General features: G+C 38.5%; 5 protein-coding genes, 1 non-coding gene and 2 pseudogenes across 10 annotated transcripts in view; 2 read left to right on the forward strand and 6 right to left on the reverse strand.

The window, feature by feature from the left end:
* The first annotated feature begins 21,467 nt into the window (after positions 1 to 21,467).
* LOC143883447 (uncharacterized) lies at positions 21,468 to 22,885 on the forward strand. 2 transcript variants are annotated; one of them, XM_077386796.1, is made up of 4 exons: positions 21,468 to 21,806; positions 22,079 to 22,123; positions 22,292 to 22,358; positions 22,453 to 22,885. In XM_077386796.1, the coding sequence occupies exons 1-4, from the start codon at positions 21,593 to 21,595 to the stop codon at positions 22,460 to 22,462; spliced, it is 336 nt and encodes a 111-aa protein (XP_077242911.1). In that variant the 5' UTR covers positions 21,468 to 21,592; the 3' UTR covers positions 22,463 to 22,885. The 2 variants fall into 2 exon arrangements, with proteins under 2 accessions (XP_077242911.1, XP_077242910.1); XM_077386795.1 differs by having other exon boundaries at positions 21,478 to 21,806; positions 22,314 to 22,358.
* A 5,555-nt stretch (positions 22,886 to 28,440) lies between these two features.
* Positions 28,441 to 34,709, reverse strand: LOC143883448 (binding partner of ACD11 1-like). The gene is made up of 5 exons (XM_077386797.1): positions 34,317 to 34,709; positions 30,250 to 30,353; positions 30,087 to 30,162; positions 29,377 to 29,460; positions 28,441 to 29,179 (listed from the first exon to the last, which is right to left on the reverse strand). The coding sequence occupies exons 1-5, from the start codon at positions 34,320 to 34,322 to the stop codon at positions 28,631 to 28,633; spliced, it is 819 nt and encodes a 272-aa protein (XP_077242912.1). The 5' UTR covers positions 34,323 to 34,709; the 3' UTR covers positions 28,441 to 28,630.
* Positions 34,710 to 35,879: 1,170 nt separating this feature from the next.
* LOC143885647 (U5 spliceosomal RNA) lies at positions 35,880 to 36,003 on the reverse strand (annotated as a pseudogene).
* Positions 36,004 to 36,465: 462 nt separating this feature from the next.
* On the reverse strand, positions 36,466 to 36,585 carry LOC143885643 (U5 spliceosomal RNA; annotated as a pseudogene).
* Positions 36,586 to 42,902: 6,317 nt separating this feature from the next.
* LOC143883449 (Profilin family protein) lies at positions 42,903 to 53,431 on the forward strand. Its single transcript, XM_077386799.1, has 6 exons — positions 42,903 to 43,403; positions 49,186 to 49,282; positions 49,363 to 49,432; positions 51,822 to 51,931; positions 52,859 to 52,973; positions 53,122 to 53,431. The coding sequence occupies exons 2-6, from the start codon at positions 49,216 to 49,218 to the stop codon at positions 53,204 to 53,206; spliced, it is 447 nt and encodes a 148-aa protein (XP_077242914.1). The 5' UTR covers positions 42,903 to 43,403; positions 49,186 to 49,215; the 3' UTR covers positions 53,207 to 53,431.
* LOC143885646 (U5 spliceosomal RNA) lies at positions 43,135 to 43,251 on the reverse strand. Its single transcript, XR_013253524.1, has one exon. It is a non-coding gene; the product is annotated as a U5 spliceosomal RNA (small nuclear RNA).
* Positions 53,432 to 54,577: 1,146 nt separating the features above from the next.
* On the reverse strand, positions 54,578 to 60,547 carry LOC143883450 (B3 domain-containing protein Os04g0386900-like). Of its 2 annotated transcripts, none has more exons than XM_077386800.1 (4): positions 60,328 to 60,547; positions 56,212 to 56,299; positions 55,875 to 56,065; positions 54,578 to 55,189 (listed from the first exon to the last, which is right to left on the reverse strand). In XM_077386800.1, exons 1-4 carry the CDS (start codon positions 60,328 to 60,330, stop codon positions 54,896 to 54,898), a joined length of 576 nt encoding a protein of 191 aa, XP_077242915.1. In that variant the 5' UTR covers positions 60,331 to 60,547; the 3' UTR covers positions 54,578 to 54,895. The 2 variants fall into 2 exon arrangements, with proteins under 2 accessions (XP_077242915.1, XP_077242916.1); XM_077386801.1 differs by having other exon boundaries at positions 55,875 to 56,050; positions 60,328 to 60,544.
* Positions 60,548 to 62,393: 1,846 nt separating this feature from the next.
* LOC143884862 (heat stress transcription factor A-1-like) overlaps positions 62,394 to 66,344 on the reverse strand; it is a 7,460-nt gene continuing 3,509 nt past the window's right edge. For 2 of the 3 annotated variants that reach the window (XM_077388688.1, XM_077388690.1), the window contains exons 2-4: positions 63,553 to 64,748; positions 63,401 to 63,444; positions 62,394 to 62,696 (exon numbers count right to left, since the gene is read on the reverse strand). In XM_077388688.1, the coding sequence (XP_077244803.1) occupies positions 62,668 to 62,696; positions 63,401 to 63,444; positions 63,553 to 64,748 (1,269 nt within the window). In that variant the 3' untranslated portion in view covers positions 62,394 to 62,667. The remainder of the gene's footprint in view (positions 62,697 to 63,400; positions 63,445 to 63,552; positions 64,749 to 66,344) is intronic. The other variant, XM_077388689.1, reaches the window with a different exon arrangement.

The raw sequence follows: 66,344 nt of genomic DNA on the forward strand, positions 1-66,344 counted from the left end.
AACAAAGATGCAAAAACACACAAATGGACATGTAAAAAGAGTAAAAATGACTAAGACACCTCACTAGAGCTAAATGACAAAAAGCCACCCTAACACAAGCAACACATAGAACAACAACTACACTAGTAGAGCAATATCGAGACCGATGGGTGAAGGGATGCTCCTGCATCACTCCCCTTCTCTCTTCCCTCCACTACCTCAACTTGTCACCATTAAACTCTTTCATGATAACATTTTCTTTGGAAAGGTCAAATTGTTCTAATTGGAAGTTCCTAGGGCATGCTTGATCATCTTGAGAATTAGTCATACCCCCTAAAGAGATTGTAAGGTAGAGAGGAACAATGGACAGAGTGGAAGGGATTCAAGCTCCCGCTGGTTTACATAACCCAAAATATGATTCTTAGTACACCACGGAGAAATTGATAGTTTCGTGCATTCTTTCCGCTTTATCTCCTGAGGTCCTTGCCCATGTTCTTGATGTTACTCCAGCACAAGACAAGTGGGAGGCTCCCCACGATTCCTACAAACCAGCGTTTCAAATCGCAGATGTGGGTCAGAATGCAGTCAAAGCAAAAAAAAATTTAAAATATGACAATTTAATTGATACTAGAACAGCATTGGGGACCAGGAGTCCCGACCTGCATTACAACATATCAATGATACTGGACCAGGCATACCCGGAACCAGAAAGGGTAGGCATAACCAAAAGACCTTTAGTACCAAAGTTTCCTTCACTATACATTCAGACCCTTCTATGATTCAAAAATACTAGTTCATTTCTCTAGGTAACTCCCTTGGAACCAAAGCCAGAAGTTCTTAACAGCAAAGACAAGAGCACCCCAAAAGCTCCTACTATAACTATAAGATCAACAGAGACGTAAGAGCGTTTTCCTTACCCAGAGCTCTTCTCCAATTCTTCCAAAATGGCGTTGAATTCATCATGAACCGATTCCTCTTCCAGAGCTTGGTCATCTTCATTCAGGTTCAGTTTTTCCAAAGACTCTGCTCTTAGAATCCATTCCTCCAGCCTACGAATCCCATCATTTTTATTTGCTTTCCAATCCAATCTCCTTTCTTTTCTGTCATCCATCAAAAACTTAACAAAGAAGGGATGTTTGTGCAAGGGCTTATGGGTTTCTTTCACATCGTAAAGCCCAATTACAAGGAAGAAAACCTCCCTCCTCCTGATGGCCTCCCTCTTGAAAAGAGACCATTCTTTTTTTTTTTAAGTGCCAACCTCCTCTCGGGGTGTTGGAGAGGTTTTGAAGCCTTTTCTTCATTATAGCTTAGCCCTCTGAATCGAGAAAGAAGCTCCTCCATAGAATCAGAGGACCGCTTTCTTTTTCTACTAACTCCAGAGGAAGAAGGGTTTAGAGGGGGATTGGTTCTGAACCATACTCCAAAACAAGGCGAGAAGCATTTCCAAGGACGGAAGACACCACCGCCATGAGATTTTATGACCCAGGCTCTACAACCAATAAACACTCTCATGATACTCAAGAGCCACACCTGGATATACTAAAAAAAACCCTTTACTGTTTGGTTGCCGGGTTTTTTTTGGTTCCTGGGATTTATGTGGGAGAAAAAAAATCCCAGGAGATTGGTGGGAAAAAAAAGTCCTAGAAGTATCCTGGTAAAATAAAAATCCCATGTTTGGTTGACCGGATTATGGTGGGAAAAAAAAAACCTTTGTTTGGTTGATTGAACTGTTGGGTAGAAAAAAATTCTTCTCAAGCTTATTTTTGGTTCCTGAGTTTATTTTTGTTCCACGGGTTATTTTGGGATGGGATGAAAAGGCAATCATTACAAAAGTGGGATTAAAAAATTCACGACACAAGCAATTATTACAAGAGTGGGATTAAAAAAAACGTAGTGCTAAAAGGCAACCAAACATGGGATGGGGCAAAAATTTTACTAAATCTTCCTGGGACAAAAATTTAACTGGCAACCAAACGGAGCCTTAAGCTTCCTGCCCATTAATCTCTGGCTTTTCAAGTCTCATAAAATACGACAAAAAATACTAAGTTTACGCAAGTATTCCGACACCTTATAATCATTCTCTTTGATGGGCTGCACATTAAAATAGCCACCACCCGTCGAAACTCATTTAACTTCTCAAGAAAGAGAAAACAATTAATTGGCATGCTCCTGAATCTAACAAGTCTTTTCAGTCTTCCTTGATATCCGTATACACCCAGCCTACACCTCCTTTATGGTAACCACAAGAGAAACCTCCGGGATAAGACAAACCAAGTCAGGGAGATAAGCAACCCAAATATCCTTAGACCGAGCATGTCAGAGGAAAGTTGGAAGAGCACGGAAGGTGTTTGGTGATCATGTTCACAATTCCTGAGTCTCGATTAGGCCTGACATTAGGTAGATCTGCACTCAAACCTCTATTCCAATATAAGCCAAGGCCAGACTTCTGAAACTTGAAGCCTAGCTGTCCTCTCAAGGAAGAGTTGGGGAGGAAGTTTTGTACTTTTCTTTTTGGCTCCCCCGAGGGTTTGACATTTGAATCCTGAAAGTCGGGCCCCCGCACGCCCGCTGAGCAGCAGTCAAAGCAAATTTTAGTTGACTCTGCACGACACGGTTGAGTATTCGATTGATGCGGTCATAACTTGAGAGCGTTAAAGGGAGTTTTGATTGTTGTAGGGCAAAATGTGGACTTGGACAAGAACGCGACCAAGGTAAAAGGGAGTCGACTTGGGGGAGTCCACGATGACGCAGAGGAGTTTTGAAACTATGCTCCAAACATTCTAAGGCTCGCATCTTGCAGTTGCAAGTTGAGTTTCAAAACAACAAGGCAAGTCATCAGATCAAGACTATATCTCTAAGATGAAAGACCTTTTTAATCAGTTCGTTATTAATCAGCAAACTCTGGATGAGTTGACAAGGTTCGACACACCTTATAGGGACTTGGTGATCAGTATGCCATATTTAGCACACCCATATTAGCCTTTCCATCATTCTCTAAGCTTCAAGCGTTGCTGATCTAACATCTTGGACTTCTATCAGCCTCTAAGGCATTATCTAAAAGCCTCCCACCTCTTAGGCCTCTTCTACTGAAAATCTGAGGAGCCTTATTTGTCCAATCTTCCTTCCTCTAGATGAAGACGTGGTAGAGGGTATCAGCATAGTCAAGGTCATCCTAAAGGTTTCTACAATTCCAGCATTAGGCTCCTCATTATCTAGGGGCATGTGTATGTAGCTCCCGTATTCAGCATGGACATGGTGCGCCTCGGGGTACTCAAAGACGCCTTCTACCAAACCAACAACACACTCAGGTTTTGCAATGCCTCGTTTTATGCTCATGCCCTATCATTGTTGTATTCCAACAGACCATCAACTGGAATGCTATATCTATAGATTCTTTTACAATCATCTGACAATAATTTACATTTTCGATTGATATTGAGTTGTACCCATTCACGTATAAAGCCTTCATATGGAAAATAAAAAAAATTATAAAAAGGGTGGCCCAGTGCACGAGGCTCCCGCCCCTGCCTTGCAGACAGTCTGTTTCTATGACTCGAACCCGTGGCCACCAGGTCACAATGGAGCAACCTTACCGTTGCACCAAGGCTCGCCCTGTGGAAAATAAAAAATAAAAAAAATTATATGGCATAGAAATATTCCGATTGTATAGTTTTTTTAATAGCAAACCACAGTTGCAACTAATGTTCAACCTCGATTGGACTGCCATAAAAGTTGATGGATAGGAGACGGAAGCAGCTTCCCCTCCACCAAAACCAGGTTACTAAGCTTGTTAGGACCAGGAGATGAGAGATCGGAGGACTCTTCACACACCAAAAACACCAATCGATTCCTGAGATGTGAGATCCTCCCTATTATCTCATGTTGATGCCCCTACTATTGCTGATGGTTCCCCCAAATTACTTGGGAATGTTCAAATAGGAGAATCTTGGGTCGACAAAGCCCTTACCTTGACACGATATTTGAGAACATGGTTTTTTCTGTAAGAAAATATTAAATTGTTTTTATTGTGTAGGATATACTGCCAAAGCAAAAAAAGAAGGGGTGGCCCAGTGCACGAGGCTCCCGCCATTGCGGGGTCTGGGAAGGGCTAGATGTACACAGCCTTACCCCTGCTTTGCAGAGAGGTTGTTTCCGTGATTCGAACCCGTGACCACCAGGTCACAATGGAGCAACCTTACCGTTGCGCCAAGGCTCTCCCTCTATATACTACCAAAGCAATGAAGCGCAATTTGCAAGTCTAGCCAAGTTAGACATCACAACATTTGTACCTGTACATATGCTATATGACCATCACTTCCAACGAACAAAACTTAGAAAGATAGCATTTTTTAAAAGATAGCAATAATAACACTTATTTTTCTTTCCCACCTCCATACCCTATGATCGGCACAATCTTTTGGAATGTAAATCATCTTCAGTGTGCCTACTGTGAACAACAAAGGTCCTACTTCTCCATAATTAATGGTTTGTAAAGTTTTTACACCCTACGAGTTGCCTCCTCTCACAAGACTCCCCCCACCCCAACAAAAAAGAAAAGAAAAGAAAAACTCCTTTATTCAACTGTAAACAACATCATAAGAAATTTGATGTGTTTAGCATGTGTTTAGTACGAAGGTGAGCTATACTTTGCACCTGGGAGTTGTGCAAGGTGGGTGGCCTTAAGATCAGTAGATCACAGGGTCGAACTTCTAAGAATTTTATTAGACTTTTGCTGTTTACGAACTGCTATGATCAACGGCTTAGAATTACAATATGAGCTTTCATGTTAGTTGTTGGACGTAGAAATCACATTAGTTTATGGATAATGATAAGAAAAAAGTTGAAGTATATATTGCTGTCTTTCTCTCTTTCCTCTCTCCCTCTCTACCAATCTTGAACCCAACACCTCATGGGAGCACTTTATTGCCTCCAACCACGAAACCATGTTGGAGATTGGTTATATACTGTTGTCTTTCTATGGCCAATGGAACCATAAAATTTGAAAAGTATGAGGTCACACACTCAAAGGAGTCTTTGGGCAATTAATTCTCTCTAAAAGAGCCAATTACTTATTGATTTGTGAAACAAAATAGTTGAAAGGCTCACAACAAACATAAGGGGTCGTGGTGTAGATTTTAGGATTTCAAGAAAGTATTAAAAACCAAGAAATCAGGTTTTTGTACCCATATGTGATTGGAAGCTGCAACTACAACATGGATGGGTTATAGGCGTAAGATCAAAATATTCAAGCCATCTTATCATTGCCTGTAATTTCCTTCTTTTTTTTGAATGGTAAAATTTGTTGCACAAAAATTATTGTCTGTAAATAACAACCATCAAACATTCAACACGCAAAAAGTCTCTTTATGCCGAGCTTTTAATTAAGAATTGTCTAATTGTTTGCATGCCTGAAATAGACACCACGAGGCTAATAACCATTATGGGTACAGATAATGGGATCAAATAACGACCGTCTACATCATGGACCTACTCAAGATTTTGAAGGGGTAATTTCTCGGGCATATCCGCACACAGACAATATAGGGAAATCCAATGTCCCAAATAAATACTTTTTTCTTTTCTTAAGAAATTTTTGGTACAGACGAGATATCGGCTGATGAATCATAAAAATCAGCCAATAACTTTCATTAGCAGTGCCATTTCAAAAAAATAAAAATAAATACAATCTTCCATCAGCAGTATTTCTTGTGTCCCTAATATCACCAGTGATAACTTTGTAAGCTTCAGTTATTATCGAATGACATTTTCGATAACTCGGTAAGACTACAGTATATCAGCCAATGTATTGGATTTTATCATATAACAGTCGATGAACTTTTGGCCTGTAAAAATCGTGTACCTCATGTTGGCCATAGGCTATACCAGAGTTTCACAGAGATATCGGCCCAGATAGAAACAATGGGCCCTAATAAATTAACAGCCTACGCCATACACGCGTGGCTCTGTTGTGGCTCTGTACACCCACTGTCTACTACATGTATATCTTGAAGCATTATAGTATTCTCCATCAAAGAGAAATGAGAAATAAGTTAATTGGTGACTGCGGAGAAGGCAGTACCATGTTGGACCAAAACTATCCTTTGCTTTCTTCATCAAAAAGATAATTAGATTTGCTATTGAATTTTTTGTCCGTTTCTCATGTAAAAATAAAAAGTATGGTGATCTCCACACTCATTTTCAAAATTAATTATTTGATAGTATAAATCTGGTACTTAACAATTCTCCAAGGCCAAACATCCCATGGGCAAGGTGTTGGTGGGAATCCAAAATGGGTGGCTATGTCATTTTGGTTTATAGCCACGTGGCAATATTCTTAGATAATCATCTCATAATTTGTTTTCGACTGTTTACGTTGAGAAAGGTCAAATTTCAGCAACAACCCAAAACTGTAGGTAAGTCTCTTTTGCTTTTCATATTATAGCAAAGGTAAGTTGTATATTATTATCATTCCATGCGTTTTATTTTTTATATTTTTTCTAAATAAGATTTTTTTTAATGGTAATAGCAAATTCATTAAGACCAAAATGAGTCAGAAGTTACAACGAGCCCCTGAAAAATAACAAAATACAACGGAAAATAGTTAGGGAGGAAGGAAATTAAAGAGCTCCACTCTCTCCCTATGTACACCCTCTCTAGCAAGTTTGTTGGCCTCTCCATTTGCTGACCGCCTTATATGATTGAAGGAAATCGAAGAGAATCCGATACTATCCTGAATCTCACCAAAATAAGCTGCAAATTTCCAAGGGGCAATATGTGAGTCTCTAAGCCACCTAATGACATTGAGAGAGTCCCATTCTATCACCAGCCTATTCAAGTCTTCATTTTGAAGCAATTTAATTCCTTGGTGTATGGCACGAACTTCCGCCTGATTAGAATCTGCCACCCCTATTGGCCCGCTAAATGCCCAAATCACAACCTTCTTTTCGTTTCTAAGCAGCCCTCCAATACCTGAATGTCCCGGGCTCCCCAAACTCAAGCCATCAAAATTCAAAAAAAGATGAGCTGATTGTTCTTTTTTTTTTTTGGAAAGAGAATAAGACGATTGTTCATAGAAGCTTCTTTTTTTCTGAATTGATTCATTGACGCTTCTTACGGTAACTTTCCTCGATGTAACCATCATTTCTACCGCATTCCTTTTAATGAATGAAATTTGAAGTTTATGTTCGCAACAAGCTCTTGCTTGGCAGCCTTGCAACAAGAAACATGCTTTAAAAGCATTTGAATTCCAACTGCCGCATCCCTCACTTCTCCACACACTCAACATTTCGCCAACCAGACCCCAAAAGCATTTGAATTCCAACTGCTGCATCCCTCACTTCTCCACACACTCATGTGTCGCCAACCAGACCCCAGATGCCCATATGCTACTCACGAACTAGCTTGGCAAAACCATGAAGAAGCAGGCAAAATACATGCTAAGAACACAAAGCATAAAGAAAATCACTGCCCATTCAAATCCACAGAGACAGGGAAAAGGGGAACCTTTGGAGCACATAAGCGATGATACACGTGCAGCCACCTCCACCACAGCTCCCCCAATCAGTTCCCCAACCTTAGCTAACACTCCCCCAAAATTCCCCCTATTACAATCTACTCCATTAACCATATCACTAAGAAAAACATGAGAAGCTTTATACTAAAAAAAGCCCTAGTAAACTCAAAACACAACCACAGGGGCAGAACTGTGTCAAAGCCTCAAAGGTGGGTGAAAAAATAAATAAAAAGGCACCGCCAAACATGACTACAAAACACTAAATGATACAAATCTAACATAGTCTGCTTCCCACAATCACATTATCCTCCTGATGCAAAAGGTTACAATTATTCAATCTTCTGAAACCCAAAATGCAAAAATTCTAACTTTGGTGCAGCATTATCCAACTATCCCTGTTCCAATGCCACATCCAAAACAGTGACAACCTCCTAATTAGCAAGAATACTTCACTCTTCAATGCATCCAACCGACATGATCATGGAATTAAAGCCATTTGTCACTTTTGATGTTGGAAACTGATAGATTTGGGATTTTCCACTAATCTCGGTTGCCATACAATTAGCCCTAATGAGCCTCATATAGAAAATTCAAAGGGAAAAAAATAGAAAGAAATTAACATAGAGATAAGGATAAAAATCATGTCTACTAAATCTAGCTTAGTTGCTAATCTATCTAAACTATTTAATCTACCACACAACCAATCCAACGGTCAAGATCTGATCTACTCTAAGAGAAATCTCCAAGAGCCTGGGCCTAAATCTTATCCAATACAGATTTAATCCCAACCAAGCAGCCTAGGGTCTCTGATTGTTAGAGATTCTACTAATACTAATAGCAGAACAGATAATTACAAATAGCATTCTTTTCTTTTCTCGTTTTCATTTTCATTATTAATCTCCTTTTATGTTTTATGTGTCTCATTTTTCAATCATAAACACACTAAAAATACTTAGAATCCACAAGACGAGCAAACAAAAGAAAAACGACAAAGATACGCTTAATTCTCACCAGATCAGAATCGGTGTTGTAAAATCGACGGAAGAGTACACCTAATCCAACAAGATTTATCATTAAAACTACTAGAACCATTTGAATATTCAGAAGAAAAAGATCTACCTTGTATGATCTTCTATTCCTTTGTTATAGTAGATCAGATCTATCAGATCTGACCATCGGATTACTCGCATAATAGATTAAGATAATCTATTATTAAACTTATCCTTATCTCTAAGCTTCATGCAAGTGCTCTATATAAGCACACTATATGATTTGATTCTAATTAACAGAGATTAGTGAAATCTTCTCAATATTTATCATCCTTTAACAGATTAAATGCAAGAAATAAAAGCAAGAAACATAAGCTAAAAAGGCATGAAAAAATGAGATTAAAGGGAAAATGAGGAGATCAAGAAAACCTGTGAAGGAAATCTGTGATCTGAGGGTGATTAGGACCAATGAGGCGGCGTTGGATTCTGAGAGCGAGCTTGTACGTTCGTTTTAACCCTAGAAAATAAGCTGTTCCCAAAGTTATCTCCCAAAACACCATTTCAAATCTCTCTCTCTCTCTCTCTCTCTCTCTCTCTCTCGTTATAGCCTTTTTCTTCTTCCTCCGTTCTCTGTTTTTCGACAAGCATCAATTTATAGGGTGTCCAAATAACAAATGGGGGTAGTCGATATTGTGGGGCCCAACTGTCTTGGTGTTGAATACTTGAAAATCGAATCATCCAGGAAGATAGAAAGGTTGACGCCTTGATGGCCAAGGCAAAATGCACACGTTAGACTTAGAATTCTATAGGAAGAAAATATTGGGCAAGTTCGGTGGTTCGTGGGACTTCTCAAAATTGTGGCTCGCCCTAATCTCTACATTACATTTGTACGAGATTTTATATGTTGTGAGCCCGTATAGTCTATTATTTTTCAAAAAGTACTGTACGGGTCACACCATAGAATGATCCAAACCGTCCATTTGATGGATCACAGCGTTAATAAGTTGAGCCCAAAAAATCATTTCCATAGAATGATCGTAGCCATCTAATCTATAGAGGAACTGCATGTGTTGGTAACCTCTGTAGATTGGAGGATTGGGATCATCCTATGGAAAGGATTTTTGGGGCACAACGTATTTGCACTGTGGCCTATCAAATGGACGGTTTAGATTATCCTACGGTGTGACCCGTACAGTACCTTTTGAAAAAAATACTGGACTATACTAGCTTACTCCATATACGAGCTCCATTTTATACGTGTGCGGCCATAAGGACGGGCTGAGGAGGTGGACCCATCATTAGTGAGCTTTTAGGTTGGTGGGCCCACTCCCTAGAAACAAAACACATGCAACCAAACCTTCAGTTCACGCCACGGAGTACCAAATTGGGCCTCATTTTAGCAAAGCTTTTGCCATCTTTCATATGACTCATGGAGTGGCCCTGACTGTGAAAATAACACTAGTTAGGAAGTTAGGGATGTCCAATCGGTGCAATTGTTACTATCATCCAGCCTCATTGGATGGAGGGTCCAGATCACATGATCATTTTGGTACGTCTAAAATGGCTTCGTTTCCCAACTTTACCGGACAAAGGTTTGTCTTCCTTCAAGGAGAGTCTTCGGGGTGCATTTGGATTGCCGGAATCAGGATCGGAATCGGCTCACTTTTGCAGGAGACAACACACCTCAGATGAATTAAAGGCCCGTTAGGATGCCGAGAAGATTTCGATTTGGATTTCTCACATTTGCAGCCCTTTTTGTGTTGTGATTTGAATCCGGATCAAATCCTTTGATTTCCAAATCAGTGAAAAAATCATATTTCCAAATATGCTATGGAAATAAGTAATTGGAAATCCACAGATCTGATTGTTTCCTTCACCCTCTTTGCTCCTCAACCTCTCCCCTCCAGTTGGAAGTACCCCCTTCCCTCTTTGTCTCCCTCAACACGAGCTGGCAGATCTATTCATTTTGTATTCAAAACTCAATTCCAAATCCAAATATAAAATATGAGGTATCCAATTGGGCCCTAAATGAATAAGACAAAATCTGCCAAATTCACGAAATGGCATTTTGCGAAAGTGCCTAGCAAATCCATTGTAACAAATATGAGTATGTTAGAGTCCAAATATGCGGTATGTACCTTTATGGGTATGGTTGTTGTTTTATCAAAGAGGGGTATATTTGTCCTTTTTCTTTTGCAAATAAATAATGATTTATAAAGAGAATAAAAATGCAACTAGGGGTGCAACTCGGGTCGGGTTGGATTGGGTTGACGCCAACCCTAACCCAACCCAAGATAGCATTCCCTCAACCCTAACCCAACGCAACCCGAGCCACGGGTTGAGGATGGTCAACCCTAACCCAACCTGCCTTTAAATCTCTCAAACCCTAACCCAACCCATCTAAGCAGAAATCAGGTTGGGTTGGTTCGGCTCACCTTGGGCCAAACAGAAAAATCATTAACCCAACGAAAATCAAGATAAAATTAGAGGACAGAGGTTCGGGTCGGGTCGAGTTGCCAAGCCCTCAACCCTAACCTAGCCTGAAATTAAATCGGGTCGGATTTTCCTGACCTAACCCTAATCCAACCTGAGGAGATGCCAACCCAACCCGAGCCAAAATCGGATTGAGCCCGTCTGGTATGAGTTGCGCTCGACCCAAGTTGCACCCCTAAATGCAGCCCTAAAAAGGAATTCAAGCAAAAAGACCGACATGGGAGAAACAAAGATTAGTTAATCCATCATGAAGGAAGGAAGAATGCTCAAACTGAAAATAGAGATCTGAATTTTCCCAAAAATGTTTGGTTGCCATTCATTGTTTATTCTACTTTCCTTCTCCTTTCCTTTCCTTGTTGACAAACAATTTTCTAAATAATAGAAATTAAAGCTATGATTGGCAACCATGATTTTTTTTTTCATGGAATATTAGTTTACCAAGGGGAGAAGGGTAGGGAGAAAGGGAGAGGGAGAGAAATGAGAGGACATGAGTAAGGTGAGGGTGAGAAGTGGCTGAAAAAAGGGAAAGAAAAACTATAATCAGAAGTTAACCGCTTAAATGGTTAATGCAGCTGGTCCAATACATATAGAACACTGTGAGAAAAGGGGATTGTGTAAAGCTTTGATGGAGGGTGGTGGAGATCCTTAAAATTAATCCAGTAACTTAAGTTCAATAGTAATGTAACCATGAAACTTGTATTATTTTGGATCAATCGAAGAAAAATGAAATCATTTTATTCTATTTATTCATGGGGTTTTTAGGGGTATGCACTCCCCATGGCCTCAATGAACCCTCCTTATGTTGTCTTGACTTCTAGAAATAGAATAGATGAATGCTAGACTCACAGGAGCCCCTGCCAAAAAAAAAAAAAAAAGGTACAAGTGTCACAGAAAATTACAATCATAACCATCATAAATGGAAACTGACCAATGGGAGAGCCCTTGTGCCCTTTTTTGCAAGGGCTCCTGTGAGTTTAGCACTCCTCAGTAGGATAATATTTGTCATACATGCATTAGTAATTGGTTTTTTCACACAGTATTACAGATACTGCCTCCGGGCAGGTGGTGGGTTCTAAACCCAACAAAGCCTTGATATTAAAAATGGGAAGTGATATTTACGCTCCTTTTGATCACCAGCGCCAACGTACGTGGCTCAATCAAAGTATCAAACCCACTGGATTCTTCTGAAATCAAGTACATTACACCCCTTTTAGTCATTGATACACTGGCGCTGGGTGTTCCTAGTGATCAAAAGGGGTAGAAATATCACTTCCCATAAAAAATCCATGTGTGCGGCGGAGACAGAGAGGGAAGGGGGTACTGCCTAGTGGAGGGGAGAGTTTGAGGAGCAAAGAGGGTGAAGGAAACTGCCACATATGTGGATTTTCAATTTCTTATTTCCACAACATATTTAGAAATCTGATTTTTTTCACTGTCAGCTGTTGAATTAGAAATCCAAGAATTTGATCCGATCCAAATTACAATGCAAAAAGGGCTGCAAATGTGAGAAATCCAAATCAAAATCTTCTCGGCATCCAAACGGGCCCTAAATCTAATAGCTTAAGCTTCTGAGTAATTGGTTGTTTCACAAGAAGAACTCAATATATGAAATTTTTTACTTTGCATGTACTTGAATAAATTTTGTTGGAAATTGGAACCCTATGCATAATATGCATTGTGTATTTGTATGTGAGAGCTATGAGACGGCACAGTATATGAATCCCATACAAACTAGATATTTTTTGTATGCTAGAGAATACAATACCCCATATGTACACCGGATAGAATAGAAACATTCATTTTTGTGTTGTGTTTTTTAAGGAGTCCTCCTTAAATAGGAGCAGAAAATTGTAGATTTAAACAGAATAAAACTTGGCTCCGGTCTGGAGGAAGTTCCCTCAAGCCCCTCTGGTAAGGGTGGCAAAATCAACCGAACCGAACCCTCTAGTATGGATTACGCATCCTAGCATGTACACAATCCTTGTAATAAATTAATCAACCTTTAGAGGTGCTAAAAGGCGTATCTTACCTTACTTAATAAGAATAAGAGAGAAATGAAGACCACATACTCACACACCATTTACAATAAAATCTCTCAAAATTATTCTTTAAAACTCCTACCGTTGCATCAAATTCACCACTCACCAGGGAAATTTTTTTTGAGTTGAACATGCTATACATTTATTGGCTTAGTAGGGTTAGAACTGAGTAAGCTTGGGCGAGTCAAAGATTGACCAACTATTTTTTAAACATCACTCAAAATACTTCATGGTGAGTATGGATTATGCATCATAGCATATAATAACTCTTTTTAATAAGTTAATCAATCCTGTGGGGGGCTAACAAACACAACTTAACCAACTAAAAAACTGAAGAAGAAAGAGAAATTAAAGAAGACACACACACACACACACACACATATATATATATATATATATATATATATATATATATATATATATATATATATATATGATAATTACATTTACACCCCCTCTAGTTTCTGACACATCCACTTCAACCCCTATAGTTTAAAAAGTGACAAAGACATCTCCTCTAGTTTCGTTTTGTTTAAGGTTTGCCCCCTCAGCTGAAGGTTCGTCCATAGATCGAAGGGTTAGGATGATCCGATGGAGCTGATTTTTTGGGCACACCTTATCTATGTCAGGACCCATCAAATGAACACTTTGGATCATCCAAATAATGTGGGCCCATACCCGAATCCAAACACTACCAAATGTTTTGGATTCGGGTATGGGCCCACATTATTTGGATGATCAAAAGCGTTCATTTGATGGGTCCTGACATAGATAGGGTGTGCCCAAAAAATCAGCTCCATCGGATCATCCTAACCCTTCAATCTATAGACAAACCTTCAGCTGAGGGGGCAAACCTTAAACAAAATGAAACTAGAGGGGATGTCTTTGTCACTTTTTAAACTATAGGGGTTGAAGTGGATGTGTCAGAAACTAGAGGGGGTGTAAATGTAATTATCCCATATATAAATGATAGATGCAAGGCAAGGGCTCTCTTTATGCAAGGGCCATTGAATAGTTCCACATCATTTTTAAAGTCGGTTGAGAAACTGAATTTGGTTGCACTTAATGACGTGGATCTATTCTATTCAAGGGCCCTTCTTTAGCCCTTGCATCTATCATTCCTCATATATATATATAAAGAGAGAGAGAGAGAGAGAGAGAGAGAGAGAGACACACACACTCAAAAACAAATATGGCAAAATAAACCGAGCCGAACCGATTCCGAAATTCGGTTTCAGTTTGGTTAAACCAAACTGATTCAAAGTTCGGTTCGGTAGAACCAAACCGATGATCAGTTCGGACAATGATAAATTCACCCATTTTCATAGGAAAATGATAAATATGCCCCTTTTCATCGGTTTGGTTCGGTTCGGGTTGGAGTGTAAGATCGGTTCGGTTCGGAGTGTTTCGGCTTTGATTTCGGTTCGGTTTGGAGGTAAGCATGTTCGGTTCGGTTTCGGTTTGGGGTCAAACCGAACCGAAACCGTTGCCACCCTTACCCTCTGGTAATAGTGTAAAAACATGGGTGTGGAAATATCAATTCATTTTGAAAATAAAAAGTAGACGCGGATTTGATATTTACACACCCCTCCTATTAGAGGGGCTGGAGGAACCTCCTCCGCACCGGTCTGGAGCTAAGTTTTGTTCGATTTAAACATGCCTCTCTAAGGAAACATCTCTTCGTATTATAGTGCATATTTAACTAAAGGGATTCTAAACTCACAGGCGTCCTTGCAAATTTGAGCTTAAAGGGAGCTCCCATAGGATGAAAATCACCGGAGTGCATTTATGACTCTTTGACTTTTACCTCCGATTAATGCATTTTGATTATTTTCATGCAATGGAAGCGCCCTTTCAGCCCAAATTTGCAGCGGCGTCTGTGTGCCCAATGTGGGCGCCCTTTCTGCTCAAATTTGCAAGGGTGCCTAGGAGTTTAGGAGAATTTATATGATGGGTGGCCGTGAAAACCCATGAAGTCTGAAAAAAGTAGGTACGGCCCACTTTTTTCGATGATCCAAACCGTTCATCTGTTTGGGCACAACGTAAATAGGTTGTGCCCCAAAAATCATTTCCATAGGATGATCCTAACCCTCCGATCTGTAGAAGATTCCATAAATGATTTTTGGAAATCTCCATTTTCAGATCAGTTCAGATTGGAGGGTTAGGATCATTCTATGAAAATGATTTTTGGGGCACAACTTATTTACGTTGTGCCCAAACCAAACAGATGAACGGTTTGGATCATCGAAAAAAGTGGGCCGTACCTACTTTTTTCAGACTTCACATGTTTTCACGGCCACCCATCATATAAATTCTCTGAGTTTAGAATCCCTCATTTAATAATTACTAGTATAAAATTAAAATGGGAATCACACAATTTATGATAACAAAACCATAAGAAATGTTGCTTATCAGCTAGAGTTAAAGGAGTTAAAGTGTTGCATTGGATACGTAATTAATTATACACCTGTTTTGATAATGTTTTTAGGAGATTTTATATGGTGTAAGGCCTTGCAACAAGCCAACAATAAGGTGTTTGCACCACCCTTGATATTTGATCCAACAGCAGCTCACTTTTTGAGCTTTTTGAGGAGCTACTGTTGGATCAAATGTCAAGGGTGGTATTTCCACCGTACAAAGACCTTAATGTTGTAAGGCCTTACACCATATAATTTCTCTGTTTTTAGACTTTTACACATGTTATTGAGAATTTTTTATCAAAACATATGTAAAATTACGTTTCCAATGCACCTTAAGGGCACTCGTTAACAAAACCCTAAGATTAATACTTAAAATCTCATTCACTTAGTAAAAAATCACCTAGATTTTTTTTTTTTTTTTGAGTTGAACATGCTATTTATTGATTTAGTAGAGTTAGAACCGAGTCAGTTTGAGTGAGTCAATAATTGACCAACAATTTTTTTTTAAAATTACTCAAAATGCTTTATGGTTAGTATGGATTACGCATCCTAGCATGTACACAATCCTTGTAATAAATTAATCAACCTTTTGAGGTGCTTAAAGGGGTATCTTAGCCGACTTAGGGTGTGTTTGGCGTACCGTTTGAAATAGCGTTTAAAACGCCGTTTTGCAAAACGGTGTTTTACCAAACGGCGTTTTCATGTTTGGTTGACCATATCAAAACGGCATATTAAACGGAGGTATTGTGTGTTTGGTTGCAAATTCCCCAAAACAGAGTTTTAGTGGTAAAATGACCAAAAAGGGCATTGTTTGGTTGGCCTCAATGTAACTCAACTACTCTCTCATTAGGCCTAATATTAAAAGGTCATTAGGATCTCATTCAAACACTACTAAAATTAAACATCATTGCAAAAAAAAAAATGGCTATACCTTTGGGGTACTTCTCCTTCTTCTTCTTAACGACTGGATTTGCCGGATTTGAAGGACGAGTGGAGGCGCTGAGGCAGTGAGGCGTGAGAGGGTTTGCAACTTTGCAAAGTAGATGAAGAAAGTAAGAAACTAGGGTTTCTTTTAATTCTTTTGTCTTTAAAAAATCAAAATTAAGTGATCATATAATGATATCAGCAACCCCTTGTTTTGAATTAAATATTAACAATTTAATAAATTTGTGTCCTCAAGAATGATATTAACACCCCCACCGTTTGCAAAACGCCGTTTTGAGGGTTCAAAACGGTGTTTCAAACGGCGTTTCAAACGGTGGCTGCGCACCCAAACACTCTCAAACGGCCATTTGGCCCCAAAACGGTGTTTCAAATGCCAAACGGTGTTTTAAACGGTACGCCAAACACACACTTAATATGAATAAGAGAGAAATGAAGACCACATACTCACACACCATTTACAATAAAATCTCTCAAAATTATTATTTAAAACTCCTACCGTTGCATCAAATTCACCACTCACCAGGGAAATTTTTTTTGCGTTGAACATGCTATACATTTATTGGCTTAGTAGGGTTAGAACTGAGTAAGCTTGGGCGAGTCAAAGATTGACCAACTATTTTTTAAACATCACTCAAATTACTTTATGGTGAGTATCGATTATGCATCATAGCATATACTAAATCTTTTTAATAAATTAATCAATCCTGTGGGGGGCTAACAAACACAACTTAACCAACTAAAAAACGGAAGAAGAAAGAGAAATTAAAGAATCTACACACACAAATATATATGAATGATAGATGCAAGGGCTCTCTTTATGCAAGGGCCGAAGAAGGGCCATTGAATAGTTCCACATCATTTTTAAAGTCGGTTGAGAAACTGAATTTGGTTGCACTTAATGGCGTGGATTTATTCAAGGGCCCTTCTTCAACCCTTACATAAAGAGGGCCCTTGCATCTATCATTCCTCATCTCTCTCTCTCTCTCTCTCTCTCTCTCTCTCTATATATATATATATATATATATATATATATATATATATAGAGAGAGAGAGAGAGAGAGAGAGAAAATTGTTGGTGCATCATTTTTTTGGTGCGCTTAAGTTGTTATAACGCCTCCCACTCGTTTAAATGTTTGGGTCCCGCTAAAGCGCACCAATCGGAGGCGTTATAACAACTTAAGCGCACCAACACTTTTCTCTCATATATATATATATATATATATATATATATATATATATATATATATATATACTCAAAAACACATGTGGCCCCACATTTTTTGGGGGATCCAAAGCATTCATTTGGAAGGCCCTTCCATGGATAGGGTGTGTACGAAAAATCAGCCCTATAAGAACATCCTAACCCAATCAAAGGTGGAGTGGAAAATGGACAGCCTATTTTTTCCCTCAACAGATGACAAGGTTAGTATGATCCTATAGGGCTGATTTTTGGTACACACCCTAGCGATGGAAAGGCCTTCCAAATGAATGCTTTGGATCCAAAAAAAAATGTGGGGCCACATGTGTTTTTGAGCTATAGTTTAGATAAGCTTATCTAAGCTATAGCTTATGAACACTTTCCTCACTCTCTCTCTCTCTCTCTCTCTCTCTATATATATATATATATATATATATATATATATAAGATACAATAAAATTAATATTTTAACTTGAGTCAAAATCCTCTCTCTCTCTCTCTCTCTCTCTCTCTATATATATATATATATATATATATATATATGAGGAAAAGGATTGTACGCTCGACCGTACCTAAAGTTAGGTACGGTAGAGTGTCAAATCACATGGGTCCCCCATTTTTGGCGGGCATCTAAACCATTCATTTGCAAGGCCCCATCATAGATAGGGTGCATACCAAAAATCAGCACCATTGAATCATCCTAACCCCTCCAAAACTGGAGGGCAAAATGGGCAGATTTGTGGACAAACATTGTCTGTCCATTTTGGCCTCCACAAATGGATGGGTTAGGATGATCCTATGGAGCTGATTTTTGGTATGAACCCTATCTATGATGGGGCCTTGCAAATGAATGGTTTAGATGCTCACCAAAAATGGGGGACCCATGTGATTTGGCACTCTACCGTACCTAACTTTAGGTACGTCGAGCGTACAATCCTTTTCCTCTCTCTCTCTCTCTCTCTCTCTCTATATATATATATATATATATATATATAAGGAAAATGATTGTACACTCGAGCGCACCAAGCTTATGTACGCTCGAGTGCACCAAACTCATGTGGGCCCACTTTTTTAGGATGGTCCAAAGCATTCAATTGAAAGGCCCTTACATAGATGGGGTATGTACCAAAAAATAGCCCCATAGGATCATCCTACCCCATCCATTTGTGGAGGTCAAAATGGACAAACTCTGTTTGTCCACAAATCTGCTCATTTTTGCCCCCACTTTTGGAGGGGTTAGGATAATTTAATGGACCTGATTTTTTGTACACATCCTATCTATGATGGGGCCTTGCAAATAAATGGTTTGGATCACTACCAAAAATGTGGGACCCTTGTGATTTGGCACTCAAGCATCCCTAAGCTTAGGTACGCTCGAGCGTATAATCCTTTTCCTATATATATATAGGGAAAGGTGTGCGTACTCGGTCGAGTAGATAAGCTTATCTACTCGGTCGGGTTAAAAACAGTGGGGGCCCACATTTTTGGGGTGATCCAAACCATTCATTTGAAAGGCCCTTACCTAGATAGGGTGTCCACAAAAAATCAGCCCCATAGGATCATCCTAACCCATGCAATAGTGGAGGGAAAAATGGTGAAAAATGGACAAACACAGCTTGTCCACAAATCTGCAAATTTTTCCCTCCACTGTTGGATGGGTTAGGATGATCCTATGGGGCTGATTTTTTGTGGACACCCTATCTAGGTAAGGGCCTTTCAAATGAATGGTTTGGATCACCCAAAAAATGTGGGCCCCCACTGTTTTTAACCCGACCGAGTAGATAAGCTTATCTACTCGACCGAGTACACACACCTTTCCCATATATATATATATATATATTGCCCAATCACACCGGGGCCTACTTTGTTAGGATAATCCAAAGCATTCATTGAAAGGCCCTTACATAGATGGGGTGTGTACCAAAAATCAGCTCTATAGGATCATCCTAACCCATCCATTTATGGAGGTCAAAATGGACAGACATTATTTGTCCACAAATCTGCCCATTTTTGTCCTCCACTAATGGAGGGGTTAGGATGATCCTATGGAGCTGATTTTTGGTACACACCCTATCTATGATAGGGCCTTGCAAATGAATGGTTTGGATCACCACAGAAAATGTGGGACCCATGTGATTGGGGCGCTTAAGCTCACCAACACTTTCCTCTATAAAATTAATATTTTAAAACTCATACACTTGAGTCAAAATCCCCAAGGGATGTTTTTTGGATTGAACATGTTATTTATTGGCTTACTAGGACGGGAATGAGTCGACTTGGGCAAGTCAATGACTAGTTTTTAAACTTCACTCAAAATACTTTATGGTGAGTATGGATTATACATCATAGCATTTACTCACTTCTTTTAGTAGATTAATCAATCTTGTAAGGGCCCAACATGCTCAAACACACCCACCAAAGAATATAAAAGGGGTGAGAAAAAGAGAAGACTATCCTTTTTAGGATTTTCTATTGTTATCGGTATGGCGACTATCTTTTTTAAGGACTTTCCATTATTATCGGTATGGAGAAAGTGGTTCCTACCGTCTTATAACACAATTCATATTTAAGACGCATTTGTTGTCTTTCACTTTGGTTACTCTTAAGACTTTTTCACACAGCTCTTACATCAAACGTTAGCTACCCAACCGATATGCCAAAAGCCTCAAGACCGATAACTATTCTCTTACCCCTCTTGAGTTTCTTCTCTCTTCCCTTTCTTAACCTTAAGACTTAATCAGCACAGTTCTTCACTTTTAAAGGAAAAGTTGATCACTGTTTAGAAATTCCTATCACGATATCAATTAAAAATTCTAAAGCTACTCAGCTAAGCAACGTATGGCCATATAAAAAGGAAGCTGGTTTTGGTATTATAGACCTGATCAATACCACATGGCACGTGTGGCCCCATGAGTGATCATTAGGAAGAAAAAAAAAGCTCAAGTGTCCCTTATCAATGTGAAGTTTCTAGTAAGCTACCGATATTGGCACTACCATGTTTTAATAATTGCACAAACTTAACTTGTCTTTTCTTTCTTGATCGGCTTCCGAGACAAAATGTAATAACTTTTGATAGTTGTTTAAATAATAAAATACAAGATGAGTTAGTGCGATTATCAAAACATAGTAGAGCAAATATCAGTAGCCTTCTTTTAACTAATAATTACTGTATAAATGTAAATTTCTTAAGAGAAAACTGTTTCTGCGCACATGCACAGGGAGCTCCCTGCACACAAGTGGCTTAAAAAGCCACCGGTTGGTCGCTTTTGTAGACCTTGTAGAAGTGGACTCGCCATATGAACCAACCGGTGGTTTTATAAGCCACTTGTGTGCAGGGAGCAGGGCACGTGCGCAGAAACACTTTTCTCATTTCTTAATAGCTATTAAATATCTTATGGATGCAAAATTTTCAATATAGCTTATATATACAAGTTTCTTTATATATAGCTATTAATTAAAATCCTTACATTTCTAAGCTTTAGGCTCTAGCTCCATTTTTACCTTATAAAAATTGGATACTGATATTGGTAATTGCACAAACTCAGCTTGAAAGCATTTTGGGAACAGTAATAACCTTTGAAAGCTCTTTAAAACAGAAAAGACAATATGAGTTAGTGCAATTTAGTCATAAAATAGGCTCCTGACGTAGGGAGTACATGTTCTGATAGTAGCACTTAGCTTTTATAATTTAAACAGTTATCAAACGTTCCCAAAAGGCTGTCGTAAGCCAACAAAAAGAGAAAAGACAAGCTGAGTTTCTACAGTTATTAAACAGTCGTAGTGCAAATATCAGTAGCCCATAAAATAACGTATTTTTGGTAAGACCAGGGTTAGCGCGTGCCATTTCCGTTGAGTATCTTTACTTACCATTACTAACTTCTCAATAAAAATCCGCAAGAATATTGTGATGATGTGAAAAACAAGGGCGGTGGCTATTAAAAGCCAGAGAATGAAAAGCTTATTTCTTGCTTTCCTCTCTCCTTCTCCCCGCGCAATACTTTTTCCTCTGAGATAAAATGCAGAGGCAATCGTTAGGTTCTTCATCTTCGAAGCTCCAAATCCATGGCGGAAAAGATGAGAAATTCGAAGAGGAAGAAAGTGAGGAAAAGAAGGCGGAAAAGCTCGTCCGATCGAGTTTTCGAACAGAGAAATTCGTACATCTGATACCGGTTCTCACGATCTTTTGCTTCCTCGTTCTTTACCTCGTCTCATACGATCCGTCTCAAAACGGTAGGGTTTCGGTTTCTCTGTTTTTTTCTCATTCGTTTTTAATTCACTCTTTTGGGCGGTTTTTCACTGTTTTTGTTCCTTTTTCTTTTACTTCACGTTTTGGATGCATTTTCACCGTTCTCTGCTCTTTTACTTCACTTTTTCGACGGATTTTCACTCATCTTTGCTATTTTACTTCTGTTTTTGGTCAGATTTTCAGCATTTCTGCAGTTCTGCTCTTTTACTTCACTTTTTGAACGGATTTTCACCGTTCTCTGCTCTTTTATTTCCAGATCCAGAGTATTCCAGAGGTCACGAACGGTTTCTCCATCCAAAAGGTACAATGCAGATCAAGAGATCGAGGTTCTGATGGTTCTATACGATCATTAGTTCGTTTGTTTCTGATTTTACTGTTTTCACTGTTTTCTGCTCTTTTACTTCACTTTGTGGACGAATTTTTACCATTCTCTGCTCATTTACTTCACATTTTGGACTGATTTTCACAGTTCTTTGCTCTTTTACTTCCAGATCCAGAGTATTCAAGAGGTCACGAACGGTTTTTCCATTCAAAAGGTACAATGCAGGTCAAGAGATCGAGGATCTGATGTTTCTATCCGATCATTTGTTCTTCTTTTTTTTTTTACTGATTTTTACTGTTTTTGCCTAGACTCGGATGAGATCGGGAGATTAATTCAGGTGGAGAAGACAGGGATTTTGGCGATTCACAATCATCGGAGCTTGCAGGAAGTTGCCGGAGTGAGAACTCGAAAATCTCTCCCTTGGAATAATAATAATCTTCACAGGAAATTTGGGGATTTCTAGGGATTCTCACCTGCGGTCCGGACCCGCATTCATCTCATCCTTTGGCTCCGTTGATTGCCACGTGTCCGCGATTGGTTGGTTCGTGCTATTATTGTTCTCATCATCCATGCCTGGATTGGCTTTTAGGTTTCGCTTTTTGCTATTTTTGATGGTTTTTTTTAGGGCTAATCCCCGATATCTAGGCGATTTTACTTACTGCCAAAATCTCCTCGGACTGATAACCCGCACGACCATTTTTTTTTATAACGGGACGAGGCCACATTATTTTCCATTTTTTATCCAGCTGTCAAAGGCTGTTACCATTCCCAAAATCAGAGTCAGACGCCTGCAAAATAAAGTGAGTCATCTAATTATCAAAACATTGTAGTTGGATATTAGTAAATCGACTCCCCATGTGTCTTTCTCTCTCCTCTAGGTTAGAGAGAAAGTGGAGAGAGGTAGACACATGGGGAGTCGATTTATCACTGCCCTATTAGTAAATGTTTTAAATTTCGACCGAAATCTGAAATTTTGAATTTTCGGGTTCGGTCAACCCGAAACCGAAATTTGATATACTCGAAATGTTACAATATTTCGTGAAATTTCGAACAAAATTTCATTTTCCCCGACTTTTAGGCCAAAATTTAAGGAATTTCATCGATTTTTTAATTATTTAATTTCAACCAAAATTTTCTACATAATAAAATATACATTCATCTGGTTTCGTGGATTTCGCCCGAAATTTTGGTTTTGGTGAGGACCGGTACGCACTCCGAAACAGAAATTTAAAACCTTGATATTTACTAGGTCTACTGGTATTTTCACTTACCATGTTTAGATAATGATCCTAAACCCAACCCGTCCTTTCTGTTTTAACAGGCTGATGAAATCTTTTTGAGAATAGTAATAGCTTTTGACAACCAGTTAAATAATAAAAGTCAATTAGCGTTAGGCCTGATATCAAAACATGGTAGTACCAATATCAGTAGCCTGAGTTTTTGTTTTTTTGGTAGGTTCAGTAGCCTAATTTTGTATTAGGTTAAGTCATGGTTCTTAATTTTATATTGCAAAATTAAAAAATTAAAAAACATCACATTTTTCAGCGGGCATTTAGTATGAGAGGCTCCCACTTCGAGAAGCGCATGGGAAGTTTGACCCGGGCACAAACACGTGATATTCTGATGAGTGATGACACGGTACCCGTGACATAAGCCTTGAGAGAAAAAAGATGGGAGGAAAATACTTAAACATTAGTTAGTTAGATTCCTAGTCTTATCGTTTCCATCATGGAGCCTACCAAAATGAAGGGTCTGGATGATAGTAATCTCATGCGGGTGAGCTCAGATATGCTTCTCACCCGCTTCTAATACTAAGGCCTCTCATGGTCGTGTAGATGTGCAACTTGGGTCGGGCTCAACCCGGATGGGTTCAACCCGATTTTGGCTCAGGTTGGGTTGGGTTAGGGTTGAAGCTTGGGAAATTATTTTCATCTACATATCTGTTCTACCTGTTTTCCTATTTTCGATAAGAGATTGGTGGTGATTTGCAATGAATTCTCGAAGCAAAGCAATTCTCTTCTATCAATTTTGCTAAAAAAAAAATGGTGAATGATGAGAATTGAAAAACACTTTGGAAAGCTTAGGGATTTTGCTTGGCATTTAGGTATCACATCAGCAAAATTGCCCATTTGGTTGCCAATATAGCATTTAACTCAATGGAGACCCCGGGATGTCTTTAAGCCAAAATCCACACAAAAAATATGTAATTTCTTGCGGATTGGCGCTTTTTCGCTCATCTCTCTCTCTCTCTCTCTCTCTCTCTCTCTCTCTCTCTCTTGGTAATAACACCCTAACACCCTGTACGTATTCCCCTACTTTGCTGTGCAACCAAACACCACTTATCACTTTCCCGAAATAATTCCAGGCAAATCCAATCCTCGTCTCCTCGAGTACTTGCTCCACGACGCTGAGTCTATGGTGCTCAACCTTTGGTATAAAGAACCGAACTTGCCGACAGCAAACCCAGATCCAAACAAGCAAACCAAGTTCAGATGAATCAAAATGGGTCCCAAGAAGGTGTGATCAGCAAGTGTTGGTCTTCACTAGATAAAGAAAGGAAGTGATATATTCGCCCTCACCTTCTTCCCAAGACTACTTTTTTACACTAGAAGGGGGTGGCCCAAGGGAAGAAAAGGGCGTGAATATATTGTTTTCTTATGATGAATTAAAAAATAACCAAGTGAAGAAGATTGGACCCAATTGGCTTCTTTTGGGTTTCAGTGGCGGTTTGGACGTCCCAATCAAATGGTACGGTTGTGAAGCGATTGCAAGCCCTACTGCTCTGTTTGGATGCTGGTAGATGTTGAGGGGGATTTAGAGAAGAAGAAGTCAAAGGGAAATAAAAAGGAAATCAGTCAACGGGGAGATTGTGAGCAAATCTCCCCGACGTTGTTTGGTTGGGGGTAGGAGATGTGCAAGAATTTTTTTACCGTATTTTTTAAGATTTTGTTGGGGAATGTTATCAACACTACTGTTTTTTGATGAGGGCACTCCTCACTTTATAAAAAGTACGGTATGGCACGCACCATAGGATTATCCAAACCGTCCATTAGATGGGCCATAGCCTAAATAGGTTATGCCCTAAAATTATTTCCATTGGTTGATTCTAACCCTCCGATCTATAGAGGGTTAGGATCAACCCTCTAACATTCAGATTGGAGGGTTAAGATCATCCTATGGAAATGATTTTTGGAGCATAACCTATTTAGGCTATGGCCCATCTAATGGACGGTTTGGATCATCCTATGGTGTGGGTCATACCGTACTTTTAATAAAGTGAGAGTGCCCTCATAAAAAACATAAAAAACAGTAGTGTTATAATATTTCCTTTCTTCTTCTTTTTTTATAGGAATTTGCTAGCAAACTTCTTATATGCCACTGTGGCCATCCTTGTTGCAAAGATGCGCACATGGCAAAGGTTGCTAGAAAAAGCAAAAAAAAAGTAATCATTACAAAAAAAAAAAAAAAAAAAAGTAAAATAGCAAAAGTTATAAAATTTTAAATGAAAAATTACCTAAAAATAGTTATAAAGTTTGAAAATTACGAAAAAAATACCAACAAAATGTAATAACATATGACAGAAAAACGTAACCAAACAGAGCATACGTGTTGTGGTTTCCATATACATCCCACATGGAATCGTCCTTCTGTGGGGGACCAAACGGTGAATAACGATACAGGTGAATAGAAAAGAGAAAGTTTGGTCGCTTGCCCAAGGGCCCAGAAAGTAGCCAGAATTATGGGCATGGGCCAAAAGCAGGGCCATTTGATCTTCAGTAGAAGTTCCTACGAAGAATAGCCCACATCAGATATTCAACCATGGGATGTACATGTGATCGAGCACTTAAGATAATCCGCTTAGTACAATTCTCGGCCTCTGGCCCACCCATAGTAGGCCCACTTACTAATCAGTTCTGAATTTTCTGATCAAAACATGTGGCACAAAATGAGGCACTATTGGGTCATCGACATCCACAAAGAGGCCCACTAACTCTGTTACTGTCTAGGTAGAATGTGCCAAACACAAATTTTAGGCCCATTTAAAGTAAAAAACCTACACTTGATTAGTCAATCTCAATGACAAGAAAATTTAGTTTTCTATGGAATACATGCAGTAGATTGTTTTGTGATCAATTTTCTTCATACTAGTTGTGAATGACACCCATAATCGAAATCCATCTGACAACTGATCTGTTCAAACACATATTCCCTCCTCCTTAATCTACTTCCAATCTAAGATGCTTTGAGGGGTAACTAACCCTAAAATGTAAATTTACTTTCTGAGGATATGCTGGTTTGTAGTGTTCATGAATCTGCTTTGAGAGTAACAAACCCTAAAATTCCTGAGTTTAGTCTACAGTGTTAATGAATCTGCTGAGCATCAGCTTGGTTTTACAGCAAGTGTTGGGGGCTGTAATAGGTGGATTCCAAAACACAGTAGTAGTCTTGATTCCTTTGCTCAGCTCTACCATTAGTTTACATAGACAGATAGTAGTCTTTTTTCATCCAAATCACTGTAGTTTATGGGTGTTTTAAATAGGCTCCCTACTTGCATTTCGAAAATTACAAAATGGGGAATATTTGTTATGGATTTATTACCTAAATAGTTGTTTATTTTAGTTAAGAGACTTAAGTTTCACAACGCCAAGTTCTATTAGGATTAAAGCTTTTGTTCTAGTAGGATTCTTTTAGTTTTTGCTTTATCTAAAGGGGGGGTTTGGTTTGTAAACATAAAAATTTGAGAAATAAAGAACGGAGGTTTCACCCCTTTGCTATGTAAATTCACGGCATGATTTCCTTTGGTGGATTCCTAGAACTCAAAGGTAGATTCCTTATTAGGAAACTGTACCTTTTATCCTAGCTCATAGTCTGAATTTTGTTCTGTATCAACCAGTTCTATGTTTTTCCCAGAAACATGAAAATCTTTCTAATCAATTCCATCTTAGTTGTTTCGTTAGTAGCCCATGTTTCCAATGGGAATTTAAATCGTGGTAATCCCTGTTTCCTATGTGCATTTAAATCCTATCACCTGATACGGGAATTTTTCCCCTAATTACAACATAGGAATTCATTCATGGCGATATGTGATCCAGCCGCACCAACAATGTCTTTAATCCTGTTGAAGAAATCTGCAAAGCGCCAAGGAACAAATGAGAGCCAGATAGCCACCTGATCACATTAATAAAATCTCCTTCCACCGCAACGCTATTAAAATCCGTCCCCTCCAAAAATTTTATACCTTGAAGGGCCGCCCTAACTTCTGCCTCGTCGAAGTCGGCAACTCCCAATGGAGGGCTAATATAGGTAAAGATTACACCTAAAAAAGAAGACTTCACGACTAATTAGAATTACAAGTTTTAGGAGTTTACAGTTTTACATGTTTTGTTAACATATATTTAATTTTAGGTTTTTGGAAAAAGATCCACAAAATTTTCATTTGAAACTAAAGATGGGTTCCAAGTTTTGAATGCACTCTTTTTATTAAATACACTCCCAACATTTTCAAATTGAGAAAATATTCTTCTAGGAAGAAATAATCACCTAAATAGGAATCTTAATGCATAGGAAGCAATTGGGAAGCGAGAAGAAGTTAGCTTCCGAAGCGAGTTTCCCATCCAAGTAGTAAGTTTCCGGTGACTATGGAATGGACAACACGGTGTGAAAGCTACAGAGAGATACCAATAAGGAAGCAAATCTTGAGTGAAAGACAAATGACGAACAATCATAATGGCCAGGTGGGATTTTTGGTGTGTGACCAAGATGCGCTCTGGTGAAAAACTGCAACAGTTGTGTCCACAACTCTATAACAAAACAGCATTTCCCATCTCACAAGAGATGCAACCATTGACGAACGAACACTTGATGATCATCTATTTGAAGAGAATCAAACAAGAGAAGATTTTATTCGAAATCTTAGCATCGTGAAACTGATAGTCTCATGACACTTCCAATCAATCACTTTTGAGATGTAACAATTTTATTTCCCTTTTGCAATTCCCTGCGGAAGAATTAGTAGGTAACTAATCAATCATTTCAAAACACAATAATGGCGTAAGACTTGGTCTTACTGAGGATTTTGGACAGCTGACTAATGGAATGATACCCAAATTGGCACACAAATATGTATAGACCAGACAAGAGGAAAGCATGCTGTGATATCATATCTGTACCAAGGGAAAAAGATCACCTTGTATAAGCACCATTCATGAGTTGAAAGAGGGCACTAGACAGACCAAATCTCTTCGTATCTAGAAATTCAAAGGAAAATATGCACGCATTCAGGAAAGAAAGCACACTAAGTACAACAGAGCCTTACTAACGTTGAACTTATTCATAATACAACAAAAAGTCAATTTGGCAAAAACCAAACTTATCCAACAATAGGGAAGGCCCAGTTCTACACTCGTCACTAAAACAATAAAGCAAGGTTAATCTATGTAACAATATCCAAAGCCTAGACATAAATATTTACACAAGTTTATAAACTCAAAGGATCAAACCCTCAGTAGGCAAGGGTTTAGAGGAATGCTCACCTGATGGAGCTTTTGGAGAATCGGATAGATGAACCTGTGAAAAATCGTCAACTGTTCCATTTTTCTGCTCTTCCTCGGCTGTAACGACCTTCTCTTTAGTCTTTGATCCCAAGTCCCCAGCTGCCTTGGTAACCTTATTGTAAGCACCAGTAACCCACGAAGTCCCAGTGAACACAAACCTATTTTTAATGATGGCAGACCCAGCACTACTGACTTTCTGCTCAGCAGTGGCCAAGGCCGATTTAGTCTTTTCAGAGACCTGGAATTTCTGATCCATTTCCCTGACTTTGTCATTAACAGCTGTTGTTCCCATGCTTATTTTCTCACTGAGCCCAATCTTTTTGTCCAGAGAAGCAACCTTAGCAGTGGCAGTAGATGTAAATTGATGCTTTTCATCAAAAGCTTTTGCTTTGTTAACAGCATCTTTGCCTAAGATGAAGCCCTTGGCCAGCATGCTGCTGACCACATCTTCAGCACCTCCTACTGGTGTGTTTTCCTTGGCCTGGAGAGGTTATATATAATGAAGTCATAAAAGTTGTGAAATTATGTAAAAGGGAAACAAGCAATGATAGAATGAAGGGCGCCCTTGCAAAAACCAGCTTCAAGGGCGCCCCCATTGTTGTTTTTTGCAAGGGCGCACTTCATTCTATCATTCCTCAAGGGAAAACAAAAGGAAAGAAGAACAAGTAATGGATGTACAGTAGATGGAGCTGAAGCAACAGCAGGCAGCTGGTAGTCCAAATCCGGTGTTATGGTGACAGATAGATCAACTATTGTTGCTCCCTGTTGCACCAAAAAACAACAACAACAACATGATCTGAGATGAGGAAATATTTGAAAAGAAACAGCTATCAGCAGAAATTGGTAATTGTTAAAACAAAATTCAAAGAAAATTTACTACGCACGATCAAAGCATATCCATAGCTAATAACTATAATTCAAATATGCTCAAATTATACTAAAAAAAAACATACTAAAATCTTTTGGAGTGGCAAAAATGGTGTTCTCTGCCCAAGGGCCACTAAGTAATGGTGCTTCAATTTGAAAAATAGGACCTTTTTAAAAAATATATATATATAGGACCTTTCTTATGTGAAAATTTACTGCTAGAGTTTACATGTTTTTTCCTGATGAACCAAACTAAAAATTCGGGGCAGTCACTTGAAATCATCCTATAGCTTAGTGGAGTTTAGGTATTCATGTAATGCCCACAGCTCGTAAAATCAAATTACGAAAGACAACTCTTAAGGAAATAATTAGGTTTCAAATGAAGACAGAATCACTAGTACTTCATTTTTAAAAAAGGATAATGTGTGTATTCAGTCACATTAGAATAAGTCTTAGTATACCCAAAAGGGATAATAACGTGTATTCAGCCAGATTAGAATAAGTCTTAAGACTGAGTGTACCGAAAGAAGTAACGCAGTTTCTGCCCCCTGTGAATCCTTGAAGGTAACATATGCAATTTGAGACCGCTCATCTCCACTGCGACAAATGAATATCAAGATTGGTATTTGAAAAAAAACAAACAAACTAGAACACAAACTAATGCCATTATTAAATATTACTAACCTTTGCATTTCAACATATTCAATGTCACCAGAAAAGGAAAAGAACTCCTTGATGTCTTGCTCAGATGCACCTAAAGAAACATTGCTGACCTTCACTGTCCTTACCTGTAATGGAAAAAAACAAGGGATGAGAAACCAAGAGACATTATTAACTGCCAACAAATGGTTCATTCTTTGATCGTCTTAAGTTGTATATTACCATAATAAATAAAAAGCTGCAAATTTTGGTAGGGGCAGATCATGATTCAGCTTTCTTAGATTGCGAAACAAGTATCACAAAGCAGTCTTCATAGAACTGACCATAGTTAGTAGAAACTTCCTAGTTGGATGGGAAGCTCAGTTCTCCGGAAACTCGCTTCAAAAGCCAAGTTCAAGCTCACTTCCCCGGAAACTCGCTTCAGAAGCTAAGTTCTTCTCGCTTCTCAAATTTAGGGGGAGAACGCTTCCCAGTCGCTTCCTACACGTTTTCCATTAATTAAGAGTACACTTCCTATTTAGGTGATTTTTTCTTCCTAAAAGAATATTTTCTACTTTTGATAAAGTAGAAGGAGCATATTTCAAAAAGAGTGCATTTAAAACTCAAAAACTCACCTTAAGTTTCATATGAAATTTATGTGGATCTTTTTTTCAAAATCTTGAAACTGTAAATTCCTAAACTTGTAATTCTAATCAGTCGCAAAGTCTTCTTTTCTAATTGTAATCCTTACTGGCCTTAATTAGATTAACCAGTCCTCCCTAACCTGCTACAATCCCACTCTTATTACTTCTTGCTCGCTTCCAATGAATCAAATTGCATGGTTCATATTGACTTTTAATAACTATTACCACATATTTTCTACTCTTTATTTAGAGCTTTTTGCTTCCTACATTTTCTCTTTTCTAAACCCCTCGCTCCCTGCTTTCGCTTCATGTATCACTTCTCGCACCAACTTCCCACTCTGGCAACTACGGAACCGACAATCTAGTAAAAAATGGTTTTTAATTTAATTTTATTTTTTTTAATTTTTGCACCAATTACCGGGGAATTAAGCTAATGAGTCACACCATGAAGCTTTGGGAGAGGGTAATTGACCATAGACTAAGGTGTCAGAGAATCAATTTGACTTCATGCCCGAACGATCAACTATGGAAGCTATCTTCTTGATTAGGCGGTTAATGGAGAGATTTAGAGAAAATGAAAAGGACCTTCATATGGTTTTCATTGATTAGAAAGGAAAAAAGTGCGTACTAAATATGTTGATGTGATTAAGGATATGTACGATGGAGCAGTAACTAGTGTCAGAACCACGGATGGCCCGGCTAGTGAGTTCCCAATTACAATAGGACTGCACCAAGGATCAGCTCTAAGCCCTTATCTTTTTACGCTAGTTATGGATGAGCTTACGGAGGGTATCCAGGATGAGGTGTCGTGGTGTATGTTATTTGCAGATGACATAGTATTAATCGACGAAACCAAAGCAAAAGTAAATGCTAAATTAGAGTTATGAAGAACTACTTTGGAATCTAAAGGTTTTAGACTGAGTATGACTAAGACAGAATATATGGAATGCAACTTTAGTAATGTAAGGAGGCGGGACGAGGATGTAGTAAATAAGATACTTAAGAGGCATATCTTTCGCTATCTTGGTTCAATTCTACATAAGGAATGCAACTTTAGTAATGTAAGGAGGCGGGACGAGGATGTAGTAAATAAGATACCTAAGAGGCATATCTTTCGCTATCTTGGTTCAATTCTACATAAGGAAGGAGAGATTGAAGAGGATGTTAACCATAGAATAAGAGCAGGTTGGTTGAAGTGGAAGCTTGCCTCAGGAGTTCTGTGCGACCGTAAAATCCCTACCAAGTTGAAGGGAAAGTTTTATAAGACAGCTGTGAGGCCAGCCATGTTGTACGGCTCATAATGTTAGGCCACCAAGAAGCAGCATGTGCATAAGATGGGTGTAGCAGAGATGTGAATGCTTAGATGGATGTGCGGCCACACAAGGCTAGATAGAATTAAAAATGAAGACATTCGTAAGAAGGTGGGGGTGGCTCCAATTGAGAAGAAAATGAGAGAGCACCGCTTAAGATGGTTTGGACATATCCAACGTAGGCCTTTGGATGCTCTGGTGAGAAGAGACGACTCGTGCTAAATTGATGGAGTACAAAGAGGTAGGGGCAGACCGAAAACAACTTGGGTAGAAACATAGAGGAAAGAATTGATAGCTAGGAACATAACAGAGAGCATGAGCTTTGATAGGATAGAATGGAAGAAAATGATCCACGTAGAAGAACCCAACTAGAACCAGGATTAGAGCCGGGTAGATTCCTTTTACCTTCTTCATGAATTTTTTCTAAAGGATTCATTTAGCCGACCCCAACTAGTCTGGGACAAAGGCTTTGTTGAGTTGAGTTGAGTTGAAAATCAATTAGCAACATGGTTTTGTCTTGATGAACGAAAACGACCATGATCTAATGCAGATGTGGCATACATGCCTGGTGGTCCGGGCAGTTGATCTGACGAGCCATCACAGGGTGACCAAATGGGTCTGGGTCAGACACCGAATGAACATCTCATTCACAAGATTGAGGCATGCAAAAATAAACGGTTTAAAGAAATCTTTTGATCTTTAGGGCCTTTTTTTCATCATGCTTGATCAGGTCTACAATCATCCAATGAGAGTGGGATCAAGGGCAATAGGTTGGACTTGTGATGGCCAATAATATTCACGGACTCAGTCGATGTACATGGCCACTTTCCTCTCTATCAAGGCCAACAGCTTTTTATCCTATCTCCCACTACTCTAGTGACCAAATCTCTAAAAGTAGAATCTTTCCCTGGCTGATAAAGGCAGTGTAAGCTCACCATATGAGGTGATGGGGAGGAACTATGTTGCATAGATTCTTTGCCCCTATGCCGAATCCGTGTCGACAAGTTTCGAGTGCGAATCGGACACGGATTCGTGTGGGACACACCTGGATTCTTGTCGAAGACATGTCCTGCACAAATCCTGTTTTTCTAGTGAATCCAACACATCATTGTCTCCTTTAAAATGCAAATCCAGAATATTTTCTCTTTAGACACATTTTCTTAACTTTTTTTAATAAAAGCACAACTCGTCCTCTTTTAGTAAAAACCCTAGCGCCTAGACTGTCCACCCTGAACATCGACCCCCTTCTTCTTTTAATCTCTTAATAAAAACCCAAACACCTCGACACTCTACTCTCGAATTTTTTTCATGAATATAAATATTGAAAATTTTAAATTTTAAATTTTTGTAGCTTTATTTTATATAATAAAAATTACCGAATCCACGAATCTTAGTTTTGGGGGTTTGCCGAATCCGTGGATCGGACAAGTGAATCCGAATCCATGCAACACAGGAGAGGAAGCACATACAACTTCAGTCCTATATTAGGTTAGGAGTAAATTCAGTGGGCTTCATTGTGATTAGGGATTTTAGAACGGTCCACACCAGCGAGAAGATAAATCTAGTGACTCTGGACGGACACTCACAAAAAATGATCCACTTTCTAGAGTTTATGACTTAAAGAGGGAGAAGTACAGATTTGCGATAGCAATGAGGTAAGTGCATGTGGTCCAAGGATGAAAAAGCCCCAATTTTGTGTAAACTAGACCCCTATCTCCTCTCTACTGAACAGGAAGAGGATTCACCAAGACTCCAATGGAACCTAACAAGGGGAATTTCTGCCCAGTTCACCATCCTTTTTGTTCAAATAATTGTTCGGTCAGTATCTAAACTCGCTTCTTAATCTTCAAAGAACTCCATTTTTACCACTCCATTTAAAAAAAAAAAAAAGGGTTAACGGAAACTGAAAACACGAATTCCAAGTGTTGAAATGACAAAATCGAACAAAAAAACAAGTATATTCTATGATTTCTCAAACGAATTCGAAATCAAACCCTAAATCAAAACAGAGCTAATGAAAAAAGGCAAGCATTAATTCATGCAATGAAAGATACAAAAGAATTCCAACTCGATTCCATTATAGAAGCGTTCTACTACTGATACCAATCGTTTAACAAACGGACTCAAAAAAACCCTAATTTTGAAAATCGATACTAACCGACATAGTAGAAACTGTTTGTGCGGTCTGAGATCAATTGGATTTGTCCGGCTCTGAAATCTGCAAGGAAGATATGAATCCTGCTTCGAGATGGGAGAAACCCTGTCAAATACTAGAAGAAATAAGCGTAGTGAGAGATTTTTAGAATTGTTATTGACGTCAAAAAGACGAGCTCCCCACATCGTTAAATTCTGACGCTTCTTGACGCTCTATTATTATATAGCTACAATTGGGTTGCGGGTGCGAACCACGCCATCTAGCTTTTAATCCTGACATCTAACACAAAAGGCCAAAAAAGTAAGTAATTCTATCTCTATATTGAATCTCTTCCCTCCTGCTGAAACCTCTCCCTTCCTCCATAAACAGAGACTCTTCTTCACTCCTGCGTAAACGTGTCAGCTCCCTCCATAAATATCTCCTCTTTCCTAATTTTTAGAAAAGTTAGATGACCCAAAGGCTATTTACAACCTTCAACTCTGTAGCTATTAAATACATCATATTCGAAATTTTAAATATCTCTCTCCCCATCTCTCCCTCAAAACAATATCTAAACTATTTTGGACTCTTCTCCTCTCAATACGCCAATATTTCCCAAGCTGTTTCCGCATCAACTTTTAGGGAAATCATAGGCACACCAACTTTTAGTTATGGGCTTTTTTTCTTTTTTAATTGGCTTGTAAGAGTTTTTTTGGGAACTGTAATACTAATGACCTTTTCAATTAGGATTAGAGCCGGATAGATTCCTTTTACCTTCTTCATGAATTGTTTCTAAAGATTCATTTAGCCGACCCCAACTAGTTTGGGACAAAGGCTTTGTTGAGTTGAGCCGAGCTGAGTTGAGTTGTAATGACCTTTTGACAGCTATTTAAATACTAGAAGACAATATAGGTGATCGCATAAATCAAAACAAGGTTGTATTGACATCATTTCCCAAATTTTAATGTTTCTTATTTTAATGGCTATTAAAACTCTCTCTCTCTCTCTCCAAAAATAACATCTAAACTATGTTGGTCTCTTATCTCCTCTGTTAGGCTGTGTTTGTTTCAGATCGATGGCTCAGTAATCGGTGTTGGACCGTCACTATCAGTTGTAAACAAACAGGGCCTTAATACGACAATATTTCTGAAATGATCGGTAACTCTCTTCATCTATCTTAACTAACTAAATGTGATTGGTAGCTCGATGGGTTTTAAAAAGCTAGATTATTGACTGATGCTTCGTTTTATTTTCTTGGCTTTTGTTTCTGTTGTTATCTCTTATGTGATATTTCTATTTTTATAAGAATATTTGTGTGGATTTTGTGCTTGGGCATTTTGTATTTCGTTGAGATGTGTACATCTTTTTTTCCCTTGGTTATATATCTGTCCACTCTAATACAACTCTGATTAGTATTCTTTTGGGTTTTATGCTCGGACTCCCTATTCCCAATTCTTTAAGTTGAGAGGTGCTAAATTTAGATGTGTTTCTCTCATTGGTTATATATCTGCACATAAAAAGAGCAGCAAAATGTCTTCCCCCTAAATGCAAACAAAATCGTTGAAAATTTAATCATGATTTGTTTAGGCCCTTTCACCATAGGGTGAAAAATAGGTGTAAGCCTCTGGAAGTGGCGAGCACACTGTATTCTTTAATAATATTCTTTAGTAAAAAGCGAAAGAATAGTTCGCTCTGTGCTCATCATGAGACTGCGTGATTTTTAACATCCACTAAATTAAGCCCATGTTATCACTAGGTTTCAGCCAAAAACCCCGTTTAGAAAGTGTTATCCGGAAGCATACTGGCTCGAATATTCCTGATATATTCCAATATTTGGGCTCCCATATCTATTTATATTTCAGTGGGCTTCGCTATGGGTGCGACAAGGACTTCTCAAATGGTCTTGACCCATGAGCCATTATGCACCAATGCAATCTGCCTCAAAATCCATTTCAATCTCCTGGGCATCCCTATAGCTTGAGATAATCTGAACTATTGGATCATCGATTAATTGCTCACACATTATTCAGTCCGCATACACATCCTAAAGTTCCAAGAAATGCTGAAATGAGCACTCCATGGCATTTACTGGAAATTACAAGTAAGAGCAGAGAGTATATGAAAATACACGGTGGCAGAAGGGAAGCTCTGTATTAAATTTGTTAGGGCCCTTTCTCACCATAGGGTGAAAAAAGCCCTCCAAAAATAGGCGTATGCCTCTTAAAGTGGCGAGCACACGGTATTCTTTAGTAAAAGGCGAAAGAATAGTTCGCTCTGCGCTCACCACGAGGCTGCGTGGTTTGAACCAGTGGTGTCTATTCTGTAATATACAAGTGCTAGCAGTAGAGATTCTCTCCAAATCCGATGTGGGACTAAAATATCTCAAACAAGCAATTCTGCTTTCCCAACCGAGCGTGAGGCAGTGTTATCCTGAAAAATGCTAAAAAGACTGTCATTATGTGGACCCACGTCTGCAACATGAACGTTATCCGACTGGGGAAGGCCACTTAATGATGACCCAACCTCGATTCTAGTCCTTTCATCCATTAAGCCTTGTTTAGTGATCCATTAGGCATCTATCTTGTGATTGGAACGTTTGCTCATCATGGGACTAGGAGTATTTGGATCGACTCATGATGATCTACAGGATAAACGGTCTCGATTACACATCCATATCCCCTTGTGAAATACAAAATTTAATTGTCACCATTGGGACATTAAAACCTTGATTGTCCCAAACCCATTTATCACTAACCATACATTTCGCATTGCTATGCGTGGACCATGCACTTGAGCCATGATGCACCAATAGAATCTGCCTAAAAAAATTTATATAGCTTGCAGTGATCTTAACCGTTTGACCAAATACATCATTTTAAAAAAATAAAATAAAGCACCCGATCCCGCTGTCTATATGTGGCAATCAGCTCCATTGAATCCTTCTGACGTATACGTGGCAATCAGCTCCATTGAATCCTTCTGACGTGAAGTACATCAGCCCCTCTGCAATCATTGATACACTGCTGCTGGGTGTCCCAAGTAATCAAAAGGGGCGGATATATCACTTCCCTTTTTTTGGTTATAGTGCAATCAACACCTATAAGTTGTAGCAGGGGTGCAGGCATATCTCTACCGTCGTGGAAATGCTACCTTTCTCTGTAGGGTTGTCAATGGACCCACTTGGGATTAAATCAACTATTTCTTAGTCAAGATCCGTTCAGCATCCTTTTTAGTCCGATCCTTTTAGGAGAGTGTCTTTTAGATCCATTTGGGCAGTCTATCAGAGTTTCATATGCACTACTTACATAGTTAAAGCTTAGGCCCTGTTTGGATTGCAAGAAAAACATTTCCGACATGCACTACTTACATAGTTAAAGCTCAGGCCCTGTTTGGATTGCAAGAAAAACATTTCCGACGGGGGAAAAAAATTCTTCTTCCAAATGACATGATTATTTTTAATTTAATCATAAATTGAAGGCCCCTCTAAGTAAAAATTGAATAGGGTCGCTTCAAGGCATCTTCTTTCATTTGTAAAAAAAGGAGGGACTTTTTGAAATATTTTTCCCTTCCAAACTTTTCCACAAAATTCCTCCAATCTAAACCTTTCTCGGTATGACAAATTTGTCTCCCTTGACCTAATCCAGTTTAATTAATAAAGACGCTGCCGAGATTTTAATTGTATAGATATTCTTATTCTCAGTGTAATCCTAACTTAATTATTGATGAAAATGGTTCTTTGTAAAAGCTGTTTCATTGAGCAGCTGAAAGATATAATATAGTGCAAATGGAATAATTATTTTTATTAGATATTTAATAAAATATTCGCCATAACATGATCCTAATCCTCTGATTTATTTATGTTTAAAATTGATGGCACTGTATGAAAACCTTCACAAATCGGAGGGTTAGGATCATCTTTTGGAGAAGTGTTTTTTTTTTTCTTTTTTCTTTTTTTTGGGGGGAGGGGGGGGGGGGGGGGGGGGGGGTGTTGGGGCGGGGGCCTATTTACTTTGGGGCCCATTAAATGAATAGTTTAGATCACCAAATAACTTGGGCCCCACTATTCTTTTGTGGACCATATACACAAAATAATTTTTGTTACAACAAACACCACTATTTTGTCCATAAACTCAAAGCTACCTTATTTTACTCAAACAATATTCACTTGTCCACACAAACTTCTCACTTTGCATGAAATATCATTCAACGCCATGAGTCTTCAGCAGAGAAGCAGGATCGTACCTGGAGTTGGGGATTCGGGAATCCCCAAATCGCGAATCCGAATCGTGATTCGATTTGAATCCCCGATTCCCACTTTATAGGAACCCCGATTCCCAGGCGATTCTCCGGCCAATCCCAACTCCCCAGCGACTCTTAGTGATTCCCCGGCGAATCCCCGTCGAATTCCTGTCGAATCTCTAGCAAACCCACGATTCCCTCTTCCAACCATCCCAGGAGCCTTTGATTCTCGCTTTCGAATCCCGAATCGAATCCCGCTTTCAATTCCCGCCTTGGCAACCTTGGTCTTGAGCCAACCCTACTGCCATAAAGGTTCAATGTCCTCACAAAACCTACCTGTCCATAAATAATCAGAAAAAAGAAGAGAGAAAACTAGAAACCACCTTCTGTAGTTCACCCAAACACAGGACTTCCATGTTCTCTCCGGCGCCGGATATGACTAGTGTTGGACGACTCTCAGAGTTCCTCCAAACACTTCAGAGATATCAACTTGGAGCGTGATACTTCAGAAGTGGTTGGAGGAACTCCAAGGGAAAGCCAACTTGTTGTAAAATCCCAACTTTACTGTATATTTCTATCATATATGACTGAGATCTCTAAAGCTTAGGAGATTGTTAGTGTTGAGTAACACCCAGAGTTCCCCCAAACACTTCAGCAACACTGCAGAGTAATGCAGAAGTGGTTAGAGGAACTCGAGGGATACACCCAACTTGTTGAGCCTCCCTACACAAACCCACAAACAAAAACACATGAAGATCTAAAGTGCCAACCCTAAATGTCTAAGGTGGTTTGATGGGTGAAGAGATGACCACCCTCTTCTCTATTTATAGTCTCCATTTGGTTGATTAATAATAGACTTGTGATGAAATCTCAAAGGTGTAAGGACGTCTGCACACCAAGGTGAAGTTCTGTTCATTGAACCTGGACTGTTTTGCACTCCAATCAAGTGGGTGGAGAATCATAGCTTGTGGTCACAGCACAGCCCTTGCCATATCTTGGGCTATTTCGTGTATGGCTTTTCTTTTGCAGGTCATTGTCTCCTCTATCATAAAAGTAAAAATAGGCACCTTTTAATTTTTTTCATATTGCCCTCTCCAAATTTCCTTGATTCTCTTGGAGGAAACCGTAAAAACCATTTTTGTGTGTGTGTGTGGGGTGTTCACAAAGTTCCGTTGCACTTTTGTACATTCTAAAGGTCGTGTTTGAATTATTTGGGAGTATATGAGAAGAAGGAAAAGCAAGGGAGAAGATGCAGAAGACGAAAGAACAGCAAGGAAGAGGCAGAGAAAAAAGAGGTTTCTCAAGAAGATGGAGGGAGAAGGCATTGAGAAATGAACCTTTTGAAGCTATATCGAACCACAGTTAATTCGAAACAAACCCTATCGTTCAACGGCTTAGATTAAGACTTTCCTTTCCCAACTTCGAAAGCGTAGCCCGCGAGATCACAAAATATTAATCGGATTTCTTTAATATACTCGCACCCATGTATTTTCCGATCGCACCCATCTACATTCTAAGTGCACCTTACCTTGTAGTGGTCGACTTCCGCCTCTACGGCAAAGATTATTCCTGGGTTTTTTTTTTGCGGATGTCGAGGTATATTTAATGCAGGTAGAAAAAGAGACGCAATCAGCAAGAAAAATGTTGATTGTGATGTGTACCACTAGCAGAACAAGGAAGGGCAAACTGGTCTTAATTTGGTGTGACACATGTACTTTGAGTGTGTCAGGGTGTAAAGTTGAAAACTCGCCGCCTATGGGAGTTCAGAAAATAAACTGGCCTTCTTTGGTGTTTTCCTCGGAGAAAATGGTTATCGCCAATAATCATGTTTAGTGTCAGAGGGTAATTTTACTCTTCTCAAAGGCAACCCGTCCTCCCAACTTATTCAGCCAACTGAGGCAAGGGTGTGACAGTTAGCTTGTTAGGCAGTGGTTGAAACATGACTATCCTACGGTGAAGACACCAACAACTTAAAGATGGTTGGGATCACTGAGCAAGACATTCTTTAAATAAAATATATAGGGGAGTGATAAATCGACCCCCGTATATCTTGAATCGATTCCCCATGTGTCTTTCTCTCTCCACTGGTTTAGAGAGAGAAAGACACATGGGGATCGATTTAAGAGGTTGTAGATCTTTTTGAGATCTTTCCAACAGTATAAGCATTTGTAAATCGAACAAGTGATCGGTGAGTTATGATTGTTTTAGTGGAATGTGTCTCTTACTAACCTAGTTAAGTGTTTGTGAGTTCCTAAGTTATTTATGAGTATGTAAGTCCCTAAACTAGTTGGTGGCATAGCTTCAACGTTTTTTCTCACGTAGTCCTCAATTAAAAGTGTAGCAAACATCTGTAAATGGAGTTTTTTTGTTGAAGAAGAAAAGCTATTCTAATTATTTGGCAAGAATTTCATTTCTTGTTCTTCCTCAACAACCCTAAGGATTAAGTTCACCGATCCGGATGTGGATGGGCTTATAAGGGCTTGGACACCCTCCCCTTAACGGCTAGCTTTTGTGGGTGAATTGTACCCGGGTCCCAACATTTTGGGCGGAAAACTGGATTTGCTACCAAGCACATGGCTTCATGATTGGAGATCGTAGGCAAATCCCTATGTGATTTTGATCAATAAAAGTTTCGCAGCCGTGATGCATCAGCTTACGTGATAAAATGTGGAACCATTGGTTGTTGCTTGGAGTCCCATGAGATGACATTAGATCAAAAAAAGATGCAAGAGATCCAAAAAAGTTGCAAGAAAACCTGGTTGATCTACTATCGTGGGGATCTGATATATATACGCACAGCTCTTTGAGGGTTTGGATCATCCTATGGAGATGATTTAGGGGGCAACAAATGAACGGTATGGATCATCCTATGAAGCAAGCCAAACTACTAGGACTTTATATAAAAATCTTTTTTTTTTGGCGTGGGTAAGTTGGGATTGAACCCACGACCTCAAGGCTGAGATACAAGCTGGGGTTGAACCTGCGACCTCAAGATTGAGATACAATGCCCCAGTCATTGAGATATAGTCCCAACCAAGGTTTTAAGAAATCATGGGTCCTTGGTTGGGTAGGGCTTTAAGTTGAAAAGTCCGACTCTTAGGGGTTAGTCGGAAGGGATCCGCACGGCCTTTGAGGGACTGATTGAATCCCGCGTTAGTGGCCCGCGTTTCTTTGGACAAACTTTAAAAGCCTGTGTTAGTCGCAAGTTCCCGAAATGCCTATGACTAAATCAACGCAACAAATTGTCACGCCCAAAGAGGTGGTATTTTGGGTTTTCGTCATTTCTCGTCTCCTTCACGTTCCTTGCGTTCTTCATCAAAGGTTCTGGTTGCTCTCCCAACTGCAAAAGGTCTCTCTCCCTTGCCGTTTCTCCAAGGATTTCGGCTTCTATTGATTGGGTTGAGCTTAGCGAGAAACCAGGAATCATCCAGGAGGAAAATCCCCTTGCTTAGAGCTTGAAAAAAACCCCATCACAGGTGTCAATTGAAAAAACCACAAATACCTCTTTGGTAATTTTAAGGCATCTTCCTTTTCTTCTCATGATACCCTGCTCTTGAATGGGGATTGCATTGGAGTAACCTTCAAGTTTAGGGCATCTTTATTCTACATTGAAGTCTGATTATTTGATCAAGAATTTAATTTTGTATTTTACCTCTAACTTGGTGCCTTTTTTCTTTTAGTTGGTTATTTTAATTAGTTTTGATATAGCCATTGGCAGCAAGGTGCTGAATCGTGCACTTGCTGCCAAAAAATGTGTTTCTCACATCTGGGTTTTGAGAAAGCTCCTTATAACAGAAAGTGTGAAATGGTTCTTTGCGTTTGAAACTATTCCTCATAACAATTCCTTTGGGCTGGAAGTTTTTCATTGTAAATCAGAGTAAAGGATTCTTTCCTCCAAGCTATTTGATCTATGGATGGGAAAATTACAACCAGTGTTGTTGTTGTGCCAAACCAAGCAGAATTGCAATGATAATCGCATGATTAGTATTTTATAGAAATTACCGAAATTTCGACCGAAATTTAGATCATAGTAAAAATTGATTATTAAAACTCTAGGACTTCAAATTCAAGTATTTGTTGATGACTAACTCGTGATTTTAATGTTCGGATGACTCTAAAAGCCCCCGCTGGAGTCCCCAAAATCCCAAGTGTCCGCACAATAAAGTCCAAGTCCTCAAAGAGTCATGGACAATATGGAGAAGTCCGCACATTAAAATCCCGTGCGACTAAACCCCCTTTATATGTGTAGTATTACTTTCTTAACTATCTCTTGAATAACATGGCAAATTATTTTCTAACATATTGATATAATTTTTTTAATTGGGTTGATCATGGTTTTGGACGTAGAAAAATAACTTCCTTCTTAAATTGATCTTTGAAATTAGTCATTATCCTATGCTAAAATTGAACTTAGAAATTAATCAGTATCCTAAATAATAAAAACCAGACCAAGAGAAACAATCTTGGGTAGGGCTGGGCTCGTGAATCTAGGGTATTCAGAGAGAACTAAAATCAAAGGAATACCCGATTCAAAGTTTGTGCACATTCAGAAAAATCTTCTATCAAATTGATTTGTTAGGGCTCTTTCTACCATTGGGTGATGAAAAAAGCCCTCCAATTCTCCAAAAATAGGCGTATATGCCTCTCCTGAAGTGGCGAGCACACGGTATTCGTTAGTAAAAGGCGAAAGAATAGTTGGCTCTGTGCTCACCACGAGCCTGCGTGATTTTAACCAGTGGTGTCCATTCTGTTATATACAAGTAACAAGAGTGGAGATTTCCCACACAATCCGAGATTAAGGCGCCCTCCTTTCCCTCTCTCGAAATCTTTTGGCGTAGGTTTAAGGGTATTTCGATATCTTCCCTGCATAAGGTACGTTCATGTCTTTTCTGGACATTTGAGATTGCGGGGTATTTCTTCTTTTTCTGCGTCTTTTTTATGCTATTCTGTTGTTGTTGGCTGTTGGATATATGTGCGTTTGGGCATATGAGGACTTTCCAAGGTTCTTTTGGCATATTATTTGTTTTTGTTATCCATCCATATGGCTTTTGTGTTTTTAGAGAGATTGTTGTTTAGTGACATATTGGTCTGATTACAAATGGCTTTTGATTTCCATGGATATTTGAATGTTGGGTTTTTGACTGCAGAGAGATTTGTGTTACTAGATTATATATTAGGAATTTCTTTTGTCTTGGGCATGTATTGAGATTTGAATCGGCAAAAGAATTTGGAGCTTGAGCATCAAACCTGGACCAACCCAGTCCCCTGTGTACTGTGTACTGTGTACTGTGTACTGTGTACCGTGTCATGTTCATTTTCATTCATCGGGGCAAGATCGTCTTCCTAATCGTTCTTATATTCGAGTACTATTTTTTTTCTTTTTTTAATCATCATTTGTAAATCAAGAGGGTGAGCCTTTGCACAATGGTAAGGTTGCTCCATTGTGAGCTGGTGGTCATGGGTTTGAGTCACGGAAACTGCCTCTCTGCAAAGCAGGGATAAGGCTGCGTATATCTAGCCCTCCCCAGACCTCCGCAATGGCGTGAGCCTCGTGCACTGGGCCGCCCATTTGTAAATCAACCATATTTGGTTATTCAGCAATTTACTATATTTAGTTGGTAAAACCCTTTTTTTTTTGTGGGCAATCAGTGGTTTGGCGGACCCCTACAGATGTATTAATGAAGAAGAAATATGAGTTACATTCTTACATATTCCCTCCCCTCACTATGGAGGACCCCTTTTTTTTATTCAGCAACTTACTATAAAGACTGGAATATTCAATCCTTTACAAGGGCACTCTACTTTTGAAAGAAAATCTGCTGGCGCATTAGCTTCTTCTCTCCACACGAATTTTCCAGTTCTCGAAGTGTTGCGGGGAGTCTTCAATCTTTGCAACTGTGTCCATTGACAATGTGTTTCCTTTTTTATAATCTTCACGGCCACCTCTGAATCAGATTCTATCCACAAATTTGCAACCTGATTTTGTTTTGCAAAAAGGATATAGCATTGAGCTCTAGTGCATATATATCTTCTCTTTCAACGTTTGATGAGCACATGACTATGATGCTTCCATAGAAGTCATGAATAATAGCGCCATTGGCTGCGGTTGCATCTGTCAAGGAAGTATTCATGTTCAATTTATAGACCCCATCATCTATTTTTCTCCATTTGCAAGTTTTTGGCTTTGGCTTCTTTGTATAGTAGGTGCACTAGATTTGCAAGTTTTAAGCAAGGAGTAGACAGAGCCTTCTCTTTTGCTCCCCCCATGTTGAGAAAGTGATGAACTTAAAAGCCATCCTTAGATGTTATGAGCTAATCACAGGCCAAAGAACAAACTTTCATAAATCCAAATTATTTGTCTTAAACATTGATCCCCATATATCTAAAGGCATAGCAGGAATAGTGGGATGCCAATTGGATCAATTGCCAACCGCATACATGGGGTTGTCCCTTTGGAGCGGTTAGACCCAGGAAAAGAAGTTGGGATCCCATTGTGGAGCGAATTGACAAAAGATTGGACATTGGAAGATGAATCTAGTATCAAGAGGTGGCAGAGTGACACTCATAAAGTCGGTGTTGACAAACATCTTCATTTATTAGTTGTCGTTGTTCAAGTGCCCTATGAGCATTGTGAATCGAATAGAATAGATTCATAGAAGGAATCTCAATTATGCTCCTGGGTAAATGGCTATGGAGCTTTGGGGAGGAGGAATCTCAATTATGGCCCAAGGTGATTGAGAGTAAATATGGAGCAGCTCCTGCTAACTCGGACTCGTCAGGTAGATTTAGAAACCCTGTGGTAACAGTTTGGCAACACATCATGCGAATGAGTCATAGATTCAAAGAAGGAATTAGATTTAGAGTATACTTTGGGGACCGTATAAGTTTCTGGAGTGAGAGTTGGTGCTCCTCGGTTCCTTTAAAGGACCTTTTCCCTGATCTATTTACAGTTGCAGCGCATAAGAAGGCTATGGTGAGTGATTGTTTTGACCGGAGTGGGGACAAGGTGCTATGGAAGCGGTTATATGGAAGAAACTTCTTTGATAGAGAATTAGTGTCGGTGACGAGGTTTCTAGAGACATTAGAACGGTGCTACATCAAGATATGTCAGGGGTGGACGAAAGAATTTGGATCTGGGACTCTACTGGGGTGTTTACTGTCAAATGACTCAAATCCTTCTACCATCAGCTTGTGTACCCAATCAAAGGATATGAAAAAAAGGATGGCTAAATTCTATAAGCTGATAACATACCACCAGAAACTGGCAAGCGGCGAGGAAAGGACCATTTCAGTTAGTTCAAATCGTGGATGAGCTTTGGAAGACAAAGTATGTTTATTTATAAAGATCTAACGTCCAAAAGGGAATTGCAGGAAGTGAAACAAAAGACTACTTAATTCTACCTTCCATGTGTCCTCTAGAGAAGCTAGAGTGTGGAAGATCGAAGCTCCCCCAAGAGTTTGTACGTTTGGTTGGGCTGCCATTCGTGGTTGGATCTAGACTCTAGACTTCTTGTGGAAGAGAGAGATGCTAATAGTAGACCATTGCGCTTTGTTCATAGCGGTGGGAGAATCAGTTGATCATATTTTAATCTATTGCAAAGTAGCAAGGGAAGTGTGGAGTAGAATTCTCAGCAGGTTTGGAAGGAGTAGAATTCTTAGCAGGTTTGGAATGAATTGGGTCTCCCCCTCATAGCTTTCAGAACTCTTGGAGTGATAGACGGTCCCATGGAAGAAAAAAGGTAGAGGTTTTTGGAATGTTTCTCTTTTAGCTACCTTCTGGGTGCTATGGAAAGAGAGGAATTCTAGAGTTTTTGACGGACGTCTGAAATCCCCTTCTTTTTGTTCATAAAAGTGATTGCACTATCTATATCTTGCGCGAGGGTCCTCCCCTCCTTTAGGTTTGTATCTGCCTATGACCTATGGGATGGTTGGAAGGAGATTTGCAATAGCGTAGAACAATGCTCTGTGATCACTCAAGATTGGGAGCCTCCAGCCCATGGCTTTTTAAAGTTGAATTTTGATGGATCCTGTAGAGGGAATCCAGGACCAGTGAGTATTGGGGGGTGCTAAGGGACTCAAGGGGTGATGTCATGTGGGCCTATTCAGGGCCTATTGGGGTTGCATATTCTAGCATGGCGGAGGTTCAAGTAGTACCCCAGGGAATAAGATTCATTGAAAAAGATTGTTTAGACCGGGTGGTGGTTGAGGAAGACTCTCTTAGCGTCATTAGATGGCTTAGAGGTTCTATCGTTCCTCCTTGGAGATTTGCTCACTTTTTTGAGGAAATCCAAGATCGAGTGGAAGGCTCGTCAATCATTTTCAAGCACATCAGGAGATCCGCCGATACTATAGCGGATAGACTAACTAAGGGAGGTGTAGATAAGCCGGGGTTGGATATGTTCGATTTCCTTCCTCCTTGATAGGTTTTCTCTCTATTGTTAGCTCGGGTTGACCATCTCGGTCTTCCTCTTGGTTTTAATGAAAGTTATTTACCATTCAAAAAAATAGTAGACAAAGCCTTGGAGATCTATTATTGGGTAGAAGCCCAATGTGGATTTGATCACAACGAGACCACTTGTGGGGAGATGACATGAGTGTTAGCAAAGGTAAATTGTCTTAAGATGACTCGGCAATTCCTCTGTGAAATGGAAAAGAGAGACAAGGGGTTTGTGAGCACTGCAACCTTGACATGTGTTCTAAAATGGCTTGGAGAAGAGGGTCTAGTGAAAGGAGGCATTGTTAACATTCTATCGGATGAACAAATTCCACTTTAAGCCATATATTGTAGCTTGCATTACGATCATTTCCACTCTTTGCAGGGTGGGTTGTTTCAAGAAGGCGATGTTCTTGTTGTATCAGATGGAAATACTTGTTTATATGCCCGCACACAATCTTGGTTGGGTTTTTTTGCAAATACTGTCTCCAGACTGGGTGTCGCAAGTTCATTTGGAGGAGGTTATGGGAAGCCAACCATTTGTTTGGAGTTTTAATTTTTAATGGTTTTCTTCTTAATGTCGTCACCTACAATTGCTTGATTGATGGCCTGTATAAGAGTTAAGACAACCAGATAGGCAGGGCGTTCGAGCTGTTTGATGATATGTTTGCAGAGGGCTGCTCCCTGGCTAAGATCACACAGAAATCTAGTAGAAAGATGAATAATGAAAGAGTAAGGCTTCAGAATTACGATGTAAAACCTACTAGGAACCATTAAAATCCATGAGTTTTTTTTTTTTTTTTTTTTTGAAAAGCGACATATTCTATTAATAATGGTTTAGCAGTCGGGACCAGTAGACCCAGCGTGCTATTATAATTAATCAGGAATCCCTAGGCATACCTAGGGCGGTACAGGGAAAATATATTGAAAAAGTTTACATTAGCCACAATGCTTGAATTCTTCCATTACATATTACAGGGAGGCTATTACTTCCATTTCATCCCGTTGAGCTCCAGCCTTCGCCAAAATGTCTGCCACCTCATTCGTTGATCGTCTTCGATGTTCAATTCTCGGTGACAGCAGACACATTAGGTTCAGTATTTCAGCCACTTGGTCCTGTAGCTTCCAGGGTCCCTTCGAGGAACCAGATGCCCAACCCACTGCATTAGTAGAATCCCCTTCAATAATCAATGGACTTTAATTATTCACGAGTGCCCACCGCAAACCAAATAGAAGGGCTCTGACTTCCGCCTCATTTGCATCGCAGATACCCGCCGGCCCAGAGAATGTAGCAATTGTCGAGGAATCGGAATTCCTGAAGACCCCTCCAATATCCGCTTTCCCCGGATTACCTAGTGAGCACCCATTAAAATTAAATTTTACCCATCCCGGTGGTGGTGGTACCCATTTTGGTTTTGGTTTGGTTCTGATTGCCCGGTCCCAGATGACTGCCCACCAATTTCGTACAAGATCGTCAAAATCCATGAGTTATTGAAAAATTTAAAAATTATTGATGAATTATTTACTGGTTATCTTTTCAAAAAATAATTACTGATTATTAAAAAGGTTTAATGATATTTTTTCTCAGACTTTCATGAAAAAGTTCAAAAGTTGAGAATTTAAATTATTTACTAATAATTTAGAGAAAGTTTCAAGTAATTCGTGATTGTTTGAATTTTAACCAAAATTTATCACTGTGTAAAAGCTTGATAAGCAAGAGCATAGTTAATTCAATAAACTCCCACCATGTCTAAACAAAACAGCAACCTTGACAACCTAGATCTTTTATTGCATAATCTAGACCATTTTTGCATATATGGGACTGCAGAAATGAGATTCCTCACTATTTACTTGATGAATCCCCTTAGGCACGTAAGGACTGACATGAGGTTGCATCTAAGATGGGATGAACTTCACAGATTGGCTTTACCCTCTATTTCTTAGACTTAGTTCTTTTGTTTTTTTTGGTGTTTCTTATTCATTGGAAACTAAATCTCATGGTTGATTTTAGCCAGCAAGGGGCGTTGAACAGCAAACTCTTCATTATTTGGACTAAACTTTTCTTTTTGTTTTCGACTACTTCCTTCTTGTGTTGCATGGCTTTCTACTTTTAATGACTTACTTTGTATTAATAAAAAAGGTTTAGGTATTACTATTTAAGTTTTTTCATCTGAATTTATGTTGAGCTGTTTGAATTTTTATGTTTTCTATACATCATAGGATTGAAAACTGTGCAACTATTGATCGGTTATGATGGATTGGGCTTTTGCTCAAAGAATCTGGGAGAAGTGGGCTTCTAGTTACATTGGTTCGTCTGGTAAGAAAAGTTGGAGCTTGTCTAGTGTTTCCTTTTTTGTCTTCTATGAACAATTAATAATAAGGCCTCTAACCTTGTAGGTGAGCCATTGAAGGCAGCTTTGCTACTTAACTATGACCCATGCGGACCTTCCCGTCTTTTGTCTGTCATGTAAGAAATTGACTACACATAAGCATGTAGACTTTATATCTCGATTGCATGTCATAGTGTTTTGTCATCTGTAATCTTGGGTACCATGCCGTAGAGGATTCTAGTCTTCTACATTTAATACTTGGGGAATGATCTATGGACTCTTTGCAATGCATCAATTGCTGATGGCCGCTGTACAACAGGGCCCAAGAAGCCCAACCACATGACGTCGTATGCTTTGGGTGGGCCCTCCCAAATGGGGCCGACCAGTGCTGTTTTTTTTCTTTTTTCTATATGTTAATTTTTTATTAATATTTCCAATTAATTGGTTCCATATGTGTGTGTGTGTGTGTGTGTGTGTGTGTGTGTGTGTGTGTGTGTGTGTGTGTATTTCACCATTATGATTTTTCAATTTTCCACCGGCAAACAATATTCTCAGCAAGCCATGCTCCGTGTTTAACTTTTGCCAAAACATTGAGCTTTAACTGCTTAATTTGTTCTTTTGCACACAACTCATAATGGTTGAACCTTCCCAAAAGAGCATTTACATTCAAAAATTAGATTGGTGGATCCGTAGAGATACGTTATATTAACGTTACAAACATAATATTTTTCATTTATTTCTACTTGGTATACTTAACTGCTTATTTCTTCTAATTGATACATTTCTTCTTAACGTTTTCCTACCAAAAGCTTATATTGTTTTATCTGACATGGCGGTTTTGGGGTTTGTTGATATATTATCCAATAATGATAATCAATCCAATTTCCCAATCAATTGCAACAAGTACATCTTTTCTTCAAAAGGAAAGAAAGTTTGACATGAATGAATAGCAATGGATCAATTTCAGATAACAAGCTATAAAAGAAATAAGTATAGCATCTCAAACCAAAACTATGCCATAAAAGAAATGTTGTTTTCTAAATCATCAGGGACATCAAACAGATATTTTCCTCACTTGAGATGAATATCTTAGTGAAGACCAGGAGACTAGGGTTCATTATTGAATAATATATCAACAAACCCCAAAACCGCCATGTCAGACAAAACAATATAAGCTTTTGGTAGGAAAACGTTAAGAAGAAATGTATCAATTAGAAGAAATAAGAGGAAAGTATACCAAGTAGAAATAAATGAAAAATATTATGTTTGTAACGTTAATATAACGTATCTCTACGGATCCACCAATCTAATTTTTGAATGTAAATGCTCTTTTGGGAAGGTTCAACCATTATGAGTTGTGTGCAAAAGCCATACAAGTCTAAAGTGAGAGGATGTTAGTATGAGTTGACTTTCTCTTTTGACCTTGGATCATTTGCCAAAATGTTTTTGCTCGTTCATTTTTAGGACATCCTTTAATGTGATTGACCAATGTATGTGTCTTTTGGGAATATTCCATACATGATGGATTAATGGTTGAAATGTTTTGAGTCCTCCTCCATCAATGATGGAGATGGAGAATGTTTGGATAAGTAGACCTCTTTTTTCATTGTGGTTCATTGGCTTTATTTTATTTAACTATCCATTTGTAGGACATCCAATAATGAAATTTATTAATGTAAAGATCTTTTGGGAATTTTTCACACAATGATTTCATCTGATGAACCATTAGAGTCCTCCTTCAATGTCAGAGGATGCCGGGGCGAGTAGACTTTTCCCTTTTACTGCGGATCATCTGCTATGTTTGTTTTTTAAGTATCCATTTGCAGGACTAATGGCATTTGAATGGCAGGGTCTTTTAGGTTTTACCTATTAATGATGGGTTAGGTGGACGAACCATGCTTGGAAAATCTGCTCCATTTGTTTTTTCCGTCAAATTTAGAAGAAGCTAGGATTAGTAGACTTTTTACCTATGACTAAGGACCATTGGCTATAAGCTTTTTAGCCATTCATTTGCAGGGCATCCTCTAATGGGTTGTCTAATGTAATGGTCTTTTGGGTACATGCTGTCTATGAAGGGTTTAAGAACATAAAATATGCTACAAATCTCTCCATGAACATATTCTTCCATCAAATTCAAAGTTTGCAAGGATTAGTAGGGATTTCCTTTGACTCTGGACCATTAGCTACATTCTTCTTAACTGTTTATTTGTAATGTAGCCACTAGTGGGATTATCCAATGTATGGGTGTTTTGTTTTTATGTAATTAAACTGTCCATTTTTTCTGAACATCCACTATCATAGAAGTGGATTGTCTGATGTCAGGGTCTTTTGGATATGGCCCATCTGTGATGGCTACTGTGCATATCTTGGTTTCCCTTTATTCAACGAGTTTAATGAGCTAAAATCTGTTTTATTTTTGCATTCTTTTGCTGTGTATAATTTGTGACTTCTGTTTGACCGATGCTGAAAACCTATTTTCCACAAATAACCAAGGAAAAATTGCAACTTGTTCATTTGTTTTGGCAGAGCAGAGCAAGAAGGTATAAAGGTAAAGCCCGCCGAGTTGTACCCTTTTATTGACTTTGTTAGACGGAACAATCTCCATACAGAGTACTTCTTCATTGGGCCAAGTGAATGTGAGTCCTACTTCATTTGGTTGCAATTCTCACTGGATCCAGTGCCTGGTAGCCTATGTCATAAATATCTCCAATATTTTCAAAATATCGTGTTTTTATCGCGACATTTTTATAAAACGACAAAATCCTGAAATAATCCCAAGATTTTAAAAATATAGCAATATTTTCATTTTTATCACGATATTATCCTGATGTTTTTTTTTTGAATGGTGTTATCCCGATATTTATACAATATTTTTATTTTATTTTATTCTTAAATTTATATATTTATATATATTTTTAAATATTTTTATTTTATCATTTTTTCTAATATAAACCCGAAAAAATAATAATATATCCCTAGATTTTCCCTTGCTGAGAAATTCCCGAGAATGATATTTGTGACATAGCTGGTATTATCCTGGTATTTATTTATTTTTGAATGGTATTATCCCGATATTTATACAATATTTTTATTTTATTTTTTCTTAAATTTTATATATTTATCCCCAGATTTTGAATGGTATTATCCTGGCCTTTCCCGATATAAACCCAAAAAAAAAAAAAAAATTAATATATTCCGAGATTTTCCCTTTCCGAGAAATTCCCGAGAATGATATTTGTGACATAGCTGGTAGCTTGCGAATTAAACAATAAATAACTTTGCTTGGCCAGATCTAAGATTTGGAGCACTGGTACCTTCACTGTAAAATTTTAAATGCTGAAACAGTGATTAGTGTCAACTGAAAAGAAAAAAACCAATTTCACTCTTGCCATTCTTGGAAATCAGGGTGGTGGTGAAAATCATTCTATTTGTATGTTTGGAAAGTGAGATAGTGGTATTTGCAAGCCTTCCCTAGTTGGAGAGTCTTTTTCTCACCAAGATTTTGCTCATAATTTGGGTGATTTTATTGATCTTCGACTTTGATTGATGGTATTTGATCACAGATTTGGTGACATCAATCCATGAGAACTGGTTCTGTGCAAGGTGTGTGAATACATCAAAACCTGCTGGTGAAGGTGTGATAGTCATGCAGACTACGGCATTTCTTTTGGTTGCAATGTAAGAACAAAATTATATTTGACTAGGAAGATTTGTTTTTTCTAAACTGGCTTATGTTAGAACCAAACATGGACTGCCATACAGAACTTGATGCATGGTATGTTACATGGATTGATTTTATGTTTCGAATTTGTTTATCAATATACAGGTATGAAGGTTCAATTGGTTCAGCATCTCGTGCAATGGTGGCCGTAGATCAGTTCGTGTGGCAGTTGAGCCGACGAAATCTTTGACCTCTATCATACATGAATTCTGTATGTCATTTTTGGGTTGGTGGGCTAAGTTGGAATTTTTTTGGAAATCTAGGCTGCTTATGATGTTGCTAAGTTTTACATGCATGTCTAAAGATATGATGTTGAACTTCTAATGTCCTTACTGATGTTTTCTAGATTGGAATTATTAGTTTCTAAATTGGTTATTTCAATGGTAATCTACTGTCCAATTCTCTTGTAATCAAATGCTAATCCTTCTAAAGCTTTACAAGATTAAATCATTAAATATGGCATAACGATATGTATAAAATAAATGATTTTCGATGATAAAATATTGAGAGGGCTGAACATTAATCAACTTTTGAGAAAATTGATTGTATGTATTATGATAGCACCTAATTTTTCCGATTCTGCAGTTCGACCTATGATTTATCATTCATGGACGTTGATAAGATCCTTCCATTTAGCAGCACCTTAGGATAGTTGGCAATTTATCTGATATAGAACACTCATATCAATAAAATGATTTGAACCATTTATTGAAAAATGAAAAAAAAAAACAAATGGGTGCCTCGCCCCCTTTTTGTATCCAACGCTAAATCGACGGCCTGAGGTTTGCTAGTGATTGATTTCTTGGTTGCTTTCCCTCACCAAACACTTGGTATGTGAATCTAATCGCTAGGACCATTGATTAAAAAGAACGGGGAATGATATTACCCCCCCCCCCCCCCCCCCCCCCCCCACTCCACCCCCCAACGTTATTCATTAAGTTTTAATGGCAAAGATAAACGTTAAAGGGAGTGAATTTATCCTCAAGCAGTAGTGAACCATTCTCACAGAAACCGTTAAGAGGGAGGGGTGGGGGGATATCATTTCCCAAAAAGAAACGATCCAAATTTGCAGGGAACATCTCAATAGAAATTTTTTAAAATTGAGGATGGGATTATCTTTCCTGTGAGATGAATGACCCTTATTTACCTGAAGATGAAACATGATTTACAACTTTTTTTTTTTTGAAATGTTGTACTCCCTTAGCAACCCACGACCAGACTTTTCTCTTGGGTTCCATTTCTTTTGATGTAAAATGAGCATAAAACAAGTTTTACGCCCATTTTATGTGGAAAGAAACAGAGCATTGGTTAGTTTTCTTCTAAAGTCAGTGGAATCATAAGGGTTGTTTCTTCTACTCAGAAAAGTAAGGTATTACTTTACTTGTGTTGGTATGAAATGCAAAAGAAACGCTCATGTTGTGCTTCAATCTTCAATCCCAATTTCCTATAATAAATGCAAAGCCCCAAAACGACATATTTCTAGTTAAATCCTAACAGAAAAAAAAAAAAAAACCCAAAGGCTTGAAAATGAAGTAACTTAGAAAAGACAAATAAGAGGGGGTGGAAATATCATTTGCCATAGTATGAAAAAACCAAGGCCTGGAGAGATGGGCTAGATAAAGATACTGAACCTAACTTAAGCTGGCCCTGCCTGGGCCTGGGCTTGGCCCTGGGTCTATGTTTAATTTAACTGTCCATCAAAATTCAGCTTGAAACTAGTAAAACAGTATTCTCTAACCACACTACAGTAAATACAAGCATCAAAGCCACATGTTAGACATTTCCAAGTCTTGGTTTTAACTGAACTTATTGTCCAGAGAATAACTGATATAACGAACTCAAAACCCATCTGTTAACAGCAATTTCTACGGCTATATCGCTATTCAATTATAATCGGAGCAGCTTCATTCTCTCCGTCAGTAAGAAGATCATGTGGGACCTCCCCATCGAGAATCTGCACTCTAAACTCAAAATTCTTACTGTCCATGAGCTCAAAAACACAAGCATCGCCGACCTTCAACTTATTGTCAATAACGAATCTTCTCCAACTGGGATCGAATCGTTTAAAGGATTTATCACCGGAATAAAGCGTCTCCCACTTCTTGTTTCGGCAGTGAAGAACCACCCGAATTGAAGCTGATGGAAGCAGACGAACGAACCTGAGTGGGATCGACTATAATGAAAGGGAAAAAAAGTGGAGAGCATCTTGGTCAGACCGAAACAGAGGTCGAGCATATAGAAAACCAAAGGTAGCATCTAAATTGCAGATTGAATTACTTAAATGTAGAGATATAATACATGAATTGAAACCAAAGCAGTATCCTCAAACTCAAACCCATTCAACTTACAAGTCTAGACAGCTGTAAATAGTTGGAGAGAAAAACCTCAAAATCAGAATGAAATAAATAAAAAACTACTTGAAGTATAAATGAATTGCAGGGTAAAACCTCAAAATCGGGAAACAATGATGATGATGATGATTTGGATCGATCGACCAGATAATTTATCTGGTCTGTCGACCAGAAGCAGAGTGGGGCCCACGTTGTTTGGGTGATGCAAACAATTCATTTGATGATTTGGATCATAGATAGAGGGTGTGCCCAAAAAATCAGCTCCATAGGATCATCCTAACCCTTCGATTTGTGGAGGTTTATATGGACCTCCACAAATCGAAGGGTTTTGATCCTATGGAGTTTATTTTTTGGGCACACCCTATGTATGATCCAAATTGCAAGGTCTCACTACTAACGTTATATAGAAAATAATTATTACCAACTGATACACAGGACTGGTTTAGGAAAAAACTGCATATAGAGGAGAAACTGTTGGGTGCTCAATGTGCATTAAGGAATGATTACCAACTGAGATTTGACAGCTGCATTTGAAAGAATGACCACAAAGTATGGTTTTCCTGTAAGTGGTAATATCTCGCCTTCCTCTGGAAATGTGATCGAACCCATTGAAATTGTACTGCATGCACAAGTTCCTTCTTTACTCTCCCCACTTATGCTACTATTGGATGATAGAAATTGATCTGAACAACAGTTTCCTGGAAAAATATTAGGGGAAAATAAAAGATTCTTGTATTCTGGGTATTTGATAATGGCACTAAAATCGTGGTGATCAGCAAAATAAGTCAAAGCTAATAATTAAGGCTATTGACTGTGGAGCTCATTGAATCTCTAAGGAACTTACCAATATAAGCACCACTGCCGTTATTTTCTTCAGATGTAACTTCACAGCGTTCAGCCTCAACATTGGGATTCTTAACTGAAGGATCTGTCTGCAAAATATGCATGAAAATATCAGGTGATAAGGAAGAAAATGCACTGGACGGGTTAACATCACAACTGAAAATCTTTTCCAGATTAAAGATGCATGTGAAATGCATCATATCTCCTATATACACACTTATGGAGTGGTACAAAATAAAGGGAAACAACCACCAGGATTCAAAAAATGTTAGCTTCTGATTAAATTGATATGGGGGACACCATCTCCAATGAACAAGATATGTTACACGCAAGGTCATTGGAGGAATTGCTGGATGGGTCTGAAGCATCAAATCCATTCACTTTAAGGGGCTGTTTGGATATGTGGATTTTAGAATCCAGGTTTTAGTTTGAAAGCGGTGTAAAATTCTGGATTTTTTTTTTAAAATGATAGCCAATAAAATTCTGGATTTTACAATCCATTATTCTGGATTTTAAGTAAGAAATCCAGGTTTTCCTGAGATTTCTAAAACCTGAGATTTAATAATCATTTTTGGCAAATCATTTAATAACATGGAATACTCTGATTAAATGAACAGCACTTTCCCTGAACCTATTATATTTGTTCACCTTATTACTGCTAAAACATTTCCTTGAAAGCAATTTATAGTATGAAAAATTTAACTGTGGAGTCTTCTGACATAAACAAACACGAAGATTCTTTATTAGACAAGTAAAAATTTCTAATAAAACATGGATTCCAAATAGGTGAGAAGCTGCACTTCATTAAGGTCAAAGAAGGGGTGTGGGTTTGGCATGATACAAAAATTGGTCAAGAATGCGAAGATGAGAAGAGATGAAATACTGGACAAGAATGAGAAAAACGAGGAAAGCTGGTGAATTCAAATCAGGTAACAGATGAATTTTTTTTAAGGCCAAAATGGGATGTGCCATGGAAAAAATGGCAGTGAAGATTGATGAAGGATCAGAAAGAAAGAAAACTTGTTATTGTTGTTTTATTTTCTTGTAATTTTGGTTGAGGCCCACCTCGGTCCCCTTCCTTTTTAATGAATTCATCTTGCCATTTCAAAAAAAAAAAGAAAAGAAAGAAAACTATAGAAGAAAAAATTGGAGTTTTTAGCATATAATAAGCATTCCACAAGCCAAACTTTCCTACTCATCATATTTCAAAAAATAATACCACCAATACAAGAGGGTCAAGCAAAAAAAAGTTTGATAATCAACGAAATCTTGGGTTTGCTTTAAGATCATTCTAAGGAGAAAAAACATAATTGCAAAGTGTCTAGAACTTTGAAATGAGGGATTCGAGAATGAAACCAAACATCGAACTAGTGGAAGAAACATATAAACAGTTAGAACTTACATGAAATAAAAAGTGACAAATGCGCCATTTATATTCTTAATTATAAAGAAAGGACAACACAAAAGGAATTAAATGTGCATAAATAAGACATCACATTACTCCTCTCTGTCAAAAACATGATTCCTATCAAATTTGGCAACTCCATATTGAAAAGGTCTCTTAATGACAGAATTTCAGGGTTCTACAAAATTGTAGAAAATAGATATGAAAATAATTATGTAAGAAATATATATAAAGACAAAAAATCAACTCAATTGCCAAGAACATAAGATAATACCTGTATGATACAAATAATTTATCCCATTGACATTGATTCCTACAGTCACTCACTTGTGTAAAGCTCCAAAGTCCAAACCATGACCTAAAACCCTATCCATTGATAAACCCAGTATTACGGGTAAAATCTGCACACCCCATAAACAAATGGCATGGGGCACTTAGTTAAAATGGGAAACCAAACTTGCCTTCTAGAGTATGAGGGCAAGTGGGATTATCCATCTCTCCAGATTAGTAATACCGCCTAAACATGAAAGCACTCCAAAGGGAAAGCTAAGCACGGCTATCCCCATATAAGGTCGGTAGACCAATATAGAAACCAGTTCCCATGAGGAAACCTGGCACCTATCAAGATAAGTATGGAAACTAACTCCAAGGGAAGTCGGCCAGTAAGGAAAGACTCCCACTAAGGCAAGTCTTCTAAACTGCATTGGACACCTCCTCTATAAAAAGACCCCCACGCTCAACAGGTACGCATCTTGAATCATCCACAACAGCTTCTAGCTTTCCAGTTCTCTTATTGCTTAAATCTCCTGTGTGCGTGATTTCTGACTTGAGCGTCGGAGTGGTCTCCCGGAGTCCAAATTCCAGGATCCCTAACGCGTGTTCTTTGAGCACGGGAAGAGTACAGGTTGGAGCTCTACCCATCATCAACCCGTGAACCGGATTTTGGCTTCAGCACCCAGATATACCTAATAAACCAAAAACAAAAGGCTCTATAACTCAAATATTTGGTGCTTTTTTAAAGATGAAGCCAAACTATATTAAAAACCAAAACGAGAGAAGCCTCGACCAAGCTAAACAAGTTAAAACAAGAACAAACAAGCCAATACGACTAAGAAACAAATTAGGCATAGTCATCTAAAGGAATGAAATCCCGCACAACTAGGGAGTAGCCAATAGGGATGCTCTAGATACTCTGTGGGCCAGTAAATCCGCATCCCTATTTGCTCATCGGTATGTATGTTGAAAGTTGACCGTGTGCACCTCAATTTGATTAAGCACCTCCAATGCATCGGCAAATCTCCAAGGGAAGCCCTTCTCACTCTCACCCAATATAGTGTTTGGTTGCACAAAAGCCGGGATAGTTTTGGGGTTTTGCTTTGCGTTTGGATGCCACATCACCAAAATCTCTTGTTTGGTTGCCAATGTAGCATTGTAATCCTTGGAGACTACTAGGCAAGTTTCATAGGTAATTATTGCATGTCTAGTGATGTGGAATCCATGTCCCCTCCTTATACCTTCTAGGCCAAATTTCTCAAAAAAGGTGGAATTTAGCTTGAAGAAAGTTGCTCTCTCTCTCTCTCTCTCTCTCTCTCTCTCTCTCTATATATATATATATATATATTGGTAATGACACCCCTCTCACTACTCTGAGAGGTTGGCAACCAAACACTACTTATCACTATTCTACGAGGTAAATTCTAGGTAAATCAAATGTTTGTCTCCTCCCTATTGACTACTTATGCCACTAATCTACTAGGTAACTACCTCAGAATCACCCTCCAACATCAGAGTCCAATGAATCCCGATCTGCAAGAAGAATGCCAGTCCTAAGCTCTAGAACTTCCACATCAGTGGAGTCTTTCACACAAATCATACATAAAAAGGAATGTTAAAACCAACCCTAGTAAAGGGTGCAGAACAAACTCTAACTACAATAGTCAAAGCTAGCCTGCAAGAAGTAAATCCAAAAGGGTATAACTCGGGTCCATTGAAATGAATGCATATGAAGAACATTTGAGACGAAGAACTATCCAATCGTTTGTTCTGGCCATGCAATTGGAATATTCAAGTTCTCAATTGAATTCTTATAGGTTTCAAGAGAACTTAAATCGACTCGAGTCTTTATACAGTTTAGTCATGAGTTTTCCTAAGATCTCGATAGGGTTGCATTAAACCTTGCCCATTTTTCTCACCTATCAACTCAACTCAACTAAGCCTTTGTCCCAAACTAGTTGGGTTCGGCTAATGAATCCATTAGAAAATTTTCATGAAGAAGGTGAAAGAATCTACCCGGCTCAAATTGACTAAGTCTAATCCTGACACTAGTTGGGTTCGTCTACCTGGAAAAATAAATAAATAAAACCTTGCATATTTAGGTTTACAGCATTATAGAAAAATAAAATAAAATTTACATGGATAAGTTTTTTTTTTTGTTTTGTTTTGTTTGCATGCCTGAGCCAAGCACCCAAATCTTCAAGAACAACCAAAAGCTAATCGGGGAGGAATGAAATAACCCCATTAGCAAAATAAAAGAAAAAAAAAACTATATTATCAGATAGCCCACATGCAGAGAATAGGCATAAAAGATTAGTTAGAGCTTCACCTAAACAAACCATAGATGAAAAACAATAGAGAAAGAAACCCATTCATAAAAGGAAGAAGTTTCAGAAATGGGTGTGAAAAAATGGTGGATGTTTTAAAGTAGGAGCATACCATTGAGTTTCAAAAGAAGTATGGACATCTATCTGTCCTCCTCAATTTCATACACTTGGGAGAAAGGGGGCTAAAATATGTTTAAACGAAGATGAAGAAAGAAAGAGAAGTGCACAAAAAAAGAATTTTTTTAGCAAATCCTAGAAATCACGGATTCACGAAATATTTAGGAATTAGGATTTAGGACTACTCTTTTTACACTCGAAGGGGTGTGGCCCAAGGACGAAAAGGGGGTGAAAATATCACTTCCTAATGAAAATCCACCCTAATTAAATTTCTTCTCTGAAGGATATTTTTTTGTCAATAAGACCCTGATTATTGGTCTTCTCTTCTCATATTTGGAGGTGGGACCCAATTGTCTTGATATGGGAAAAGGCTAAAAGAGTCCATCTGTCTCGTTTGATGTGGGTCAGTAGTGCATTAGTTACCACCATAGTTAGCAAAATGCCTTTTAAAAAGGATTTTTTTTTTTTTAATAAAACGCATTTTATTGATTTGAACCGGTTTTAAACATATTAAACACATTTTTAGCCAATTTTTCAACTTTACCCTTCTATATTTTATAAGGAGGAGTCTAGACTCACAGAGTCACAGGTGCCCTTGCAAAAAAGGGAGCAAAAAGGCGCCCCCATTGGTCAAATCCCAATATAAGATGGCACTGAAGTTGAGATCATAATTGTCTTAAGTGGAGTTTGCCCAACAAGGGCGCCCTTTGCTCTCTTTTTCGCAAGGGCGCCTGTGAATCTAGCATTCCTCATTTTATAAATGATAAAAGGGAAATGTTATCAGCACAACCATATCTAGATATTTTCACAAACTCAGCTGTCTTTTCTTCTTTAATCGGCTAGCGAGAGCTTTTTGGGAAGGCAAATGATATCTGTGCCAAGGTGTTTCGATAAACAAGCGCTCCACTTGTTTGTCGTGTAGTATATAAAGGGATTTCAGAGGATATTACGGTTCTGAAATCCCTTTAAATCCCTTTTTGAGAACCGTAATATCCTCTAAAATCCCTTTAAATACTAAACGACAAACAAGTGGGACGCTTGTTTATTGAAACACATTGGCGCAGATATCATTTCCCTTTTGGGAAATGTTATAACCTTTTACAACTCTTTAAATACTAAAAGATAAGATAAATTGTGAAAATATCAAAATATGGTTGTGCTATATCATTTCCCATGATAAAAATTTTAGGGGAATGATAATTTCACCCCTCTGACAGATAAAATCCCCTTTAACGTTATTCGATAAGTTTTAAAGGAAAAGGAAAATGTTAAAGGGGGTGAATTTATCCTCAAGTAGTGAACCAGTCTCACAGAAACTGTTTGTTGGGGGGGGGGGAGGAGGAGGAAGAAGAGAGAGAGAGAGATATATATCATTTCCAAAATTTCAATCTATTTTTTGTGTTTCTGTGTTTTTTTTTTGAAGCAATACCATATTAAACTAGAAATTTTCCGATCCCCCTTTTTTTTTTTTGCCGAATCACATTTTGCTAACTATGGGTGCGACAAGTTGCGACATATTGGATTAGTTGATCAGACACTTCAATCTGGTGTTGATCAGACATTTTGTGAGCTTTTCATTGAAATCCAAGTGTTGTTTTTCTCTTGATGATGTTACCATGTACCTTCATTAGCCTTAGCTAAAGAAGTATGTATTCCTATTACTTAGTGGATGACTCAACATTTGTCCCATAGTTTTGTTTTTACATAAATGTTGGAGTGCAAACTTGCTTATATATATTTAGGAAGGTGATTTTTCACCCCCTGTAGGATTATGCGCCCCCCTTTAAAATGAATTGCGGCAGACTTTAACTCTTTTTTATGTCAAATCACATGTGCGTGTGCGTGTGTGTGTGTGTGGGGGGGGGGGGGGGGGGGGCAATAATCCAACAGGGCGTGAAAAAATCATCTCCCTGTATTTATTTTTAGGAATTAGTTAAGCAATTTCTCGGAAAGCCATTTCGAGCCCCATCTGAAAAGCTAAAATTGAAGACTTTGTAGTATTGCAAAGACTTGTATGCACTGGTTAGAAGGTAATCGAGCTAAATTGTAACGCATCTCCAATGATGAATGGACAAAAAAGCTAATAGATTTATCTGGCTTGTTAGATGATAATGTCTTTAATTGAGTGTTTACAAAAACCTTAGACACACTTCTTTGGAAAGAAATCAGGGTTGCATGTGAGGAAGAGCGTTGGTAACTACAAAACCCATTAATTTAAAATACAAGGTAACTAGAATTCAAAGCATTTAATTGAAATACAAAATATTCTTAACCAACAGTCCTCTATGAAAAGGTGCTTGATGACGAGTTGAAGGCCTTGTTACTTCTAAATTCTTTACCAGAATATTGGAAGACCTTCTGCACCTAGTGAAAATATGAGTCAAATAATAGGGAGTTTGTCGAATAAAGAAATAAGACGAAAATTCTTGAATTCTTAATCAGACATTTGTTACAAACAAAAAAACATAAAAAATAAAAAATAAAAAAAAAAGTCGCACAATAGTGAGAAGCCAAAGGAAAGATCTGAATAAAGAAAATAGATTATTTCACAAAATAAAGAATGCTTGCATTTCAAAAGGAAAAAATCATTTCAAAAAATTAAAGAAAATAAATTATATGGTAGCATTTGAAAAAGGAATGTCAAAAGCTTAAGGAGGAAAAGATATAAATTTGAGAGTAAGAGAAAGAAGAGATAAAAAAACATTTTTGTTTCTTAAGACAGGGATATAATTAACTGATATATTTTATATCGATATATCAATATCAATATTGACATACCTGCGATATCGATACATCAGCCAACATCTTTTGATACATTGGTAATATTTTAAAATATCATGACATAACGAGCAATATATTGCGATATATAAGGATCGTGATATTTTCAAAGGTGTAATAGTTTAAAACCACGGAGTTGATAGATGGGCGGAATATATATTTTCCTTAGATGCACAAGACATCGTAGCATTTTTTTTTTTTCTTTATTATCATGGATTGAAACGTTTAATTGGCAAAAAAAAATCATGGAAAAAGGACCTTGGCAAAAAAAAAAATCATGAAAAAAGGACCTGAAACAGACGAATGCTGTGGAATGCTAACGCTGCTCTCTGCCCTGCTTGGATAAGAGAACAAATCATAGCAGGGTATTTTAGATATTGAAACAAGAATATACATTCTCACTCTTTGCCATTCAAAAATATATATATATGTACATTTTCACCTTGTAGTTTCTGATGTAAGAAGCCCCATTTGTTCTGTGAGATGGGCAACATTCTGAGATTTGTCCCATCCATTTTCCGATCCTGTCGGCATCCCTATATCTTTTGCAATAACATCCTGTGTACTCGACTCGGACTCCTCCGGGTCATCAGAGATTAGGCCCGAGGGAAGAAACTGTTCCCAGAAAACATCGTTTATACCCGGAAGGCTTTGAATCCCATCAAACAAGGTATCTACATAAGCATCAGAAGAATATTTCTCAGCTTCTATACCTATTGTCCCTTCCTCTTCCACAGACAAAGGATCATCAATGAATCCACACCCAGTTTCAGGCACCACAAAGCTCTCGCTTGGAATATTAACATTGCCTTCTGTCACCATTCCTGGTATTTGAGGAAATTCAGGAATAAGCATGTCTGTCTTGGATGGGTTGATGTTCTCTTTCACTCCAGAAAGCACTCTTATATCTGGTAATTGGGCTGTAGTAACCATGTCTGCCATACAAGCCGACGATTGAATCTCAGATAAAGTTACTCCCGAGATCCGACTTGCAGAACTTCCACTATCTAACATTTCGGAGGGAGAAGGAACATTATCAATCAAGAGACTGTCGGAGAAGTTCGAAGGTTCTAATCTGGGTGATGGGTCCACCTTCAGAATTTGCATGAGCATGGCTTTTGCAGCCTCATTCATCAACGGTTGAAATTTAATGATCTGTCCATCGGTATTTTCATAGTCCAAGGCATCTTCCTGTTTGGGGAGTCTTCGTTTTTTATTGACTCCGGCGATGCGTCTATTGTTGTCATTCTGTTGCACCAGTTGTGCCAAAAACCCGGGACTTTGCATGGCTTTTGCCAAGAAAGACATCATTTGTTGTTGGTGTTGTTCCATTCCCTGAAGGCGCTGACCTAATGTCTGCAACTGGTTATCAGTATTCTGTTGTTGTTGCCTTAGCCTAACTAGTTCTTGCATGAGTACATTTTTATCCCTTTTCAAACACTCAATTTCTTCCTCAAGCCCAAACTTCCCCACTTCCACGCATGCCCCGAATGATGTACTTTGTGTCGGGAGCTGTTGTGGCTGGCTGTGTACATGACTAGATTTTCGCCTATTAATACTCTTTAACAAATGTTTTTGACCTCTTAGAAAGCCCTCATTTGCAAATTCCCAACGATCTGGATCAACCTTCCGGAAGCCCTGCTCAAATAATGCCAAAAAATGATGTTTTTTTAAGAGAAAAATAGAGGTAAAACAAGTCCACATGCAACTCATTCTTGAAAACTCAGCATTGTTAGTGAAGAGGCATCCCTGAAGAATCAGTGTGGTGAATTAGCTTGTTCTAGATCTACAAATTAGCATTGTTTGTGAAGGGATATTCTTGAAGACGAAGGGAACTGAGTAATCCACAGGTAACTCATTCTTGAAAACAGCTTAGTACAAACAGGCTGACTGATCTTGCCAGAGAGCAAAACATTATTAACCCTAGTTTTGTATATTGTCATCAAAACTCAACTCAAATCAACTCAACTAAGCCTTTGTCCCAAACTAGTTGGGGTTGGCTAATGAATCCTTTAGAAAATTTTCATGAAGAAGGTGAAAGAATCTACCTGACTCAAATTGACCTAGCCTAATCCTGACACTAGTTGGGTTCGTCTACATTGATCATTTTCTTCCATTCTCTCCAATCCAAGGTCATGTTCTCTGTTATGTTCCTAGCCATCAAGTCTCTCCTTACTATTTCTACCCAAGTTGTTTTCGGTCTGCCCCTACCTCTTTTTACTCCATCAACTTGGCACAAGTCCCTTCTTCTCACTGGAGCATCCAAAGGCCTACGTTGGATATGCCCAAACCATCTTAAGCGGTGCTCTCTCATCTTCTCCTCAATTGGTGCCACCCCCACCTTTTTATGGATGTCTTCATTTTTAATTCTATCTAACCTTGTGTGACCGCACATCCATCTAAGCATTCGCATCTCCGATACACTCATCTTATGCACATGCTGCTTCTTGATGGCTCAACATTCTGAGCCATACAACAAGTCTGGTCTCACAACTGTCGTATAAAACTTTACCTTCAACTTGGTAGGTATTTTACGGTCGCACATAACTCCTGAAGCATGCTTCCACTTCAACCAAAACTAAGTGAGGTTAATCCATGTAGTTTTGTCATAAAAAAAATTAGTTTTGTAAAACTGCTTATTTAGTTTAGTGAGGTTAATCCCCCAAAACTTAGTGTCATCTGAGAAATGTACATGAAAAATCCTTATCAATATGTATTGACTTTCCAGTTTCAGTTGGAGAATTGAGTTTTGTTAGTAGTGAACCAATATCGTTGGAAGAAGGGATCCATTTACAGTGCAGGGAAAGTCATTCTCGAAAATAGCACAGTGAGCGCAACAAGATAGGATCAACACTCTAGTAATGAGAATGAGAAACTGAAAACTCAACCCAAGGGATAATGGATTATCCAAAGACCAACAACAAGGATAAGTCACAGCTCACAATGTTGAGCATAAAGTTTCCAGCTCAGTAGATGAAAAGCAAGAATCTGACGGGAAGTGTTGCCAATGAAATATCTAACAGACGGTAACTGTTGGAAACACTAATGACATGAAAGAGACATAAACCCATGACGTAAATTGTGCCACAAATTTGCATTGTACGAATTCTGAATTGAATTTCTGGGGGAAACCAGGGGAAAACGAGAGGTTTAGATGACATGTGGAGTATCTTTTTCTATGCTGAACTCTGGAAGGTATAACATGAGAGAAATGGTATGATTTTACTAGGATAT

This window comes from Tasmannia lanceolata, unplaced genomic scaffold (genome assembly GCF_043159265.1).
Source record: "Tasmannia lanceolata isolate RefF3 unplaced genomic scaffold, GAP_Taslan_0.1 ptg000008l, whole genome shotgun sequence".
NCBI classification, from domain to species: Eukaryota; Viridiplantae; Streptophyta; class Magnoliopsida; order Canellales; family Winteraceae; genus Tasmannia; species Tasmannia lanceolata.

Bases quoted from the DNA above. Each gene is read 5' to 3' on its own strand.
- LOC143883447 (XM_077386795.1), top strand. From the start codon at position 21,593: ATGCAGAGGCAATCGTTAGGTTCTTCATCTTCGAAGCTCCAAATCCAT. The intron at 22,124-22,313 runs GTACAATGCAGA...TTTTACTTCCAG, and splicing joins ACGGTTTCTCCATCCAAAAG to ATCCAGAGTATTCAAGAGGT. The intron at 22,359-22,452 runs GTACAATGCAGG...GTTTTTGCCTAG, and splicing joins ACGGTTTTTCCATTCAAAAG to ACTCGGATGAGATCGGGAGA.
- LOC143883448 (XM_077386797.1), bottom strand. The intron at 30,163-30,249 runs GTTAGTAATATT...CATTTGTCGCAG, and splicing joins GAATATGTTGAAATGCAAAG to TGGAGATGAGCGGTCTCAAA. The intron at 29,180-29,376 runs GTACATCCATTA...TAACCTCTCCAG, and splicing joins TTGCTTCAGCTCCATCTACT to GCCAAGGAAAACACACCAGT.
- LOC143883450 (XM_077386800.1), bottom strand. The intron at 56,066-56,211 runs GTAAGTTCCTTA...ATATTTTTCCAG, and splicing joins CGGCAGTGGTGCTTATATTG to GAAACTGTTGTTCAGATCAA. The intron at 55,190-55,874 runs GTAATCATTCCT...CTTTCATTATAG, and splicing joins CAGCTGTCAAATCTCAGTTG to TCGATCCCACTCAGGTTCGT.
- LOC143883449 (XM_077386799.1), top strand. From the start codon at position 49,216: ATGATGGATTGGGCTTTTGCTCAAAGAATCTGGGAGAAGTGGGCTTCT. The intron at 49,283-49,362 runs GTAAGAAAAGTT...CTAACCTTGTAG, and splicing joins TAGTTACATTGGTTCGTCTG to GTGAGCCATTGAAGGCAGCT. The intron at 52,974-53,121 runs GTAAGAACAAAA...ATCAATATACAG, and splicing joins GCATTTCTTTTGGTTGCAAT to GTATGAAGGTTCAATTGGTT.